Here is a 72089-nt window from a genome sequence, read left to right as displayed (position 1 = left end):
GTAAAAACTAAGATCAACTCAGATATGAATGCATTCAATTAAAATTTTTGCTGAAATCGACCCCATAAAGGATTTATATTATTGATTAGCATCTTTGCAATTTGGATTTATGATAAACTCAAAAAGTTTCCCATTCTTTTAAGGAACTTTTTTTACTTTCTTAAAAGAGATAAATAATTGATGTTTTTCACATGAATAAAAAACTGTTTATTTCATTGGATTAAACTGCGTATAAAACATGAAATATATTTTAATAAAAAACAATATATATATTTCTTATTTAATGATACCAGACTTCGAAAAAAGAAGAAAACTCCTCAGCCCCGTTTTCCTAGTTAATATAATCTCTTTATGGATAATAAATTATTTAAATAAAAAAATTTCAATAATATTTATTAATAAATACCAACTTTGCATTCCACAATGTACTCCAATTTGTTGTGATTGGAATTCATCAATGCTATTTAACGAAATAGCAGCTTTAACGAAATATGGTCCTACTTGGACCAAATTCGACACGGATATTTAGTGGTGTAATAAGTACAAGTCATTGTTGAATTTTGTAGAACAAAATATTGGTCTTTTTGGTAGCCATATCCAAATATAGATCGATCTGAACCATATACGATACAGATGTCGAATAGCCTAACATAAGTCACTGTGTCAAATTTCAGCGAAATCGTATTATAGATGTGCCTTTTATGGGGCCAAGACTTTAAATCGAGGGATCGGTCCAAATCTAAACAGATCTGGGCCAAATTGCAGAAAGTTTTCGAAGAGCCTAACGCAACTCACTGTTCCAAATTTAAGTGAAATCGGACATTAAATGAGCCTTTTATGGGCCCAAAACCTTATATCGAGAGATCGGTCTAAATGACAGCTATATCCAAATGTGGACCGATCTTAGCCAAAATGAAGAATAATGTTGAAGGACCTAACACAACTCACTGTCTCAAATTTTGGCGAAATCGGTCAATAAATGTGCCTTTTATGGGCCCAAAACCTTAAATCGAAAGATCGGCAGCTATATCCAAATCTGAACCGATCTGTGCCATATTGCAGAGGGGTGTCGAGGGGCCTAACACTGTCCCACATGTTGGCGAAATCAGTCAATAAATGCGCCTCTCATGGACCCAAAACCATAAATCGAAAGATCGGTCTATATGGCAGCAATATCCAAATCAGAACCGATCTGCAGAAGTATATTCAGTGGTTTAACATATCTCACCGTCCCAAATTTCGGCGAAATCGGTCAATAAATGCACCTTTTATGGGCCCAAAACATTAAATCGAGATATCGATCTATATGACAGCCAAATCCAAATCTGGACCGATCTGGGCCCAATTGAAGAAGGATGCCGTAAGGTCTTAATACAACTCTCCGTCCCAAATTTCGACAAAATTGGATAATAAATCTGGCTTTTATGGGCGTAAGACGCTTAATCGGCGGATCGGTCTATACTACAGCTATATCCAAATCTGGGCCAAATTGAAGAAGGATGTCCAAGGTCCTAACACAACTCACTGTCCCAAGTTTCAGCAAAATCGGATAATAAATGTGGCTTTTATGGGCCTAAGACCCTAAATCAGCGGATCGGTCTATATGGGGGCTATATCAAGATATAATCCGATGTAGCCCATCTTTGAAATTAACCTTCTTATAGACAAAAAACTTTCTGTGCAAAGTTTCAGCTCAATATCTCTATTTTAAAAGACTGTAGCGTGATTTCAACAAACAGACGGACGGACATGTCTAGATCGTCTTAGATTTTTACGCTTATCAAGAATATATATACTTTATAGGGTTGGAAATGGATATTGCGATGTGTTGCAAACGGAATGACAAAATGAATATACCCCAATCCTTCGGTGGTGGGTATAAAAATGGCATTTCGATGTCGAAAATTATTAAAGCAATCTGTTGATTGGAAAGTTTTTTGTAAGTCAATACCATATTTAATCGGTAAAATTTAGGTATATATTTTTTCTGTGCATGTACTTTAATCGTTACCAAAGTTTTTCACAAAAGAAGTTTACTTGTCGAAAATTTCCTTTATGTTGAAAGAATTAGTTTTTATGTGTAGTTTAATTTCTCAAAAAATCTTTTGGTTAACTAAAAGCAAAAGAATAAAATGTTTGAGACATTTATACGAGAAAAAAAATTTTATTACCAAGTTTTTATACCCTCCACCATAGGATGGGGGTATACTAATTTCGTCTGTTTGTAGCACCTCGAAATATGCGTCTAAGACCCCATAAAGTATATACATATTTTCTTGATCGTCATGTCATTCTAAATCGATCTAGCCATGTCTGTCAAAAGCACGCTAACTTTTGAAGGAGTAAAGCTTGGCGCTTGAAATTCTGCACAAATACCTTTTATTAATGTAGGTCGGTTGGGATTGTAAATAGGCCAAATCGGTCCATGTTTTGATATAGCTGCCATATAAACCGGTCTTGGGTCTTGACTTCTGGAGCCGCTAGAGGGCGCAATTCTCGTCCGATTTGATTGAAATTTTTCACTTGGTGTTCTGGTATCACTTCCAACAACTATGTTAAGTATGATTCTAATCGGTTAATAATCTGGTAGAGTTGTCATATAAACCGATCTTGGATCTTGACTTCTTGAGCCAATAGAGCGAGCAATTCTCATCCGATTTAGCTGAAATTTTGCATGAGGTGTTTGTAATGACTTCCAATAACTGTGCAAATTGTTTCATAACCTGATACAGCTGTCATATAAACCGATCTGCGATCTTGACTTCTTGAGCCTCTAGGGGGCGCAATTCTCATCCGATGTGGCAGAAATTTTGTACAACGGCTTCTTTCATGACCTTCAACATACGTGTTTAATATGGTCTGAATCGATCAATAGCTTGATACAGCTCCCATATAAATCTATCTCCCGAATTCGCTTATTGAGCCCCTACAAGGCGCAATTCTTATCCGAATGAACTGAAATATTACACAATGACATCTACAATGTTCAGCATTCATTTAAGGTCCGAATCGGACTATAACTTGATATAGTTTCAATAGCATAACAGTTCTTATTCCATATTCTATGTTTGCCTTAAAAGAGATACTGCGTATAGAACTCGACAAATGCGATCCATGGTGTAGGGTATATAAGATTCGGCCCGGCCGAACTTAGCACGCTCTTACTTGTTTTATATTAACTATGTATCGTTTCGCTTCAAATTAAACCGTACTCATAAACATAGCATTATTGAATGTCACTAACTTTGTTTATTGTAAACCCTTTAGCAACTTTTCCAACGGTAAAGGTACCTTTCTTTTGTTGTAAAACCAAAAACACTTTAATCACAGAAGTGTTTTGATAGCCGCAAACGATTATTCTTGTGTCTCTTCTACTACAGAGAGGGTGTTTAACCGTGTAGACCAGTGATGAATAAAAAGTTATGGGCGGATGGTAAACTTGGAAATTGTTAATTTCTTAAGTTTCGTCATAGGTGCGTTCGATGACAAAAATCATAAGAGCTACATGGAAGGCTTTTAATAAAATTGTGTACCATAACATCGAAATAAATCCAAACATACTCTGAACGCGTTTGAATTACCAACTTGGATCTTGTAAAAATAAAAAGAATGTATTGGGTTGCCCAAAAAGTAACTGCGGATTTTTTAAAAGAAAGTAAATGCATATTTAATAAAACTTAGAATGAACTTCAATCAAATATACATTTTTTACACTTTTTTTCTAAAGCAAGCTTAAAGTAACAGATGATAACTGACAGAAGGAAGAATGCAATTACAGAGTCACAAGCTGTGAAAAAATTTGTCAACGCCGACTATATGAAAAATCCGCAATTACTTTTTGGGCAAACCAATACATATACGTAAGCGTGCCGTTTAACTAATTTAGACACGCAAAAAACTTAATGATTTGGGAAATTTTCTCAAGAAATCAAATCAAATCATGAAGTTTCAATCCCATGGCAGCATCGGATGAACTTGATGAAATCCTTCATCGGCAAGAGCTACCGACTTAGTGTACGTGTTGGTCCTTTTTTCGTCATTTTATGAGTCGGAAGAACATATTGTTTGCGGCGAATCAAGAGACAAAGCTGACCACCACCCGCAGCTTGCGCAGTTGTCACGGATACAATGTGCTACGTAAGGATCGCTTAAGGAATGGAGGTTGGGATTTGGATTTGGTTTTCGTGATACACCAATCCGTGCAGTATAGGCCCATCTCGCGTGCGCCTGGCGCTAGTGACCCCAACTTGGAGTGCATGGGGATATAAGTCAAGTCCGGTACTGCCAAGATACGTTTGCACTTCAGCTCTAACTTCTAACTTCAGCTCGTTTACACTTCAGCTCTAACCATTCTAAATTTCAAAGAAATATCTGAATCCGTTCTTACACAGCATATTTTTTATTAATTTTTTCAATTTTCTTCCACTCTGCAACATACAAAATTGCATCCAAATCGGACAACAATTGCGCCCTAGAAGCTCAAGTAGTCTAATCGGGAGATCGGTTTATATGGCAGCTATATCAGGTTATGCCCCAATTTCAACCACACTTAGCACAATTGGTAAAATTCATAACAAAACGCGAGTTGGGTAATAATTGCACCCTCTAGAAAGTCAAGAAGATCGGCTATATCAGAACCTGAACCAATTTAGCTAATTTACCCAACCGACTTACACTAACAAGAAGTATCATGCGCCTAGCCTTACTCTTTCGAAAGTTAACGTGCTTTAGACAGCCAGGCGGACGGACGGACAGGGCTAGGTCGACTGATTGATGTCTTGATGATTAAGAATATACATACTTTATGGGGTCTAAGACGAATATTTCGAGGTATTACATACAGAATGACGAAATTAGAAAAAATTTGGCCAGCCGGTGATTCGAACCTGTGTTCCCGAATTCTTTAGTGGCATGTGAAAATTTGATAAGGACTAACCAATAAGGTAGTTAGTACATCTCCGGTAGTGTATTTAGCACAACTACCGTTAGGGTGTTTATCCAACTGTTCCATATCATATGGTTTATCCAGTCTTTAAGGACCCGGTTCACCCGGTACTGGTCTAATGATTGGATGAATGTGTCGGCCTGCACATTGTTAAACGCCCCCTCGATGTCAATGCAAACCGCTAATGTGTACGCCTTGGCATTTAAGGATTCTTCTATTTAATACACAACCTCGTGCAGTCTCATGGGCATGCTGTTTGTATTCAAGCAGTTTGCTGGATGTACTACTCTCTGTCGATGTATCCACAATGCAATCCATGGTTTTGAATAAAAAGGACGTAAAGCTTATAGGCCTGTAGGCATTTGGTGTAGCATAACTTGCCTTGCCACACTTGCCTCCTGCCAGGCTTTCGAAGTATGCAATATATGCTAATCCTAGGGACGCTGTGAAAACAGTCGCCAGATAGTCGGCCTGATTTTGTAGTAACGCCGGAAATATTCCTTCAGGTCGGGGTGACTTAAATAGTTTAAAGCTCCTCAATGCTTCCTTGACCATAAATTCCTTTGTGATTAACTTCATTATCCCAATATGTCGGTGTCTCCGTTAGCTCTAGCCCTTAAAAAATCACATAAATACAACATTTCTTAAAAAATACAATGTTACAAAGTTTTAAATAGAATCATACAGCAGCTGTCGGCAAACGGATTGTCAACTTAAAGTTTGGTACCGATGTGTACTTGCCATTGAAAGTTTTAGTTTGAAGTGGGTCTATATCGGGCTGCATGTTTATTTATATCGATATCCCAATATCTCATTTCTTGGATGGGTAGTTAGATTTTCAATTCGGACGACCTATCACGTATTTTTTTATACCCACCACCGAAGGATGGGGATTGAATCTAATACGATCTAGCCATGTCCATGTCCATGTTGATGCAGTGACTTATATTAGGCTTCTCGACATCCGTATCCCATATGATTCAGATCGGTGTATATTTGGATATAGCTGCTAAAAAGACCAATATTTATTCTACAAAATTGAACAGTGAATTGTATTTATTAGACCACTCAATGACCGTACCGAATTTGGTCCAAATCGGACCATATTTCGATAAAGCTGCAATGGGTGCATAAATTATGCATTTTTCACCGGATTATGACGAAAGGTGGTTTACATATATACCCGAGGTGGTGGGTATCCAAAGATCGCCCCGGCCTATCTTAATACCTTTTTACTTGTTTTATTGGATTTCGTTCAAATGAGGAGTGGTGAGTTGTATAGCCCTATCTGCAACTATTCGTAATAAACAACATATAGTAGCTGTTTAATTGAAATAAATATCAAAAGAAATTAAAGGCTGTTCTTACTCTCCTGCAAATTTTTACTGGAAAAGTACACGAACAGATCTATTGTTGGACATAAAACCACCAACACACTTTCGTAGAGTGCGAATTGAAGATCTTGGGTCTTAAATTCTTGAGCCTCTAGAGGGCGCAATTCTTGTCTGATTTGACTGAAATTATTCACGTGGTGTTTAGGAATCACTTTCAAAAACTGCACTAAGTATGGATCAAATCGGTCTATGTTTTTATATAGCTGTCATATAAACCGATCTTGTGTCTTGACTTCTTGAGCCTCTAGAGGGCGGAATTCTCGTCCGATTTGACTACAATTTTTCGTGAGGTGTTTTGTTATGATTTGCAATAACTGTGCTAAGTATGGCGCAAATCGGTATATAACTTGATATAGCTGCCATATAAACCGATCTGCGATCTTGACTTCTTGAGCCCCTAGAGGGCGCAATTCTCATCCGATTTGGATGAAATGTTGTACAACAGCTTCTCTCAATACCTTCAACATACGTGTTTAATATTTGACACGATTTTGTTTCTGGAGCCCCTACAAGGCGCAATTATTATCCGAATGAACTGAAATATTACACAATGACATCCACAATGTACAGCATTCAATTCATTTATGGTCCGAATCGGACTATAACTTGAAAGAGCTCCAATAGCATAATAGTTCTTATTCAATATTCTTTGTTTGCCTAAAAAGAGATACCGCATATAGAACTAGACAAATGCGATCCATGGCGGAGGGTATATAAGATTCGGCCCGGCCGAAAATAGCACGCTATAACTTGTTGTATCAAAAATTGTGTTCAGCGAGGAAGCAATTTTTTGGCTCAATGGGTACGTAAATAAGCAGAATTGTCGATTTTTTAGTGAAGATCAGCCAGAAGCATAGCAAGAGCTACCAATGCATCCAGAAAAAGTAAGTTTGGTGCGGTTAATGGGCTAGTAGCATCATTGGATCGTATTTCTACATAGAAAATCGTAACGTAACTGTGAATGGTGAGCACTACCGTGATATGATATTCAACTTTTTTTGCCCAAAATTCAAGAGCTTGATTGCATGATATGTGGTTTCAACAAGACAGTGCCACATGCGCACCTGCTTCAATTGATGAATTGGAAGACAACATTGGCGCATTTATTTTTGAGATACCGGTCGAAATGTCGGAAAGAGTATGCCAAAGTCGGACTAAGCGGATGGACCATTTGAGGCGCAGTCACAGTCAACATTTGCATGAAATAATGTTCAAACAGTAAATTTTATGCATCGTACTATCGATTCATATAAAGATTTCATGAATTTTTATACCCTCCACCATAAGATGGGGGGTATACTAATTTCGTCATTCTGTTTGTAACTACTCGAAATATTCGTCTGAGACCCCATAAAGTATATATATTCTTGATCGTCGTGAAATTTTATGTCGATCTAGCCATGTCCGTCCGTCTGTCCGTCCGTCCGTCCGTCCGTCCGTCCGTCCGTCCGTCTGTCTGTCGAAAGCACGCTAACTTCCGAAGGAGTAAAGCTAGCCGCTTGAAATTTTGCACAAATACTTCTTATTAGTGTAGGTCGGTTGGTATTGTAAATGGGCCATATCGGTCCATGTTTTGATATAGCTGCCATATAACCCGATCTTGGGTCTTGACTTCTTGAGCCTCTAGAGTGCTCAATTCTTATCCGATCAGAATGAAATTTTGCACGACGTGTTTTGTTATGATATCCAACAACTGCGCCAAGTATAGTTCAAATCGGTCCATAACCTGATATAGCTGCCATATAAACCGATCTTGGGTCTTGACTTCTTGAGCCTCTAGCGTGCGCAATTCTTACCCGATCAGAATGAAATTTTGCATGTCGTGTTTTATTATTATATCCAACAACTGTGCCAAGTATGGTTCAAATCGGTCCATAACCTGATATAGCTGCCATATAAACCGATCTTGGGTCTTGACTTCTTGAGCCTCTAGAGTGCGCAATTCTTATCCGATAGGAATGAAATTTTGCACGACGTGTTTTGTTATGATATCCAACAACTGTGCCAAGTATGGTTTAAATCGGTCCATAACCTGATATAGCTACCATATAAACCGATCTTGGGTCTTGACTTCTTGAGCCTCTAGCGTGCACAATTCTTATCCGATCAGAATGAAATTGTGCACGACATGTTTTGTTATGATATCCAACAACTGTGCCAAGTATGGTTCAAATCGGCTCATAACCTGATATAGCTGCCATATAAACCGATCTTGGGTCTTGACTTCTTGAGCCTCTAGAGTGCACAATTCTTATCCGATTGGAATGAATTTTTGCACGAAGTATTTCGTTATGATATCCAACAACTGTGCTAAGTATGGTTGAAATCGGTCCATAACCTGATATAGCTGTCATATAAACCGATCTGGGGATTTGACTTCTTGAGCTTTTAGAGGGCGCAATTCCTATCCGATTTGGCTGAAATTTTGCATGACGTATTTTATTTTTACTTTCAACAACTGTGTCAAATAAGGTTCAAATCGGTTCATAACCTGATATAGCTGCCATATAAACCGATCTGGGATCTTGACTACTTGATCCCTAGAGGTCGCAATTATTATCCGATATGCCTGAAATTTTGTACGACGAATCCTCTCATGACCATCAACAAACGTGTTTATAATGGTCTGAATCGTTCTATAGCCCGATACAGATCCCGTATAAATCGTTCTCTCTATTTTACTTCGTGAGCCCCAATGGACGCAATTCTTATACGAATTGGCTGAAATTTTACACAGGTCTCCAACATATAATTTAATTGTGGTCCAAACCGGACCATATCTTGATATCGTTTTAATAGCAGAGCAACTCTTTTCTTATATCCTTTTTTGCCTAAGAAGAGATGCCGGGAAAAGAACTCGACAAATGCGATCCATGGTGGAGGGTATATAAGATTCGGCCCGGCCGAACTTAGCACGCTTTTACTTGTTCTGAATTTTATGTGTTTTTGATTTTGAAAAACTTAGCTTTAGCTCTGAAAAAATTGCCGTTTATATTATTTTTAATTTTAAAATAGATTATGCATAACTAAAAGGGTACTAAATTCAATTTATTATTGTAACATAAAAACCATGTTGGTGAAATCGGTCTATTGTTGTAACCACCATTATATGATGGGGCTTATACTAATCTAGTTATTCCGTGTAACACCTCCAAATATTGATACTTTTTGATGATGTAGGACCCATGGGGTATCTCAGTTAGATTCGGATATAGCTTTCATATAAAATGGCTCTTCGACTTCACTCTTGAGCATCTTATAGCCGTATCCAATAGAGCTGAAATTTAGCACGTAGAAATCTGTTATGACATCCAGCATCTGTGGGAACACGCAAAAAAATTAAAGGTTTGAGACATTTTTACGAGAAACAAAATTATTTTATAACGAAGTTTTTCTTTTATTGTAACTATGTAATGTTTCGCTTCAACATATCAAACGTTAGCCTTAAACGAAGCATTATTGAATCCAACTAACTTTGTTTATTGTAAATCCTTTAACAACTTCGCCTACGGTAAAAGTATCTTTCTTTTGTTGTAAACCCAAAAAGTCTTTAACGCCAAAAGTGTTTCGATAGCCACAAACGATTTTTCGTTTACCGCAGCAATAATTATTCTCTTGTGTCTCTCCATCTAGAAAGAGATAAAGAGGGTGAGTATTTAATCCTATAGACCAATGATCGATGAAAAGTGAAGAGCGGATGGTATATGGTCAAATGACAAATATAATTAGAGCAATATATAAGGGTTTTAATATAATTGAATTTATTGCATTTATTTCATAACAACGAAATAAATTCAAATATACTCTGAAATAATTTGAATTACCAACTTAGATCAGCATATAATTAGTAAAAATTTGAGTTAGAATTATGTTACAACATTAAATTGAACTTGGCATCCTTTTCAATATGCAGAATCTAATTTAAAATTAAAAGGTAAAAGCGTGCTAAATTCTGCCTGGCCGAATCTTATATACCCCCCAAAATGGATCGTATTTGTCAAGTTCTTTGTCCGATATCAATTTATAGGCAAACAAAGTATAATGTACAAGAATTGCTATGTTATTTGAGCTATACCAAGTAAAGTGGAATTCATTGCGCCCTAAAGTGGCTCAAGAAATAAAATCGGGAGACCGGTTTATATGCGAGCTATTTCAGATTGTGAACCAATCAAGACAGTTGTTCGAAGTTAAAACAACCAACTTCATGCAAAATTTCAGCAATATCGGTTAATAATTGCGCCCTCTAGAAATCAAGATCCGAGATCTGTTTATATGGGAGCTATATCAGGCAACGAACCGATTTGGACGATTCTTGGCATAGTTGTTGATGGTCAAACCAAAACATTTCATGCAATATGTCGGTCAAATCGGATAATAATTGCGTTCTCTAGCGTCCCAAGAATTCAACATCCAAAATTGGTTTATATCAGAGCTGTATCAGGCTATAAACCTAATTGGACCATACTTGGAGCAGTTGTTGGAAAATAACTGGTGCAATATTTCAACCAAATCGAATAAGAATTGCGGCCTCTAGAGGCTGAAGAAGTCAAGATCCGAAATCAGTTTATATGGCAGGTATATCAAAACATGGACCGACGTGGCCCAGTTACATCCTAACCGACCTACACTATTTAGGATGTATTTGTGCTAAATTTCAATCTCCTAGCTTAACTCCTTCGAAAGTTAGCGTGCTTTCGACAGGCAGACGGGCGGACATGGCTAAATCGACTTAGAATGTCAAGGCGTCCCAGAATAAATATATCGAAGTATTATGAATGGAATGACGAAACTAGATTACGTTCCATCCTATGATGGAGGGTATAAAAAAATATACATAAGCATGACGTTAAATTAATTCATAAGTAAAGAAAAACTAATTGAAACCTCGAAAAACATGTTTTATTTTTAAAATGAAAGGTATTGTCAAACTTTATATTTGTCACAAATTGGTGCAAGATTTTTTCGCAAAAGAAACATATACTTTTATTGTAAACAAAATCCAACGTTTTTCAGAGAAGAAGGTTACTTGGCAAACATTTATGTAAAACAAATTATTTTTTTGTGTGTAGTAAAGTCCAAATCGATGATATACACAGAAAAAATGGAAAACCTCGCAATATGCATTAATAGTGGCATTAATTCAATTAAGTGGTATTCAACTCAATAAATAAATCAATTTATTGAAAATTTGTTTATTTCTTCAAAAACACGTTCAACTGACTTAATTGAAATAAATAATTGATATTTTTCGCATAAGTAGACCATTTTTTACTATAGTCGATTAATTGCGGATACAAAATGATATGTATTACATTTCGTGTTTACTAGTACCAGTTCCAATAGTCTTCTACAGCATTTTTATAACAAATAAAGCGTGCTAATTAAGACGGGCCGATTCTTATATACCCTCCATCATACTTGATTTTGATGTGGAAGCCATTGTGCAAAATTTCAGTCAAATCGGATAAGAATTGCTCCCTCTAGAGACTCAAGAAGTATAATCGGGAGCTATATCAGGATATAAACCGATTTAGACCAAATTTATAATAATTGTTTGTTGAAAGTCAAAACAAAACACTTCATGCAAAATTTCAGCCAAATCGTATAATAACTGCCGCCTCTAGAGGCTTAAGAAGTCAAGATCCAGGATCAGTTTATATGGCAGCTTTATCGAAACATGGACCGATATAGCCTATTTACAATCCACACCGACCTACACTTATACAAAGTATTTGCGCAAAGGTTCCAGCTAGTACTTTTATTCCTACGGAAGAAAGCGAACGGACATGGCTAAATAGACTTAGAATATCAAGACGATCAAGAATATATATACTTTTTATACCCTCCACCATAAGATGGGGGGTATACTAATTTCGTCATTCTGATTGTAACTACTCGAAATATTCGCCTGAGACCCCATAAAGTATAGATATTCTTGATCGTCGTGAAATTTTATGTCGATCTAGCCATGTCCGTCCGTCCGTCCGCCTGTCTGTCGAAAGCACGCTAACTTCCGAAGGAGTAAAGCTAGCCGCTTGAAATTTTGCACAAATACTTCTTATTAGTGTAGGTCGGTTGGCATTGTAAATGGGCCATATCGGTCCATGTTTTGATATAGCTGCCATATAAACCGATCTTGGGTCTTGACTTCTTGAGCCTCTAGAGTGCGCAATTCTTATCCGATTGAAATGAAATTTTGCACGACGTGTTTTGTTATGATATCCAACAACTGTGCCAAGTATGGTTCAAATCGGTCTATAACCTAATATAGCTGCCATATAAACCGATCTGGGGTCTTGACTTCTTGAGCCTCTAGAGTGCGCAATTCTTATCCGATTGCAATGAAATTTTGCACGACGTGTTTTGTTACGATATCCAACAACAGTGCCAAGTATGGTTCAAATCGGTCCATAACCTTATATAGCTGTCATATAAACCGATCTTGGGTCTTGACTTCTTGAGCCTCTAGAGTTCGCAATTCTTATCCAATTTGAATGAATTTTGGCACGTAGTATTTTGTTATTATATCTAACAACTGTGCCAAATATGGTTCAAATCAGTTCAAAACCTGATATAGCTGTCATATAAACAGATCTGGGGACTTGACTTCTTGAGCTTCTAGAGGGCGCAATTCCTATCCGATTTGGCTGAAATTTCGCAAGACGTTTTTATACCCTCCACCATAAGATGGGGGGTATACTAATTTCGTCATTCTGTTTGTAACTACTCGAAATATTCGTCTGAGACCCCATAAAGTATATATATTCTTGATCGTCGTGAAATTTTATGTCGATCTAGCCATGTCCGTCCGTCTGTCCGTCCGTCCGTCTGTCTGTCGAAAGCACGCTAACTTCCGAAGGAGTAAAGCTAGCCGCTTGAAATTTTGCACAAATACTTCTTATTAGTGTAGGTCGGTTGGTATTGTAAATGGGCCATATCGGTCCATGTTTTGATATAGCTGCCATATAACCCGATCTTGGGTCTTGACTTCTTGAGCCTCTAGAGTGCTCAATTCTTATCCGATTGGAATGAATTTTTGCACGACGTGTTTTGTTATGATATCCAACAACTGCGCCAAGTATAGTTCAAATCGGTCCATAACCTGATATAGCTGCCATATAAACCGATCTTGGGTCTTGACTTCTTGAGCCTCTAGCGAGCGCAATTCTTACCCGATCAGAATGAAATTTTGCATGTCGTGTTTTATTATTATATCCAACAACTGTGCCAAGTATGGTTCAAATCGGTCCATAACCTGATATAGCTGCCATATAAACCGATCTTGGGTCTTGACTTCTTGAGCCTCTAGAGTGCGCAATTCTTATCCGATAGGAATGAAATTTTGCACGACGTGTTTTGTTATGATATCCAACAACTGTGCCAAGTATGGTTTAAATCGGTCCATAACCTGATATAGCTACCATATAAACCGATCTTGGGTCTTGACTTCTTGAGCCTCTAGCGTGCACAATTCTTATCCGATCAGAATGAAATTGTGCACGACATGTTTTGTTATGATATCCAACAACTGTGCCAAGTATGGTTCAAATCGGCTCATAACCTGATATAGCTGCCATATAAACCGATCTTGGGTCTTGACTTCTTGAGCCTCTAGAGTGCACAATTCTTATCCGATTGGAATGAATTTTTGCACGAAGTATTTCGTTATGATATCCAACAACTGTGCTAAGTATGGTTGAAATCGGTCCATAACCTGATATAGCTGTCATATAAACCGATCTGGGGATTTGACTTCTTGAGCTTTTAGAGGGCGCAATTCCTATCCGATTTGGCTGAAATTTTGCATGACGTATTTTATTTTTACTTTCAACAACTGTGTCAAATAAGGTTCAAATCGGTTCATAACCTGATATAGCTGCCATATAAACCGATCTGGGATCTTGACTACTTGATCCCTAGAGGTCGCAATTATTATCCGATATGCCTGAAATTTTGTACGACGAATCCTCTCATGACCATCAACAAACGTGTTTATAATGGTCTGAATCGTTCTATAGCCCGATACAGATCCCGTATAAATCGTTCTCTCTATTTTACTTCGTGAGCCCCAATGGACGCAATTCTTATACGAATTGGCTGAAATTTTACACAGGTCTCCAACATATAATTTAATTGTGGTCCAAACCGGACCATATCTTGATATCGTTTTAATAGCAGAGCAACTCTTTTCTTATATCCTTTTTTGCCTAAGAAGAGATGCCGGGAAAAGAACTCGACAAATGCGATCCATGGTGGAGGGTATATAAGATTCGGCCCGGCCGAACTTAGCACGCTTTTACTTGTTTATTGTTACTTTCAACAACTATGTCATATAAAGTACAAGTCGGTTCATAACCTGATATAGCTGCCATATTAACCGATCTGGGATCTTAACTTCTTGAGCCTCTAGAGGTCGAAATTATTATCCGATTTGCCTGAAATTTTGTACGACGGATTCTCTCATGACAATTAACATACGTGTTTATTATGGTCTGAATCGGTCTATAGCCCGATACAGCTCCCATATCAATCGATCTCTCTATTTTACTTCTTGAACCCACAAAGGGCGCAATTCTTATTCGAATTGGCTGACATTTTACACAGGTTTCCAACATATAATTTAATTGTGGTCCAAACCGGACCATATCATGATATCGCTCTAATAGCAGAGCAAATCTTTTCTTATATCCTTTATTTTGCCTAAGAAGAGATACCGGGAAAAGAACTCGACAAATGCGATCCATGGTGAAGGGTATATAAGATTCGGGCCGGCCGAACTTAGCACGCTTTTACTTGTTTGGGTCTCAGATCAATATTTCGATGTGTTACAAACGGAATGACGAAATAAGTATACTCCTTGATCTATAGTGGAGGGTATAAAAAAGGCATTTTGTTTACTCTCATTACACATCATTGACTATTAAAAGGGGAGGTCTATTAGGCAATGGAATAGAATAATCTCTGTCGATTACGTAAAGTTTATATAATAGCTGGGTTTTATTTTAGTACTATATAGTGCAGTGCAATGAACGGAGGACAACGAAGTTCTGGATAAATTACCAGTTCAAGCTTATGTAGAACATCTCTTGTCATTCACAATAGAGGTATTTCGCAAGTGGCACCACTTGTTTTTGAAAAACATATCATACCATTTTTTTGCGTTTTATTTTTGATCTTCACGGCTTATCTATCCAATACTTAAGTAAAACACAGCGAATATCAGTATCGCAAAAGTAAATCATGTGTGAAATAAAGGCGGTAAAAATTAATCGAATATGTGTGGATATGTTTATATAATGTATGAAACATTGAGTGTATATGGTAAGCGGTAAATAAAGTCGGCATATACTCGTTGTTGGGTACTGTACGCTTATTAGTAATGTGTGTAAGAATGTCGACAATAATTTTTAGTTTTCAGAATAGTAAGAGGATTTGACACTTTAGCAATTTTCGTCACAGAACATACAACGATTTTAACATTATTTAATCCGCTAATAATGGCTCTTGCATCAATATAATTGACTCAAATAAACAATACACAACGGAGCATTAATGGAATTTTTAGATTCAAAATATCATATTTGGTAAATTGATTTTTAAAAATTTCAATTGATATGCACATGATAACGTACACTCAAAGAAATTTATTAGTAAAAACAGCAAAAATGTTAGATACAACAGTAGAAATTCTGGTGAAAGTGGGACAAGAGTATTTTTTTTTTCACTTTTTTGAAACAGCCAACATTTTCTGATGTTTTCAAAATGCTCTGAAATCTCATAAATATTTCAATTTTTTTTTTCATCTTATCTTCTAATTTAACAATCATATAACATAAACATTTTTCCAATTTTCTAATTTTTGAACGAATTTAAATAACAGCAGACAAAATATCTACTATTCTTATATTTATTCCTTTGAACAAAAAATTAACGCTTAAAAATTTTAATTTTTTTATTAAAACATAGCAAATGCTTCAATTATTATTAAGGAGTTTAAAAATTGTAAATAAATTCATCAAAAGTTTAATATTTTCAATAAAATAATAGCAGACAGTGTTTGCTGATATCAGCATAATAAATATTCTGGGTGTATTGTTGAATAACTTCCCAACTATTACTTTCCTATCATGAATATTTTATGCCCCATTGCAGCTATACCGAAATATAGCCCGATTTGTACCAAATTCGGCACGGACATTGAGTGGTCTAATAAGTACAAGTGATTGTTTAATTTTGTAGAACAAAATATTGGCGTTTTTGATAGCTATATACAAATATAGACCGATCTGAACCATATACGACACGAATGTCGAAAAGCCTTACATAAGTCACTGTGTCAAATTTCAGCGAAATCGTTTTATTAATGTGCCTTTTGTTGGCCCAAAACCTTTAATCGACAGATTGGTTTACATGACAGCTATATCCAAATCTAGACCGAGCAGGGCCAAATTGAAGAGGGATATCGAAGGGCCAAACACAACTCTTTGTCCCAAATTTCGGCGAAATCGGACAATTCATGCGCCTTTTACTGGCCCAAAATTTTAGGTCGGGAGATCGGTCTATATGGCAGCTACATACAAATCTGGACCAATCAGGGCCAAATTAAAGAAGGATATCGGGTGGACTTACACAACACACTGTCTCAAATTTCTGCAAAATCTGATAATATATGTGGTTTTTACGGGCCTAAGACACTAAATCGGCGGATCGGTCTATATGGGGGCTATATCAAGATATAGTCCGATAAAGCCCATCTTCGAACTTAACCTGCTTATCGACAGGGATAGTCGTCTTTGATTTTTACGACGATCAAGGATATATATACTTCATAGGGTCGGAAATGGATATTCCGATATATTGCAAACGGAATGACAAAATGAATATACCCTCATCCTTCGGTGGATGGTATAAAAAAAAAACACATATGGAAATGTGTGTCTCAGAGAATGTTTTTAATCACCCATCATAGGATAGGGGTATACTAATTTCATCATTCTGTTTGTAACACCTAGAAATGTGCGTCAGAAACCCCATGAAGTATATATATTCTTGATCGTCATGTAATTTTAAGTTCATCTAGCCATGTCCGTGCATCTGTCCGTCCATCCGTCCCTCCGTCTGTCTGCCGAAAGCACACTAACTTTCGAAGGAGTAAAGCTAGCCACTTGAAATTTTACACAAATACTTTTAATTAGTGTAGTATTTGGTATTTTAATGGGCCAAATCGGTCCATGTTTCGATGTAGCTGCCATATAAACCGATATTGGGTCTTGACTTCTTGAGCCTCTAGAGGGCGCAATTCTCATCCGATTTGGCATAAATTTTGTTCATCGGCTTCTCTCATGACCTTCAACATACGTGTCTAATATGGTCTGAATCGATCAATAGCTTGATACAGTTCCCATATAAACCTCTACCTCGATTTTGCTTCTTGAGCCCCTACAAGGCGCAATTATTATCCGAATGAACTAAAATATTACACGATGACTTCTACAATGTTCAGCATTCATTTATGGTCCGAATCGGACTAAAACTTGATATAGCACCAATAGCATAACAGTTCTTATTCAATATTCATTGTTTGCCTAAAAAATGATACTGCGCATAGAACTCGACAAATGCGATCTATGGTGGAGGGTATATAAGATTCGGATTTAAGATACGAAAAGTCATGCCAGTCATGTACACATTATTAAAGCGAGCTAGCTCATCCACCTTTCTAAATGTATACCAATGGATGGATCTGGTAGCTTCTTTACAGTAATATTCCGCAAAAAAAATAATCTCTTCCAACTTTGTTTCTAAAAAAATACTTAAAAATGCCTAAGGTAATCAAAACAAGTAACAATAAACCATGAAAAGTAGCATACAATTTTTGCCTGTAGACTTTAGTACTAAAAACAGCAGATTTTGTTAGTTGAAATAGCAATAAGAAGTGTTTGCTGATACAGCAGCCCCATGTTTGCTAAAACGGTAGTAACATCTGCATTCCCATTTTCAGTAAAAAAAAAACTGCTGTTTTAGCAAACAGTTTTGCTGTTTTAGCAAACAGTTTTGCTGTTTTGAATAACAAATTCGGTTGAGTGTCTGATAGTTATTGTAAGACATTTTTTTACCGTCCACCATTGCATGGGGGTATACTAACAACGCCATTCCGTTTATCGAAATATTGTTTTAAGACCCCATAAAGTCTATATATTCTTGATAGCCATGACATTTTAAGTCGATATAGGCATATTTGTCCGTGTCTAACCCGATCTTGGACTTAACTTTTTGAGCCTTTAGAGTGCGCAATTATTTGAGATTTGTTTAAAATTTTGCATAAAGTGTTTTGTTTCCACTTCCAACAACTTTGCCTAGTATGGTTGAAATCGGTTCATAACCTGATGTAGCTGCCATATAAACCGATCTCACCAATATACTTCTTGAGCCAATATAGGGCGCAATATTATCCGGTTTGGCTGGAGTTTTGTACAACGACTTTGCCCATGACCTTCAACATACGCGCCAAATATGGTTTGAATTGTTCTATAACCTGATGTAGCTCCCATATAAACCGATCTCCCGATATTACTTCTTGAGTCCCTATAGGGCACAATTCTTCTCCGATTTGACTGACATTTTGCACAATGACTATGGTCTCTAACATCTAAACCAAGTGTGGTCCGAGTGGATTCATAACCTGTTATGGCTCCAATAGCATGGAAATTTTTATCCATTTTGATTTGTTTGCCTATTAGGAGATACTGGACAAAGAACGTGACTAATGCGATCCATGGTGGAGGGTATATAAGATTCAGCCCGGCCGCACTTAGCACGCTTTTACTTGTTTAATGCAATATTAATCAATTTAACTTTTGGGTTATATATATGTACATTGAAACAATAATTTGGATTTCAAATAATGTTACAACCCGGCCATCCTAGGCTTCATTGACTGATTTTATATTCGCTGATTCATGATTCATATCCATCGTTTAAGAACTGGAAAGCTTAAGGCACCTAAAACATATTAAAATTATTAAGTTAAAAACTGTTAGCATCGTTTATATATTATGTATGCTAATAGACTCCTTCATTTAGAATTGGTTCAATTTAAATAGTAGTGAACATTTTTGTTTGTCTCTCTTTCGATACGAGCTCAATGATCCGATTTGGTTTAGAAGTTCTTATCAGCCGTATAAGGCTCTCTCTATAGTAGTGAAAATTTAAAAAATTAATACCACGTGCAGCCCTTTTTATAAGCGCAGTACCCCTATTTTGGGATTCTAAGCGACATCTGCGAGGAAGCTCAACGTACGACACGATGTATGCTACCGTAAGTGATCTAGGCATTAAACCGTTTAAAAAGGAAGTTATGCTTTCAGCAGGACATCCAAGGTACCAACGCTTGTACTTGTCTCCTTGGCAGAAGAGAATGTTTAATTTATAATTTATATATATGAAGGAAAATGAAGTTGGGATCCAACATTTTTGAAAGCGCCAAAAACCCGCCTGGAAGAGGGCTTTTGACTATCGTTGAGTTTTCAAACTGCGTATAAGCATATGCAAATTTGCTCATGAACATTCCATTAAAAAACAGGCGCAAACTTCCCACATTTTAATGAGTGCTGTCCGATTCAAGTTTAAGCTCAAGAATAAGGCACCTTCTTTCTATAGACGATTCTGAATGGCGTGCCTCTACCTCTTTAGAAGATTTTTCCAAAGCCCCTCGATTTTCTGCCTCATACTAAATTCTCCGACATCAAGTTTCGAGATGTCTTTCACCACTTGATCTTTCCATCGGACATTTGCTCGTCCCGATTTGTGTGTTCCACCGAGGTCGTTTCCAAAAGACTTCTTCGCTGGAACTCCGTCATTCATTCTAACAACATGACCTAAACAACGCAACTGTTGTATTTTGATACTTCGTCATACAGGTCAAACAGTTCGTGGTCATGTGACGCCGATATGCGTATGGGGGATTAACCAGGTCTAAAGCTGCATTAATAGGACCCAATTATGTCATTGACTTAAAGTTTAAATCTTTCAATCAATACGCACGTTTCTTGTAAACAATTATTCCTCTGACATGGACATAGTATGCTGAGGTTCCAGTCATCGGGTATGCGTTCTTCTAGCCAGACCGCGTAGACAAGCTTATGCATAAGCCTTATTAACGTGTTTCCTCCGGTCCTAAGTAGTTCAGCGGGCAATTCATCGGCTTCTGCTCTCTTGTTGTTCTTCAGTCTGGCCTATGCTACTTGGAACTGCTTTTGACTAGCAGATAAACATGCTGTACAATCATCAGAGATTGGTTTTGCGGTATTCACATCGCCGCCATGGTCGGATACTAAAGGGTGATTTTTTTGAGGTTAGGATTTTCATGCATTAGTATTTGACAGATCACGTGGGATTTCAGACATGGTGTCAAAGAGAAAGATGCTCAGTATGCTTTGACATTTCATCATGAATAGACTTACTACCGAGCAACGCTTGCAAATCATTGAATTTTATTACCAAAATCAGTGTTCGGTTCGAAATGTGTTCAAATTTTGACAAATTTTGTTCAGCGATGAGGCTCATTTCTGGTTGAATGGCTACGTAAATAAGCAAAATTGCCGCATTTGGAGTGAAGAGCAACCAGAAGCCGTTCAAGAACTGCCCATGCATCCCGAAAATTGCACTGTTTGGTGTGGTTTGTACGCTGGTGGAATCATTGGACCGTATTTTTTCAAAGATGCTGTTGGACGCAGCGTTACGATGAATGAACACATTTCGAACCGAACACTGATTTTGGTAATAAAATTCAATGATTTGCAAGCGTTGCTCGTTAGTAAGTCTATTCATGATGAAATGTCAAAGCATACTGAGCATCTTTCTCTTTGACACCATGTCTGAAATCCCACGTGATCTGTCAAATACTAATGCATGAAAATCCTAACCTCAAAAAAATTACCCTTTAGCACTAACTACCATTTCTTCACCTTATTATTTATTTATTAGAGAACTGTGCAATGGTAAAAGCATACCTTCCGAGTATGTAACGTTGGTACAACAATATTTGACAATTAGAACATTTTTCAGAAATATTGCACAATGTCTTTGAGGAAATATAAATCTTAAATAAATTTTCTATATCAATTACTTTTATTTTCTATTTAACAATATTATCATTTATCACTGCTGCATAAACCACAACTACTACTTATAATGTCATCTACAGGATTTGCATGTTTTCCAAACGGCGATTTTGACTTTACGCTAACGACATAGACACCCTTTACGCCAATCGTAGTATCAAATCCCATTGGTATTGACTCCGAAGTGCACATCCCATTGTCCACCTTTCGTAAGGACTTACAGCGTGTGGCCATGAAATCCATCTCATGACCAGGGTAGACGGATTCGCCATAAAAACGCCAAGCACGTTGATGGGAACAGCTGAAAAGTGAACAACCTGGCTTGACATTTGAATATCCTCCGGCATAGAAATCTACATCACCCAAATGACCACGTTTTCCTAAGCCTCCCGGGTTTGTGTGTATAACATCTATAAAATCGGCATCACCTCGTTGAAGACCCGATAAATACTCGCCCTCATTGAAGCAGGGGTTGGCGGGATCTAAGCCAGTTATGCGCGGCAAACGTTTTCCGGTAAATTCGTAAAAATAACGACCGGCCGAACCCACAATATGAGCTCCCAGACTAAAGCCAACCAAATGTAAATTCTCTATGGGAACTTTGGTAATCAATTTTAGTAAGCCAAGCGCTACAATACGGCCCATTTCTTCAGTGTTGAATGCGGACCATGTGTACAAGGTATCAATGTAGTCCGAAGCATTGAGAGCCTAAAAATTACCGCGAAAATAATTAAAAAGTTTTAATGTTAATTTCTTTTATGACTTACTAAAAAATTATAATCACCTCTGCAGTTATAAGCCTTAGACAAATGGGAAACCGAGCTTGAGTTGAGCGTAGTTGTCCAACCGCTCACAAAGAGCACAACCTTTTTATTAAGATCGAAATGGGGACTTTGTAAGATTTTCTCTGCTTCTTGCACCGGAAAACTTTCGTTGTGGCATGCTGTTCTTAGTTGAAATGACATGTCTTTGATGTCGGGAGTAACTGAGGGATTGATATTTTCCGATTCCAAGTAGATTGAGCCTGAAACAAGATTATTTCAATCTATTACATAAAAATGAAATTGTTGCGCTTTGTTTGTTAGTTTGTTGGTTTGTTAGTCTGTTAGTTTGTTTGTTTGTTCCGTATAGACTCAAAAATGGCTGAACCATTTTGGTAGAGTTTGGGCCCCCGGTGGAAACAGGGTACTATATTTTTATACCCACCACCGAAGGATGGGGGTATAATAATTTTGTCATTCCGTTTGCAACACATCGAAATATCCATTTCCGACCCTATAAAGTATATATATTCTTGATCAGCGTAAAAATCTAAGATGATCTAGCCATGTCCGTCCGTCTGTCCGTCTGTCTGTTGAAATCACGCTACAGTCTTTAAAAATAGAGATATTGAGCTGAAATTTTGCACAGATTCTTTTTTTGTCCATAATCGGGTTAAGTTCGAAGATGGGCTATATCGGACTATATCTTGATATAGCCCCCATATAGACCGATACGCCGATTTAGGGTCTTAGGCCCACAAAAGCCACATTTATTATCCGATTTTGTTGAAATTTGGGACAGTGAGTTGGGTTAGGCCCTTCGACATCCTTTGTCAATTTGGTTCAGATCGGTCTAGATTTGGATATAGCTGCCATATAGACCGATCCTCCGATTTAGGTTCTAAGGCCCATAAAAGCCACATTTATTATCCGATTTCGCTGAAATTTGGGACAGTGAATTGTCTTAGGCCCTTTGACATGTTTCTTTAATTTGGTCCAGATCGATTCAGATTTAGATATAGCTGCCATATAGACCGATCCTCCGGTTTAGGGTCTTAGGCCCACAAAAGCCACATTTATTATCCGATTTTGATGAAATTCGGGGCAGTGAATTGTGTAAGGCCCATCGACATCCTTCGTTAATTTGGCTCAGATCGGTCCAGATTTGGATATAGCTGCCATATAGACCGATTTCTTGATTTATGGTTTTGGGCTCATAAAATGCTCATTTATTCCCCGAAATTTGGAACAGTGAGTTAAGTTAAACCCCTTGACATACTTCTGCAATATCGCACAGATCGGTCCAGATTTGGATATAGCTGCCATATAGACCGATCCTCCGATTTAGGGTCTAAGGCCCATAAAAGCCACATTTATGGTCCGATTTCGCTGAAATTTGGGACGGTGAGTTGTCTTAGGCCCTTTGACATGTTTCTTTAATTTGGTCCAGATCGATTCAGATTTGGATATAGCTGCCATATAGATCGATCCTCCGATTTATGGTGTAAGGCCCATAATAGCCACATTCATTATCCGATTTTGCTGAAATTTGGGACAGTGAGATGTGTTAGGCCCTTTGACATATTTCTTCAATTTGGTCCAGATCGGTTCAAATTTGGATATACCTGCCATATCGACCGATTTCTTGATTTATGGTTTTGGGCCCATAAAATGCTCATTTATTCCCCGAAATTTGGAACAGTGAGTTAAGTTAAACCCCTTGACATACTTCTGCAATATCGCACAGATCGGTCCAGATTTGGATATAGCTGCCATATAGACCGATATCTAGTTTTAGGTTTTGGGGCCATAAAAGACGCATTTATTGTCCGATGTCGCTGAAATTTGAGACAGTGAGTTTGGTTAGGCTGTTCGTCGTCCTTCTTCAATTTTGCCCAGATCGGTCCAGATTTGAATATAGCTGCCATATAGACCGATCTCTGGATTTAAGGTTTAGGGCCCATAAAAGAGGCATTTATTGTCCGATTTCGCCGAAATTTGGGACAGTGCTTAGTGTTAGGCTCTTCGACATGTTTATGCAACTTGGCCCAAATCGGTCCAGATTTGGATATAGCTGCCATGTAGACCGATATCTCGATTTAAAGTCTTGGCCCCATAAAAGTTGCATTTATAATCCGATTTCACTAAAATTTGACACAGTGACTTATGTTCGGCTTTTTGACATCTGTGTCGTATATAATTCAGATCGGTATGAGGTATATGAGTATAAGGTATGAAATTTTCACCGAATTTTGATGAAAGGTGGTTTACATATATACCCGAGGTGGTGGGTATCCAAAGTTCGGCCCGGCCGAACTTAACGCCTTTTTACTTGTTTGATATCCAGACCCTCCCCCATACCTCAATTTTCAAAAACGCCAGATCTCGGAGATGCTTGCACCGATTTTTTGTATGCCACATTATGGTATACCAAAAACAGGAAATTGGTTAAAAATTTTGAGGTCAAATAATCTGGTAGGACGCCCCATCCTAAAACCCATCCGAACGGACATGTGCACCGATTAGAACAATATGGGTATCAAATGAAAAGTATTTAAGAGTAGAGTACGAATTTGGTATACAAAATTCACTCTTAAGTTTCGGGGGGTTCCCCCACCCTCAAAAAAGCCCCAAGAGAACACTTGTACCGCTTTGGGCAATATGTAGATCAAATGAAAGATATTTGAGAGTAGTGTACGAACTTGGCATTGAAATGTTACCCTAAGTGTCGGGGGGCCCCCACCCCCAAAAACATAACCCAACAAGACACTTTAACCGCTTTGAGTAATATGGGTATCAAATAAAAGGAATTTAAAAGTAGAATACAAATCTGAGAAAAAAAATTATTTTGTCTCCATTGCAGGACAAATTTACCGATTGGGAAAATATGGATATCAAATGAAAGCTACTTAAAGGTGGAGTACAATGCTGATATAAAAATGTATTCTTTGGTGTCTGATGCACCTCCCCACCCTCGAAAACACCTCAACAGGACATGTTTATCGATTGGGACAATTTGGGTATCAAACGAAAGATAATTGGAAGCTGAGTTCAAGGTTCAAGGTGTCTAGGGGGCCCCCAAAACATTAAATAAATATCCAACGTCACAAAATGGGTATCGAATGAAAGGTCTTTGGGACTTGACTACGAATCTGGCATGCACAAATAGGAGGGAGTGTGGGACCGGCCCACCCACTAAATGTCCTAAAATAGGACGTGCAGTTCGATCGGGATAATATGTCAATTTAAAGAAAGGGGTATGACAGTATATTTCGAATCTAATGTTGGTATAAGGATTCAAGCATATGGGTCACGTCCTATCGTTCCGCAGGACAGTAGATCACGACAATAAAAGACTCAAATTAATTGTCGTTTGTTTCTTAGCGTTGAGGGGACCGACCCTCTCCTTTTAATAAATGCAACGCCAAACAGTCATGTAGGATCACCGAGAATATATTGTACTCAAATGAGAGGACGTGTCAGAGGACAATCCCCCACCCCCTATCCTACCAAGAAAAGGAATTAAGAATAATGTATGAATAATATGAAATAATATATGAAGGCCGATCACGATCGAATAGGACAGGACTAAAAGGTCTTTGATAGTAGAGTACACTTTTTACCCTCAAATAGGGATGGAGACAGGAGGACCTACGGATCTTTAAGAATGTAGTATCCCAAGTGGTCGCTTTGAAATATAATTTTGAATGTAGATAACCAATACAAAAAATTAAATAGTGTGACTCTAAAAGAAACCCCCTGGCCCTGAATATCTTGACAGCCTCATTCAAAATGCTTGACATTATAGGGCTCAAACAAAATCGATGCTGAAATTACTTCAGGGTCCGCCTCTAAACTCCCTTCAAACCGGCCATGATTGCGTACTATGGCAATAAATAATAGGTATTTGATAATAGAAAACGAATTTGATATCCAAGTTTGAGGACAAATGTTTGGGGGTCGTGCTAACCCATAAACTCCCCCTAAATCAAAGGCAGTTGGGACTAAAATTAAAGAAATTTGAAAGTAGAGCACGATGCTGATATTTTTCCAGGGCTAATGCTGGCAACATTTGTGAGACACTATGCCATGTAAAACTTCTCTCAAAACAGGTGTCGCACTGCGGCACGCCGTTTGGACTCGGCTATAAAAAGGAGGCCCTTATCGTTGAGCATTAAACTTGAATCCGACTGCACTCATTGATATGTGAGAAATTTGCCCTTTTCCTTAGTGGAATGTTCATGGGCAAAATTTGTTGTATGTTTGTAAGTTCGTGGGTGGCCGCCCCACCCTGCATAAAAATGTATCCGAATTATTATTTGATTACTTTAAAGATATCAAATCGGCTAATCTTTGAGGCTTCTAGCAGCTCAAGAAGTCAATATCTTTACAAACTACCGGGGTGTTTGTAAAGTGCACCCAAATTAGCCCACATGTTAATGAGTGCTGTCCTTTTTATACCCACCACCATAGGTTGAGGTATACTAATCTAGCCATTTCGTTTGTAACACCTCGAAATATTGATATAGGACCCCATAATGTATATATATTCTTGATCGTCTCAAAATTCTGATTCGAACTAGCCATGTCCGTTTCGGTCTGTCGAAATCACTTAAATCAAGAGATTGGCTTATATGGGATCTATATCAGTTTATATATATCGATTTGGACCACAATTGCCGAAGTTTTCGAGAGTCGTAGCAGAAGTCATTGTACAAAATTTCAGCCAAATCGGATGATAATTGCACCGCGAGATCGGCTTATATGGTAGCTAAGTTGTGTTAGGTTAGGTTTAAGGGTCTACCATCAGACTCACACGTTTTCGTCCATTTGATACCCCAGGAACAGAAGAAGGAAGATGTCTTCTAGTTCCTACCGTTGAACCATTCAGAACGCTTCAAAAATCCCAATAACTTGTGAATGTTTACATCCAACAGACAGACAGATTCTTAAAAAAATGAGAACCTAAAGTGGAACTCCTTCTCATTGCTAGTGCTGGACATCACGCAGAAGGTGTTTTATAGTCTCTTCTTCTTCGATGTCCTAACAGCTTCTTCATATCGTAGCACACTTGAAGGCCATAGTAGCAATCACTGTGCAAAATTTAAGGCAAATCGGATAAGAATTAGCGGCTCAAGAAGTAAAATCGGGAGATCGCCTTATATATGGGAGCTATATAAGGTTATAGATCGATTTAGGCCATACTTAGCATAGTTGTTGGAAGCGAAACACATTATGCCAAATTTCAGTCAAATCGGATAAGAATTGCGCCTATTAAAGGCTCAAGAAGTATAACCGGGTAGTAGTTGTTGGAAGTCAAAACAAAACACTTCATGGAAAATTTCAGACACATTGGGTAAAAATTGCGCCCTCTAAAGGTCCAAGAAGTCAAGAACTAGGATTAGTTTATATGGCAGTATTACGATATTAGTATACCCCTATCCTAAGGTTGAGGGTATAAAAATCGGGTATTTAGCTCTGATCGCCCTGATGTTGCCAAATGGCAATGCAAAAGTACTATCAGGTCCATTATAGTCAAAATTGCGACAGTTTGCCATTATTTTGAGATGTTTGTTTAAGTGAGTGGTTCTCATATAAAATGGCTGCAAATTTGCAAATGCAAATTTTGCCCGTGAGTATTCCACTAAGGAGTGGCTTTAAAAAAATCATACAAAAATTTACAAATTGGCAAGTGTTGGGAACTGCTCATATTACTTTGGTTTGAGAAGAAAAATTATGTAACATTTATTGTAGGATATCTGGAAAATTTTAAAGCAGGTACTTCTCATTGATGCAGGTCGGTTACGACCTTTAATTGGACAAATCGGTCTACGTTTAGATATATTGTAGCTCCAATATAAACCGTTCTCCCGATTTGACTTTTTGAGCCCTTAGTCCGATCAAGCAGAAATTTTGCACAATGTCTATTTTGGCTCTTACAATAAATTTGGTCTATAATCTGATAATAAACCAATTTTAATCTCCCATATAAACCAATCTGTTGATTTGGCTCGTTGAGTCCTTAGAGGGGGTAGTTCTCAATCGACTTGATTGAAATTTGGCACGATGTCTTCTGCGATGACTTGCAATGTCTGTGGTTAGTAAAGTGCAAAACGGCCAATAAGCTGATATAGCTCTCATAATAACCCATCTCTCATATTGGCTTCTGAACCCCTAGACAGCTTAATTTGACAAAAGGTGAAAATTGCACAACCGATGAATTTGACAACCGGTGAAAATTGCACACCTTATGTCCCATAGCAGTTTTACCGAAATAAGATCCGAGTCGGATCAAATACTAATAAATACAAGCCATTGTTCAATTGTATATAACAAAATATTGGTCTTTTTAGTAGCTATATTTCAAAATAAACCGATCTGAACCATATACAATATGAATGACGAAAAGCCTAACATAAGTCACTGTGTAAAATTTCAGTTAAATCGGATTATAAATGCGCCTTTTTTGGGGCCAAGACTTTAAATCGAGATATGGGTCTATATGGCATCTATATGCAAATCTTGATCGATCTAGACCAAATTGCAGAAATATGTGAAGGGGCTTAACTTAACTCTCTGTCCCGAATTTCGGCAACATCGGACAATAAATGAAATCGAGAGATCGGTCTATATGGCAGCTTTATCTAAATCTGGACCGATCTGTGCCATAATGCAGAAATATGTCAAGGGGCTTAACTTAACTCACTGTCCAAAATATCGGTAACATCGGATAATAAATGCGCCTTTTATGCGCCTAAGACCCTAAATCGGAGGATCGGTCTATATGGCAGCTATATCCAAATCTGGACACATCTGAGCCAAATTGACGAAGGATGTCGAAGGCCCTAACACTACTCCCTGTCCCAAATTTCAGCAAAATCGAATAATAAATGTGGCTGGTGGGTATAAAAAATTGCAGATTCAATTAAAAAGTGATTGAAAAGTGTTGAAATTTCTAATTGATGCAATTAAAAATATGATTGAAAATTTTAAATTTTTACTTAAGTTTTTAAAGGAACAGCTAGTGTGAACGGTATCGAACTTGGTTAGCGTCGTACTAACATCGTAAACTCGTTTTTTTTCGGAATATACTTACATCGAATATTCCACGAAAACGAGTTTACGATATCTTCTTCGATCGTTAAAGCTATTTAACATATTACTTAATTGAAAAAGATAACATTTTCAGTCAAATTTGTTTATCCACCACCAGAGTATGTTCGTTTTGTCATTCCATTTGCAACACATCGAAATGGATATTTCAGTTTATATATTCTTGATTGTTGTAAAAATCTAAGACGATCTAACCATGTCCGTCCGCCCACCTGTCCGTGTGTCTGTCGAAATCATGCCACAGTCTTAATAATAGAAATATTGAGCTGAGACTTCGCACAAATTCTATTTTGGCCATAGGCAGGCTAAGTTCGACGAAGGGCTATATCTAGAGCTATCGCTGAAATTTGGCACAATGAGCTTTGTTAGTCTATCCGACATCCGTGCCATATATGGTTCAGATCAGTCTATATTTGAATGTAGCAGCCATATATACAGACCTCTCGGTTTAAGGTCTTGGTCTTACAAAAAGCCCAATTTCGCTGAATTTTTGGTACAATGAGTTGTACTCGACCACTACACATCCTGAATATAGCGTAGATCGGATATAGTTATCGTTTAGACTAATCACCCGTTTAATGAAATAGAATAGAGTGAATTATGTTAGAACGCTTAAAGTCCCTGGCGAGTATGGCCAAGATCGGACTATGTGTCGAAATAGCTACTTGGTTTAACAAATGGTGTATATTTCACTAGACTTGATGTAATGATGTTGAATTACATATCAAAGGCGGTGCATTGAAAAAAATTGTTGTCCTAAATGTAAAGATTCAAGCCAATGATAAGCAAACAGTATTGAAAGATGATCAATTTTCCAACTACTTAAGTAACATTTCCTTTGGTGAAAGACATTTTCCTTGATATTAATTTTTTAAATGGTAGGTTAATAAATCCCTAAATTTGCCTCTTGTGATTAAAGAAAAAAAACTAAAATGAAAGTCAAAATATCGTTGAAAGTTAGAAAATTGACTTTAGGGCAAGACAACCGTGTGGCTTGGTTGAAGATGCGAAATAGTCTTATATATAAGAGCATCTTTAAATGTTTAGTTTTTATGCCCTCCACCATAGGATGAGGATAAACTAATTTCGTCATACTGTTTATAACACCTCGAAATATTCGTCTAAGGCCCCATTAAGTTAATGTGTTCTTGATCGTCATGACATTTTCAATCGATCTAGGCATGACCGTCCGTCTGTCGGTCGATAGCACGCTAACTTACGAAGGAGTAAAGCAAGGCGCTTGAAATTTTGCACAATTTGTTCTTATTAGTATAGGTCGGTTGGAATTGTAAATGGCTCAAAACGGTCCATGTTTTGATATAGCTGCCAAATAAACCGATCTTGGGTTTTGAACCACTAGAGGGCGCAATTTTTATCCGATTTAGCTGAAATTTTGCAAGAAGCGTTTTTTATGACTTCCAACAACTGTGTTAAGAATGGTTTAAATCAGTCTACAACTTGATATAGCTGCCACATAAACCAATATCACGATTAGATTTCTTGACCCTCTAGAGGGCGCAATTCTCATCCTATTTGGCAGAAAGTTTGTACAACGGCTTCACCCATGCCGTTCAATATTCGCGTCCAATATGGTATGAATCGATCTCTAGCTTCATACAGCTCCCATATAAACCTATCTCCCGACTTTGCTTCTTGAGCCGCTACAAGGCGCAATTCTTATCTGAATGGACTTAAATATTACACAATGACTTCTACAATGTTCAGCATTCAATTCATTTATCGTCCAAATCGGACTATAACTTAATATAACTCCAAAAGCATAACAGTTCTTATTCATTATTCTTTGTTTGCCTAAAAAGTGATACCGCGCAAAAAACCCGACAAATGCCACCCATAGTGGAGGGTATATAAGATTCGGCCCGTTCGAACTTAGTACGCTTTTACTTGTTTCTGATGTTCTCACCTGGATTCGAACGCAAGCGTTCAGCGTCACAGGCGGACATGCTGACCTCTGCGCTGCGGTGTGCTCCTGGTCAAAATTTGTTTGAAATATTTAACAATAACAAATTCTTAAGGTTTTCAGTTTGCGTAAAGTTTTATGGAAATAAAAGTCATTAAAAACCAATTGACTGACACAAACAATAACCTGTTAGAACACAAAACTACAATAGTTTGAGAGAAAATTAAAATGGGCGCAAAAGAAAAAATTTCATCAAAATACTTAAACTGATTTGCCGAAACTATCACTGGGCAAGCACATTTTGAATAAAATCCTGCCTACGTCCCTTGTGGCAGGTGTATGTAAGTATGGGCCAATACACAATATTCGGATCGGATATTGGGGTTCTTTAGTTCTTCAACTAACTGTTTTAAATTTCAACAAAAAAGGACGAAAAATTCTATTCGAAGACACTAAATTGCCAGATCGGTTTATATGGCAGGTATATCCAAATTAGAGGTGCGGAGTCGACCGAAGTCGGGGTTTTGAGGCCGGAGTATAACTATTAACCAGGGGTGGGAGTGCGGTTCGGTGTTGATTATGCTGGCCTCAACTCCCAACCGCACTCCGACTCCGGCTCAAAGGTCAGACTTCGAACGAAGCTCGAAGTCGAGGCTCTGACTCGGTAGCCTTGCGCATAGAATAAATACGAGGTTGTGGAAAGTGTAAGCTCAATATCTCAATTTAAATTATTCATCTAGAAATAAACAAATAGGAAATTAAATTTAATTAACACACTAGTTCATTTACGAACAATAGTATATTGTACAATTATTTTCAGTAGGAAAATTTAATTTTTTTAAATAATTATACTACATATAGCAGACTATAAATCTAAAATTGGAATTTTAAAGATTATAAGACGGACAGACGGACGGACGGACAACATCTTGGAATTTTACGACAAGCCGGAGTATATTTATACATTGTAGGGTCAGAAATGGTTAATTCGATCTGTTGCAAACGGAATGACTAAATGAAGAAAGAATCAAATAATTTTTTTACTGATAATTGCCTATATTTCAATTACGATCGTAATTGAAAAAAATCTGAATTGGACCACAAATGAAGAATGAACCTACTAAGGCGCCCGGACAACTTAGGGCCCTGAAATTTTGCATACCTTCGCCAATCATTATTTCAAACGGTTATCTCTGCCCCTTTTCAAATGTCAATTTTTTTCGGTTAAATCCCAAATTACCTTTGATGTCATCAACCAAATTATGAAGAGCAAGTTACTAAGAGAGTCTTTCCAGACAGTCATTGGAGTTTGAGAAAAAAACCTTCACCTTCTTAGGGTTAAGGAAAGACTCCTTGTGAATAATATTCGGTTGTAGAGTAGGCCTTTGAGTAACCGCTAGTTGTTAGAGTTTTCGATAAAACATATAAGTTGGTACCTAATCAAGAACTATGTGCGCTATATAAGAAGCATTCCCTAAACTCTTAATGGCATATTAGCGGGAAGTGTGTTAACATTCTGCTGCATGTCTTTGAAGGGTGGTTATATGTACGGTTTTCGCCAAATTTTGTCGTGATTACTTTTGTTTTTTTATACCCACCACCGAAGGATGGGGGTATATCCATTTTGTCATTCCGTTTGCAACACATCGAAATATCCATTTCCGACCCTATAAAGTATATATATTCTTGATCAGCGTAAAAATCTTAGACGATCTGGATATGTCCGTCCGTCTGTCTGTTGAAATCACTCTACAGTCTTTAAAAATAGAGATATTGTGCCGAAATTTTGCACAGATTTTTTTTTTTTTTTTTTGTCCATAAGCAGGTTAAGTTCGAAGATGGGTTATATAGCCCCCATATAGACCGATCCTCCGATTTAGGGTCTTAGGCCAATAAAAGCCACATTTATTATCCGATTTTGCAGAAATTTGGGGTCTTCGGCCCATAAAAGCCACAATTATTATTCGATTTTGCTGAAATTTGGGACAGTGTGTTGTGTAAGGCCCTTCGATATCCTTCCTTAATTTGGTCCGGATCGGTCTAGGTTTGGTTATAGCTGTCACACAGACCGATCCTCCGATTGAGGCTCTTAGGCCCATGAAAGCCACATTTATTATCCGATTTTGCTGAAATTTAGGACAGTGAGTTGTCTTTGACCCTTCGAAATCTTTCTTTAATTTGGCCCTGATCGGATCAGATTTGGATATAGCTGCCATATAGACCGATCCCTCGAGTTAAGGTTTTGGGCCCATTAAAGGCGCATTTATTGTCCGATGTCACCGATATTTGGGACAGTGACTTAGGTTAAGCCTCTTGACATACTTCTGCAATATGGCACAGATCGGTTTACATTTGGATATAGCTGCCATATAGACCGATCTCTCGGTTTTAGGTTTTGGGGCCACAAGCGCATTTATTATCCGATGTCGCCGAATTTTGGGACAATTAGTTGTGTTAGGTCCTTCGATATCCTTCTTCAATTTCACTCAAATCTGTCCAGATTTGGATATAGCTGCCTTATAGACCGATCTCTCAACTTAATGTTTTGGGCCCATAAAATACGCATTTATTGTCCGATGCCGCCGCTATTTGGCCAGTGAGTTGTGTTAGCACATTTATTGTTTTAAAATCTTGGCCCCAAAAAAGGAGCATTTATAATCCGATTTAACCGAAATTTTACACAGTGACTTATGTTAGTCTTTTCGACATTCATATTGTATATGGTTCAGATCGGTTTATTTTTATACCCTCCACCATAAGATGGGGGGTATACTAATTTCGTCATTCTGTTTGTAACTACTCGAAATATTCGCCTGAGACCCCATAAAGTATATATATTCTTGATCGTCGCGACATTTTATGTCGATCTAGCCATGTCCGTCCGTCTGTCCGTCCGTCCGTCTGTCTGTCGAAAGCACGCTAACTTCCGAAGGAGTAAAGCTAGCCGCTTGAAATTTTGCACAAATACTTCTTATTAGTGTAGGTCGGTTGGTATTGTAAATTGGCCATATCGGTCCATGTTTTGATATAGCCATATCGGTCCATGTTTTGATATAGCCATATAGCCATATAAGCCATATAAACCGATCTTGGGTCTTGACTTCTTGATCCTCTAGAGTGCGCAATTCTTACCCGATTGGAATGAAATTTTGCACGACGACTTTTGTTATGATATCCAACAACTGTGCCAAGTATGGTTTAAATCGGTCCATAACCTGATATAGCTGCCATATAAACCGATCTTGGGTCTTGACTTCTTGAGCCTCTAGAGTGCGCAATTCTTATCCGATTGGAATGAAATTCTGCACGACGTGTTTTGTTACGATATACAATAACTGTGCCTAGTATGGTTCAAATCGGTCCATAACCTGATATAGCTGTCATTTAAACCGATCTTGGGTCTTGACTGCTTGAGCTTCTAGAGTGCGCAATTCTTATCCGATTGGAATGAAATTTTGCACGACGTGTTTTGTTATGATATCCAACAACTATGCCAAGTATAGTTCAAATCGGTCCATAACCTGATAAAGCTGCCATATAAACCGATCTTGGGTCTTGACTTCTTGAGCCTCTAGAGTGCGCAATTCTTATCCGATTGGAATGAAATTTTGCAGGACGTGTTTTGTTATGATATCCAACAACAGAGCTAAGTATTGTTCAAATAGGTCCGTAACCTGATATAGCTGCCATATAAACCGATCTTGGGTCTTGACTTCTTGAGCCTCTAGAGTGCGCAATTCTTATCCGATTGGAATGAAATTTTGCACGACGTGTTTTGTTATGATATCCAATAACTGTGCGAAGTATGGTTCAAATCGGTTCATAACCTGATATAGCTGTCATATAAACCAATCTTGGGTCTTGACTTCTTGAGCTTCTAGAGGGCGCAATTCCTATCCGATTTGGTTGACAATTTTCATGAAGTATTTTATACTTACTTTCAACAACTGTGTCAAATAAAGTTTAAATATGTTCATAACCTGATATAGCTGCCATATAAACCGATCTTAGGTCTTGACTTCTTGAGCCTCTAGAGTGTGCAATTATTATCCGATTTGGCTGAAATTTTGTACGACGGATTTCTCATTACCATCAACATACGTGTTTATTATGGTTTGAATCGGTTTATAGCCCGATACAGCTCCCATATAAATCGATCTCTCTATTGTACTTCTTGAGCCCCCAAAGGGCGCAATTCTTTTTCGAATTGGCTGAAATTTTATACAGGACCATATCTTGATATCGCCTAATAGCAGAGCAAATCTTTTCTTATATCCTTTTTTGCCTAAGAAGAGATGCCGGGAGATGAACTCGACAAATGCGATCCATGGTGGAGGATATGTAAGATTCGGCCCGGCCGAACTTAGCACGCTTTTACTTGTTAGATATAGCTACTAAAAAGACATATATTTTGTTATACACAATTGAATAATGACTTGTACTTATAAGTATTTGGTCCAAATCGGAACATATTTCGATATAACTGCTATGGGACATAAGGTATGCAATTTTCACCGGATTTTGATGAAAGGTGGTTTACATATATACCGGCCGAACTTAAAGCCTTTTTACATGTTTGAGGTTTTGGTTTTGTAGCAGAAAAACTGATTTGATTCAGTAGGACATTCCCCCAGAACTTATGAGACAATATTAATAAAAGTATTATGTTATCATGGAGATTTTTGTAATATTTCAATGATCCCTTATCGAAACGGAAACAAAATTTAACAGAAACGGGCAGGTAAAGATTTGGGAGTTGTAATATTTGTATTATATTGTATTTTCTACATCTGTAAGATTCCTATCCGACTTCCCAATTTTTGGTCATTCTTGCCATCTCCGAAGAGTTTACATTTTAGCTGATTTCCATTAAATTTGGAATGGTAAGTTGCATTAGCCCCTGCCACATCTGTTGCAAACACAGGATACAAAGGTTCATTTTTCGATTTAGCTTTCATAGACCTAGAGATTATTTGTCATCCAATTTGAATCGTATTTTCAACGATAACTTTTATTAGTCCTAATACGGTTTTTATCAACATGCATTATTTGCAATATGTATGCTGAATACGGTTAAAATGGATTCAGTTCTTCGTATCGCAGTCATAAAAATTGCGTTAATGCAGTTCTAACTTTTTACAAATTATATTTTTATACCCTCCACCATAGGATTGGGCTATGCGAATTTCGTCCTTCCACTTGGAAAGCCTCGAAATATTCGTCTAAGACCCCATAAAGTGTATGTGCATATTCCTGACTGTCAAGACATATTAATTGATCTAGCCATGTCCGGCAGTCTGTCGGTCCGTCTATCTGTTTGTCTGTCGAAAGCACGCACGGTCGGTTTAGATTGTAAATGAGCCAAAACTGTCCATGTTTTGATATAGCTATATAAGCCGATTTCCCTAATTGACTTCTTTAGCTCCTAGAAGGCGCAATGCTTACCCGATTTTGTTGAAAATTTGCGTTTTGTTATTACTTCCAATATCTGTGCCAAGTATGGTCCAAATCGATCTATAACCTGATAAAGGTTATTAGGGTTAGGTTTAAGTGGCAGTCTGCCATCAGACTCACTTAGACGTTTTCGTCCATTGTGATACCACGGGAACAGAAGCCTTCTATTTCCTACCGTTGAACCATCCTGATCGCAATGATAACCAAAAGTGGAACTCCTTTCGGCTGCCAGTGCGGGACACACACAGAAGGTGCTGTATTGTATAAACTCTTCTTCTTCGATGTCCTCACGGCCTCTGCAAAAGTCGTTACTGGCAACCTTCAGTCTGTCAGCACGTTTTCCAATTAGACAGTGGCCCGTCATGACGGACACGATGACTGAGACGACTGTTCTAGCCAGTGACAGCAAAGCGGTAATCCTCTTCAAGTCTAGATTAGGCCATATATTTTTGGAAAGCTCACATCCCCTCTTCGAGACCATCTATCAATGTGGAATGTGTAAGGTAGTTGCTTTGTGACAACCTGTTATAGCTGCCACATAAACCAATCTCGGGTCTTGACTTCTTGAACCACTAGAAGGCGTAAGGGAGTAAGGGGAAATGAAAGGGCAGATGATTTGGCGTTGAAGGCCAGAGGACTGCCGTCAATAAACTTGGTTAACCCGAAGCCCTTTGGGTCGACGCAGTCCGAGTCAAGGGAGTTGAAACAGCGAAACGGTCGGTAGGACGGCGAAAATCCTATGGGGGATCCAAATCGTGAGAAGACGAGGCTATTACTGAAATGAAGTAAGAAGGAGGTCAGTATACAATAGCTATTGGTATCATAACGGGACACATAGTACTACGACCTCACTTATGTAAAATCGGTGCGGCAAGTGATAGTATGTGTAGGGCATGCGGGGAAGATGATGAGACGTTGAAGCATTTCCTTTGTCATTGCACGGCTTTCGCAGTCAACAGATACCGGTACTTAGGTGGAGACACAATATCAGACATGAACCAACTTAGGGGAGTGGCATTGAAAACAATTAAGGATTTTGTAAGTAGTATGGAATTCCTAACTTAAAATTTTCTTTTTAGAGGTTACTTTATAGATTTTAGAGCGCACAACAAGCCGATTACTGGCTATGGTGTATGTCTATAGTGGCATGGGGCGGATTAATATCTGCACCCTCTTCTCAACCTAACCTAAATTTAGTTCAAATCGGTTCATAGCCTACTATAGCTGCCATATAAACCGATCTCCCGATTCTATTATCTGATTTGGTTAAAATTTTGCACATTGCGTTTTGTTTTGACATTCAATAACAGCCATGGCAAATACGGCCGTATCGGTCGATAACTTGATATAGATCTACGATATTTGAAAAAGTCAGTCATTCGAAGAACTTGTCACATGCGATCCATGGTGGAGGGTATATAAAATTCGGCCCGGCCGAACTAAACGCGCTTTTACTTGCTTCTTATGACTTTGTTGTCGCGAAAAAAAAAACACAAAATAACAAAAGTAATTTCACTTAACAGATCTCAGGTAATTAACCAAAACAAACGTGACTCACATATCTGATGAAATGCTCCAAAAACTGCGCGTTCCGGTAGGCCTATTAACACTTGTTTTGACGCATGCAACAATTGTTTCGGTGAAGGGATCCGTTTTGCCAATTGTCTGCCAACTCCAGACACCAAGCTTTTCGCAGATTCGAAAACCTGATCACTGTTGACAACTAAGCGTCCTTCTACTCCATTAAATCCACACAAAAGCAAAAGAAACCCAATAACGATCTGCAATTTCAATAGCATTGTGATCAGTGGTAGGTAGGTGAGAACATCCAAAATATTCAATAACGGTCTTTTAGCTTGCTAGCGTGTTTCCGATCTTAGCAACGAATTCCAACTGAAATATTTAAAATATTCTCACACTTAATCCACAAATGATGCTCCACTACATTATTGTCTCTCTTATTACGAAATGTATTCAGCGCTTTTATCGGCGGCAAACAAAAACAATCATAGTCTAAGTATAAATGCAAATAATAGTCAGTGGCGTCCAATAACCACGAGCGGGTTTTTAAAGCGTGCCCCAGTAGTTTTAACCACACCTATTAATTGCGATTAATTAAGTTCCAGTAATTAGTTTGATAAGAGGTTATATTGGTCTAATGCTGGTCTATTTCATCTTTTTTACGCAGACTACTTAAGGTGGATTTTTCTCTTTCGTTTAGTTGTACCTTCCTGCAGTCGTTAAGATTAGTGACAGCTCATTAAACACTTTATTTAGTTTTATTGTGGGATATTGTGGCAAATCATTCACTTCTCTTTAATTAAGAAAAAAAAAATCCCATATCGAGCCAATTGTCACATTGATACTAAGTTTTTAAATAGCTAACTGCAAGTCTGTTCTGTTGGGTTCACAATCTATAGATTTTTGAATATAAATATCAGCATCGTAGCCACTTTGCCTGAAGGCCAGATGGATGGTGTGGATATGCTGACGGGCATATTATGGTATTAGTCATAGTTATTTTATAGGTGCTTTGATAAAAATAACAATAAACGGACTAAGTTCGGCTGGGCCGAATTTTATATACCCTACATAATGGATCACCTTTCACAAGTTATTTGAATGAATTTTTCAAAGAAGAATATTGGTTTATAAATTGGCAACATCAATTAAAAAAGCAAAATATATTTATCATGGCTGTTAAAAATCATAACAAATTATTACGTACAAAATTTCCTAATTCTGATTTCAAGAGTGCCCTACATGGGCTGTGGAAATTAAATCGAGAAATCGGTTTATGCTATATCAAAAGATTTGGGCCATTTACAATCCCAACCGACCTACACTAATAAGGCTGCTATATAAGTTTCTGCACCCAGAGAAAAGTTGATACCAAATGTGCTAATTTTAGTACCATAGAGTATTGATAATAAAGCAACACCGTATGGTACAGAAACAATACCGGATGATATGGATGAAACATAAAATGATTAGTATCGTTTGGTACTACCCCTTTTACCGAAATGACATTGGTTTTAATACAAATCTGTTATTGGTTTCAGTACCAAATTCCACCCTGATTGATTATTCCACCCCTGTAATGAACCAAGAAAAACAATAAAAATTATATTAATCTAATTTTTTTTGGAATATTTATGATAATAATTACAAAAAGAAATGTTGCACTGTGACCAACTTCAATTCTTTGTATTCAGCAATTGATTCCATATCCATTGATTTTCAGAAGTGGTTTGATATGAATACACCAACACAGCATCGTTTTTGATGCAGAATGTCTTTGGATTTTATACTATTTCCATTTTCACCGCTTCCGAGTATTTGAACAGTTTTTTTACGCATTCAAATTGTATTTAAACATTATTTATTTGTTTAACAAATATTTTATAATGGCGTCAATATTTTAAGTACAAAGCTTAACATCACTTTTGGCGTGGTGACATAAATACAAATGTGACACCGTCTATTCTTAATAGCCTCCTTTGTCTGATATTGAATTGATACCAAATGGTATTTAAATCTTTGCCAATAACGCGGACAAAGTATTACCAGACGGTATTGAAAAAGTACCGTAATTTTTCTATCCGTGTCCAATCTGACACTTTTATTGAAAAGTTTGACATTCTTAGCATAATCGTACTCAGAACGTTTTGACGTACGACCACCATTTTTGTGAAAAACTGTTTTAATGAATTCAGTCGTGGTCGTCAAGTGGCCGTTGAACCAGAGGACATGATGCCGTGCCTGAACTTATAAAGCTCGGTCGTCATATATACACAAGCATGCATTCGAAAATGCATGAATGCCTTGCCGTATAAAGGTTTGTTCTCTATGGGTTCCGAATAATTTTGACAATCGCCTCCAAAAGAGATCATATCGATGAATGCGAAGAAATTTAAAAAAAAACGATGGCGGTGCTTGAAAATTTATTTATAAGATCGTCAAAGGTGGCGATTCATGCATCTATGCGCATGAACCCGAATAGAATACGAGACAAATTCTACGAAAGCTGCTCGTGGAAGAAGCACATCAAAGCAAATGCTTGTATGTTTCCCCGGAAAACTGGTCCGTTTGAGTAACGTATGATGGTCAATTCCGAGTGGAACAACACAATTTGATTGCCTGAAGTCTTGGGAAGAATTCGAAATTTGCAAGAAAATGCTGTTGAAACGTTCAATAATCATATTTCAGAAGTGTCACAATCGGAGTGGAAAAAGTGTTTCGACAATTGGTTTGAGCGCATGCAATAGTGTATAAAACATGCTGGAGGTTACTTTGAAAAACAATAAAACCGTTTTTGATGATAAAAATTTGCATTTTCATGATAAGACCTGAAATTTATATAAAAGCCATCGTAATTAGAAGTATTTGTGCAACATTCAAAACGTTAGCGTGTTTTCGACAGACGAACGGAAAGATATGGCTAAATCGATTTAGAAGGGCAAGACAATCAGATCAATATTTCTAAGTGTTACAAACGAAATGACAATGTGGAATATCTCCCATCGTAAGGTAGTGAAATCAAGAAGTCAAATCGGGAGATCGATTTATATGGAAGCTATATCAGGTTATAGACCGGTTTGAGCCGTACTTGACACAGCCGTTGAAAGTCGTAACAGAACACTACACGGAAAACTTCAGCCAAATCGGACAAAAATTGCGGCTTGTAGGGCTCAAGAAGTCAAATGGGGTGAAGGGTTTATATGGGAGCTTTATCTAAATCTGAACCGATATAATCCATTTGTAATATCCAATGACCCACATCAATGTTAAGTATTCGTGCAAAATTTCAATTGGCTAGCTGAACGCATTCAACCGCTATCGTGAATTCGACAGACGGACGGACATGGCTAGATCGACTCAGAACGTCGAGGATACGAAAGGATAATGGATACGAATTGCTATGCTACTGAAGCTATACCAAGTTATGAACCGATTGTGGCCAAACTTTTTTGACCGTTGGAGAGCGCAATGGAAGTCATCGTACACAATTACAACCAAATTGGATAATAATTGCGCCCTATAGTGACTCACGAAATAAAATTGGGAGGTCTATTTATGTGGGAGCTATTCAGGTTCTGGACCGATTCAGAACATATTTAACATGTATGTTTAAGCTCATAAAAAAGTCGTTCTACAAAATTTCAGCTAAAACACATAAGAACTGCGCCCTCTGGAGGTTCAAGAAGTATAATCGGTAGATTGGATTATATGGGAAGTATGTCAGGTTATGAACCGGTTATGACCATACTTGGCACATACTTACTTGTTGGAAGACAAAACAAACCACGTCATGCAAAATTTCAGCCAAATCAGGTAATAGCTGCGCCCTTTAATCGTTCAAGAAATCAAGATCCGAGATCGACTTGTATGGGAACCGATTAATATGATAACCGATTTGAATCATACTTAGCACAGTTATTTGAAGTCAAAGCAAGAAACTTCATGCAAAATTTCAGCCCAATCAGATAAGTATGGCGCTAACTATATATGTTGGGAAATACTTTTACTTTTAACTTTTAAAAAAGTTAAAACAGTTCGATTTGGAATCACTATTCTCTACTTGGATCTGCTGGAGCGCCTCTTCTGATCGATAAATTATTTTGCGATTCATATTCAACAGGGAGTGTGTACAACTCTATCAATAAACAAATAAAAAAAGTTAATTAGCAATAAAATAATACATAAACTATTCGACAAACAGAATTCTGTCCTATTTGTCGAATGCAAATATGAACTATTAAAAGGTGGCCAACCCACAACTGTTGTGCAATTCAACAAATAACAAAATACAAACAAAATGTAACTACAATAAATATTGTATGTTTTACTACGAAATTGTGTTCTACATAAAAAATAATCGAACAATAGTAGTACACTCATAGAAAAAAGTTTGCTGAAAATAGCAAACACCGTCTGCTGAATATTTGTAGTTAATTTTGCTGCTATTGTAGCAGTAGTTCTGCTATTGCAGCAACAGTTCTGCAATTTCAGGGCATCAGCCTTACTGCTGAAAAGTCTATTGTTTGCTGAAAATGACCTCTGTTTAATTGTTGGAAGAAATAAGTTCGGCCGGGCCGAACTTTGGAGATATACATGTGTAGGTGTAAGTATATAAGTCATTGTTTAATTTTGTAGAACAAAATATTGGTCTTTGTGGTACCCATATCCAAATATAGACTGATCTGAACCATATACAATACGCATGGCGAAGCGCCTAACACAACACACTGTCCCAAATTTCGGCGCAATCGGAAAATAAATGCGCCTTTTATGGGCCCAAAACATTAAATCGAGAGATCAGTCTATATGAAAGTTATATCCAAATCTGGACCGATCTGTGCAATAATGCAGAAGTATGTCAAGGGGCTTAACCTAACTCACTGTCCCAAATTTCGGCGACATGGGACAATAAATGCGTCTTTTATGGGCCTAGGACCCAAAATCGGAGGATCGGTCTATATGGCAGCTATATCCAAATCTGGACCGATCTGAACTAAATTGAGGAAGGATGTTAGAGGGCCTAATACAACTCACTGACCCAAATTTCAGCAAAATCGGATAATAAATGAGGCTTTTATTGGCCTAAGACCCAAAATCGGCGGATCGGTATATATGGGGGGTATATCAATATGTAGTCCGATATAGCCTATCTTCGAACGTAATCTGCTAATGGACAAAAAAAAGAATCTGTGCAAAGTTTCAGCTCAATATCTCAATTTTTAAAGACTGTAGCGTGATTTCAACAGACAGACGGACGGACATGTTTAGATCGTCTTAGATTTATAAGGTCGGAAATGGATATTTCGATGTGTTGCAAACGGAATGACAAAATGAATATACCCCCATCCTTCGGTGGTGAGTGTAAAAATACACCGATCTGAACCATATACAATATGGATGTCGACAAGCCTAACATAAGTCACTATGACAAATTGCAGTTAAATCGGATTATAAATGCGCCTTTTTTGGGGCCAAGACTTTAAATCTAGATATTGGTCTATATGGCAGCTATATGCAAATCTTGATCGATCTAAACCAAAATGCAGAAACATGTGGAGGGGCTTAACTTAACTCTCTGTCCCAAATTTTGGCAACATCGGACAATAAATGCGCTTTTTATGGGCCCAAAACCTTAAATAAAGAGATCGGTCTATATGGCAGCTATATCCAAATCTGGACCGATCCTTTCAAAATTGGCGTAGAATGTCGAAGGGCCTAACACAACTTACTGTCCCAAATTTTGGCGAAATAAGAAAATAAATGCGCCTTTTATGGGCCCAAGACCTTAAATCGAGAGATCGGTATGACAGCTTTATCCAAATCTGATCCGATGTGGGACAAATTAAAGAATAATGTCGACTGGCCTAACACAACCCACTGTCCCAAATTTCAGCAAAATAATAAATGTGGCTTTTATTGGCCTAAGACCCTACATCGGCGTATCGGTCTATATGGGGGATATATCAAGATATAGTCCGATTTAGCCCATACCCCATCCTTCGGTGGTGAGTATAAAAAAACTTGCGATAACATTAGAGGGGACAGAAGCACAGTCATTCCAAATTGTCGTGGATTTTTACGACAATGAGGGGTATTTATGCCTTAAAGGACCCGAGATGAATATTTCAATATGTATTATGAAAGGATTGACAAAGATAGGCATAGCCTATAGCCGGATAATGCCGACTTTTTGATACCCTTCACGTCCGGAATATATTGAATTGTATAAAAATCTGAAATAATATTCAGAATATGTTTCGAATATAGTGCGTGGCACTACAAACTTATATTCCTTCATGTTTGTACGGCCAGCCTGAGCGATTAATGGCAAAGGGTCACTCTACAAAGAGGGAGTCGGCAGCTGGTCGAGTGACTCTGCCAAATCTATCAAGAAAATCACCAAAGATCACTTCCCGGGGTTGCACAACTGAAATGCGAACCACATCAAGTCAGACTGGGAACAACATCCAGATCGGCAATTATGTTTATCTAGATAAGGTCTCCTGAGCTAGAAACCGCTTTTCATCTTACAAATCTTTAGGCCTGAGTGGCATACTACCACGGATGCATCATCAACACATGGATAGTGCTCATTTATAAAATGTGCCTATCCCTCAACTATATAGCTTTAAGATGGAAACAACTAAGGGTGGTCTCCACCATCGAGGCAGAAAAATGTAAGCATGAATGTCTCTTCTAAGAAAAATGCAAGAAATATTTATCGACGTAAGTATTCGAAAAAAGACGGATAGCTCCGACAACACATCCTTTTGCCAACATGGCTGCCTAAACGGACGCAGCCCTGCATTGTGTAAGAACCATCGTTAGATCCACAGTACATAAGCATTACACTTCTAGCCGCCTTTGAATATACAATAGAATGTGCTTTCTACACAGTCGTGAAACATTGGCGTGGAACTATTCCTCTGGCTTCGGATAACTACTATGTTGAAGATTAGCATAATAAACGCTTAAATGGGTATGGGAAGTTAACGTAGCTCAGAGGTAAGCTTACCCGCCTTTGACGCTGAACGCCTGGATTCAAATACTGGCAATAACTTCAGAAAAAATCATTCTGTGGTTGTTTTCCCCTCCTAATGCTGACGACATTTGTGTGGTAGTATGCGATGCATAGAAGCCGTGTAAAAAACTTCTCCTCAAAGAGGAGTTGCACTGCACCACGCCATTTGGACTTGGCTATTAAAAGGAGGTCCCTTATCATTGATCTTGAACTTGAATCGGACAGCACTCATTGATATGTGAGAAGTTTGCCTCTGTTTCTTAATGGAATGTTCGTGTGCTAATTGCAATTTTATAAAAGGCTCAGCATGATGCCAAAGCACGATGATCCCCACAGAGTGGGGTGATCCCACCATTGCTATGGCCACTTGTTCAAAGTGATCAAAGTGGTTTCATATGCGGATGATTTGGTGATATTCGTCTCTGATTTGTTTCCGTTCGTGCTGAGTGATATCACGAATACCTGGGACTTAGATCACTGGATATCTGGGCCACCAGTAGTGGTCTAGGAGTGAATTCGAGATAAACTGAGATTGTGTTGTTCACCACAAAAACCAAATATCCATGCTTTATTCTGTCACGGCTACGAGATGAAGAGATATGTTTATCAGATCAAGTACTTGGTCAGTAACCCTAAACTCCACACCATCATGAAGACGTTACATGGAACATCGCGAAAATAAAGCGACCGTTGCATATTACAGAGAGCGATACTCACATGTGGAGCACTTGTGTGGTGGGCTGCAATGGAAAAAGTGGACTACTCAAAAGAAAGTTTATATCATACAGAGATCCACATGCACAGGGTTGCGCACATGTTCTGCTGCAGCCCTTAACATGATCCTGCAGCTTATATATATAGATCTTCAAATCAATGCAAGCTCGGCTTGCACTGCCGCATGACAAGCGACAGCGCTTCCGACAGCGGAGACAGAGCCGTATCTTTCAAAGGTTTTCCCTAAAAAATTTGATTAAAAAAATCTCTAATCTCGAAGCATTTGATTCTTGTTTGAGACGTTGAGTGGAGCAGACGTGTTACAATTTCGCTCCGGAAGAATATTCTGTAACCCGTTAGAGATAGATAGGTGGATCAGCTACGCCAGGCTCCACTAGACGACAGATGACTGAACCGAACGTATTTTACCATCGCATGCGTATATTGGTTAAGCCATCGGTCTTCTGGCAAACCACTACGTTATTTAAGAGTTTGGAATAATAAAAGGCGCATCTCTCTCAGGTTTATCAATAAGGATAGAGACTCCCTCTATTGGGCTCGGAGATTCTACACCTCAAGACTCTGAAATGGCACCGCAGTCAGCCAAAAAGCTGCGGTCACCTAGAGGGCATCCCATGCATAAAAGAACTAAGGCGAAAAATAGTAATATGGGTCCAAGGACCTTTTTATATCCTCCACCATAGGATGGGGGTGTACTAATTTCGTCATTCTGTTTGTAACTACTCGAAATATTCGTCTGAGACCCCATAAAGTATATATATTCTTGATCGTCGTGACATTTTATGTCGATCTAGCCATGTCCGATTGTCGGTCGAAAGCACGCTAACTTTCGAAGGAGTAAAGCTTGCCGCTTGAAATTTTGCACAAATACTTCTTATTAGTGTAGGTCGGTTGGGATTGTAAATGGGCCATATCGGTCCATGTTTTGATATAGCTGCCATATAAACCGATCTTGGGTCTAGACTTCTTGAGCCTCTAGAGAGCGCAATTCTTATCCGATTGAGATGAAATTTTGCACGACGTGTTTTGTTATGACATCCAACAACTGTGCCAAGTATGGTTCAAATCGGTCAATAACCTGATATAGCTGCCATATAAACCGTTCTTGAATCTTTACTTCTTCACCCACTTGAGGCCGCAATTCTTATCCGATTTGAATGAAATTTTGCACGAAGTATTTTGTGATGATATCTAATAACGGTGCAGAGTATGAATTAAATCCTTCCATAACCTGATTTAGATGTCATCAAATCTATCCTATCCGATTTGGATGAAATTATGCATGACGTATTTTATTTTTACTTTCAACAACTGTGCCAAATAAGGTTCAAATCGGTTCATAACCTGATATAGGTGCCATATAAACCGATCTAGGATTTTGACTTCTTGAGCCTCTAGAAGTTGCAATTATTATCCGATTTGCCTGAAATTTTGTACGACGGATCCTCTCATGACCATCATCATCATCATGACCATCATATCCTGATACAGCTCCCATATAAGTCGATCTCTCAAGTTTACTTCTTGAGCCCCCAAAGGGAGCAATTCTTATTCGAATTGGCTTATATTTTACACAGGTCTCTAACATATAATTTAATTGTGGTCCGAACCGGACCATATTTTGATATCGCACTAATAGCAAATCTTTTCTTTTATCCTTCTAAGTGGTGCCGGGCAAATAACTCGACAAATGCGATCCGTGGTGGAGGGTATATAAGATTCGGCCCCGCCGAACTTAGCACGCTTTAACTTGTTCTAAGCACAGCTTGGTGATGGTAGTTGTCGACAAGAGACAAGTACAGGGCCAAGAAGCAATTGAATTGGGTTATTCAATGGGCTGTCATCTATATACGGCGATGTTCTTGCGGAATAGCCTGGGCCTCCACTAGTTTGTGACGATGCACGGTGATATCGGGGCCGATATAAATTAATTCCTTTCGGGGATCAACGCTCAATTTAGAGTAATCGTTGCGCCCTTAAAAAGATTGGATCTAGATAGGCGCAGCACTGAACTTAGTCAAGAAGGAAGATATTCCTTCTCGACCAATGGCACACGATTGGGTACCAAAGATTCCCTCAGATCCTGAATCCATACTTGGGAGACTAAGGTACTGTTATCCCAATCTTTCAACCACCGACTGGAAGATCGGTAGGTTGGATGAGGCTAACGGTGATCAAAATATGAGGGGAATGCCTCGAAACGGTAAACCACAAGCTCTGCGTGGGTATCGGTGGGAAGGATGGAACTCACAACGATAGCTGCAGCTAATGAAGCATATAAGGAAGAATCGTTCACACCGCTAGTGCCCTAAAACCTACCAAATATATTTTTAGACCAATCACGACAATATGGGACTCAAATGAAAGGTATTTAGAATAAGAAAACGTACCTGATATCCAATTGTCGGACCAAGTGCTAGGGGCACCACCCCAACCCCCAAAACACCCCTAAATCGGACTTATTAATCGACCATGGCAATATGGGACTCAAATGAAAGGTGTTTGCGAGTAGAATACGAATATGATATCCAAATGTGGGACCACGTTTCTGGGGTTCCACCCCTTCCCCAAAACACCCCCCAAACTGGACTTATTTACTGACCATGGGAATATGGGGCTTAAATAAAAGGTATTTGAATGTAGAATACGAATCTGATATCCAAATATGGGACCAAGTGTTTGGGGGGACGCCTCTCACCAAAAACATCCCCCAAAGGCCAAAGTGGACAAATTTACGACCATAGCAATATGGGGCTCAATTAAAAGGTCTTCGGGAGTAAAGCACGAATTTGATACCAATATTCGGGAAAAGTGTCTATGGGGCCACCCCACGCCCACAACACCACCCAAATAGGAAGTATTTTCTGTCTATTGCAATATGAGGCTCAAATAAGAGGGTATTTAATGTGGAACACAAATCCGATATATTTTTTCAAGGCCAACTCACTGAGTGGCCGCCCATCCCACAAAACACCCCCCAAGCCGGTCATGTTTGCCGACTATGGTAATATGGGGCTCAAATTAATGGTATGTGAGAGTAGACCACGTATCTGATACAATATTAGGGGCCAACTGTCTAGCGGACGTCCCACCACCATAACAACCCCCAAATAGGACATATTTGCTCACCAAAACAATTTGGGTAGTAATGAGAGTGGAACTCAATATTTATAGTTTTTAAGGCCAATACCCCAAATGAGATTAGAAAACGAATTTGATATCCAATTTTGAGGGCAATAGCATTATGGGGTTCAAATAAATGATGTATAGATATATGAGAATGGATCAAGGTGCTAATATATTTTCCGGACTTAGTGTTTGGGGGACCACCCCAATCCCCAAAACACCCCTAAATCGGGCATATTTACCGACCATGTCAATGTGGAGCTTAAATGAAAGGAATTGGGGGGTAGAGCAAGAATTGATACCCATTTTCGGGACCAATTTCCGGGGGTCTACCCCTTTTCCAAAATACCCCACAAACAGCAATTTTTTAGTGACCATCGCAATATGGGGCTCAAATAAAGGTATTTGGGATTAGAATAGGAATTTGATATCCAAATGTAGGACCATGAATTTAGGGTACCACCATTTCCCCAAAACATCCCCCAAAGGGTAAACATTTTTCGACCATGCCAATATGTGGCTCAAATGAAAGGTATTTGAGATTAGAAAACGAATTTGATAACGTATTTTGGGGGCATGTGCTTAGTGGATGCCTCATCCTGTAAACTCCCCTTGAACCAATGGCAATATGGGGTTTAAATAAATGGTATTTGAGAGAAGTGCATGATGCTGATATTTTTTCAGGGCCAAGTATCTGGGGGACCCCCTCTCCCCCGAAAACTCCCCTAAATCAGACATCATGAGGATGTCGGGCTGAAATAAAGTATTTTATGAATGTAGTACACCTTACATCCAAACTAAAATTCGCAGACCAATAAAGATCATATGGGATTCAGATAAAGGCACTTATATTGTTAGACTGTTAGTCAAGTTTGCATGGTATTTCACTAAAAGATCTTTAATTGTCGAAAATAAATATTCCAAGGAAACTTTTGATCCATATAAATGATTAAAGTTCATTCTAAGTTTTATTAAAAATGCATTAACTTTCTTTTAAAAAATCCGCAATTACTTTTTGGGCAACCCAATATATTCTTGATCGTCAGCGGCATACTCCACTCGACTGACCCAACAGCTTGATGAAAGCACTCCTTGTTCCGATGATATAAAGGCGCAGTGGCAAACTATTTTCCACTCCACATTTTTATACCCACCATCATAGGATGGGGGGTATACTAATCTAGTCATTCCGTTTGTAACTTCTCGAAATATTATTATGGGATCCCATAAAGTTTATGTACTCTTGATCCTGTTGATATTCAAAGTCGATCCAGCGATGTCCGACTGCCCGTACGTCCTCGTATCCGACCAATCGCCTTAAGCTAGCCGCTTGAAATATTGCACAGCTACTCTTTAGTTATGTAGGTCGATGTGGATTTAAAGTGGTCATTCGACTTGGCTTCTTGTGCCACTATAAGCCGAAAGTGTTACCCGATTAAGCTGAAACTTTGCTGGTAGGATTCTGTTACGACTTCTAACAACCGTGCCCAGTACGATCCATATAAACCAATCCTATATGAACCAATCCCATATAAACCAATCTTACGATTTGACATCTTGAGCCCCTAGAAGCCGCAATTGTTATCCGATTGGTCTCACAGTTTGCACGTAGTGTTTTTTTTTTTGTGACTTTCAATAATCGTAACAATTATGGCCCGAATCGGTGTATAATCTGATATTGCCGTCAAATAAACCTATCTCCCGATTAGCCTTCTACGGCCCCAAGAAGCTTTAATTTTTGACTGGTTTTGCAAAAATTTGGTACGTTCATTACAACTATGCTCTTCAACCAAGTGATTTTGTGTAAACTTTTACCAGAATCCATGGTGGTGGGTTTCCAATATTCGGCCCGGCCGAACTAAGCGCGCTTTTACTTGTTAACTATAACTGCTGTTCTGACTTCTAAAATCCATGTCAATTATTGAATCAAATGAAAGGTATATACGATTCGACTCAAATGTAACGCTGAAACCATTTACAAGGTTGGGAAATTACCGATTTCCCAGAAAAATGTGGAAGGCCAAGAAAAACAAAGCAATTTGAAATAATGAACAGATTTAAAACTTCGTTAAATATATTCAAAAAGAAATATTTGTATGGCAACTACGCAAGAACTAGCAGATAACTTTGTAACTCCTAAAAGTATGTTAAAAAAATAAATGTAGAACGCTAATGCGCATTTATCAATATTTTCAATTAACATTATACGCTAACAGTTAACATATGGCGTACTGTTATTTTTCCAAACACTTCTGTTGAACATGACTGAGTGATGCTTTACCTTTGGTTTGGATTGACATTCAACCAAATTGTGCCTTAGGAGTAACATAAGTTGTTAAAAAACCAAATTTAAAAAATGTGTATCGTGATTAGAAAATACCCTTTGCTAAAATATTGCCCCATATTTGACGGCCGTCCATCCGTCTGCCGAAATCACGATAGCGGGCGATCGCATAAAGATAAAAGAGGTATCCTATTGATGTCAATCGTTGGGAATTGCAAACGGCCCAACCGATTCTGAGTTTGATAGCTCACATATAAATTGGTCCTTCTATTTGATTTCTTAAGACCCTCGACGCCACAATTTTTAACCGTTTTGGCTGCATGTAGGGTTCTGTTACGACTTCCAATAACAGTGCCTAATATGGCTCAAATCGGTCTAAAACCACATCAAACAAAAAAATAATTCATTGGCCACAAACGAAATTTTCGACAAGTAATCTTCTTTTGTGAGATTCGTTGGGCATTGGTTGCGATAAAATAAACGAAATACCTTTACAACAAGAAAACAGTAACCAAAATACTTTTACATTAAAAGAGTTTTGTAGATGATGTTTGTGTTTCTTGCCATTGGCATCGTTGGATAAGTTGGATTTGAATAAGGTAAGTAATATTTGATTAGTTTTCTATTGCGCTTATGAATCAAGTCGTCTTAAAGAGCCCTGTTCAAATTCAGGTATGTGCTTTACAACCTACTCTAGTTGGGATGACCACCATGATCCGTTTGACAACTCCCGATGATGATATTTCTTGGTCGAAATTAAATTTACCTGACCAATAATTATTCTCTTGAGTCCCTTCCACTGGAGATAAAGGGTCAGTATTTAAGCGTACAGACCAGTGATGGACAAAAATAATCACACAATTGCAAAATTTTCCCCTAATCTCCCAAGCAAATCCATGGGCTTGCAATTGGGTGCTCGTCAGTGTTACAGACACAGTCTCCCACACTTTTTCCTTTTTATACCCTCCACCATAAGATGGGGGGTATACTAATTTCGTCATTCTGATTGTAACTACTCGAAATACTCGTCTGAGACCCCATAAAGTATATATATTCTTGATCGTCGTGAAATTTTATGTCGATCTAGCCATGTCCGTCCGTCTGTCCGTCCGTCCGTCCGTCTGTCTGTCGAAAACACGCTAACTGCCGAAGGAGTAAAGCTAGCCGCTTGAAATTTTGCACAAATACTTCTTATTAATGTAGGTCGGTTGGCATTGTAAACGGGCCATATCGGTCCATGTTTTGATATAGCTGCCATATAAACCGATCTTGGGTCTTGACTACTTGAGCCTCTAAAGTGCGCAATTCTTATCCGATTGGAATGAAATTTTGCACGACGTGTTTTGTTATGATGTCCAACAACTGTGCCAAGCATGGTTCAAATCGGTTCATAACCTGATATAGCTGGCATATAAACCGATCTGGGGTCTTGACTTCTTGAGCCTCTAGAGTGCGCAATTCGTATCCGATTGAAATGAAATTTTGCACGACGTGTTTTGTTATTATATCAAACAACTGTGCCAAGTATGGTTCAAATCGGTTCATAACCTGATATAGCTGCCATATAAACCGATCTTGGGTCTTGACTTCTTGAGCCTCTCGCGTGCGCAATTCTTATCCGATTGGGATGAAATTTTGCACGACGTGTTTTGTTATGATATCCAACAACTGTGTCAAGTATGGTTCAAATCGGTTTATAACCTGATATAGCTGCCATATAAACCGATCTTGGGTCTTGACTCCTTGAGCCTCTAGAGTGCGCAATTCTTATCCGATTGGAATGAAATTTTGCACGACGTGTTTTGTTATGATACCCAACAACTGTGCCAAGTATGGTTCAAATCGGTTCATAACCTTATATAGCTGTCATATAAACCGATCTTGGGTCTTGACTTCTTGAGCCTCTGCAGGGCGCAATTCTTATCCAATTTGAATAAATTTTGGCACGTAGTATTTTGTTATGATATCCAACAACTGCGCCAAATATGGTTCAAATCGGTTCATAACCTGATATAGCTGTCATATAAACAGATCTGGGGACTTGACTTCTTGAGCTTCTAGAGGGCTCAATTTCTATCCGATTTGTCTGAAATTTCGCAAGACGTTTTTTATTGTTACTTTCAACAACTATGTCAAATAAAGTACAAGTCGGTTCATAACCTGATATAGCTGCCATATAAACCGATCTGGGATCTTGATTTCTTGAGCCTCTAGAGGTCGCAATTATAATCCGATTTGCCTGAAATTTTGTACGACGGATTCTCTCATGACCATTAACATATGTGTTTATTATGGTCTGAATTGGTCTATAGGCCGATACAGCTCCCATATAAATCGATCTCTCTATTTTACTTCTTGAGCCCACAAAGGGCGCAATTCTTATTCGAATTGGCTGACATTAAACACAGGTTTTCAACATATAATTTAATTGTGGTCCAAACCGGACCATATCTTGATATCGCTCTAATAGTAGAGCAAATCTTTTCTTATATCCTGTTTTGCCTAAGAAGAGATGCCGGGAAAAGAACTCGACAAATGCGATCCATGGTGGAGGGTATATAAGATTCGGCCCGGCCGAACTTAGCACGCTTTTACTTGTTTTTCCTTTTTTACGGAGCAAAAGAACAGTAATGAACAGCTCGGTCGAGTGCGGATGATAAACCCGGAAAGTGAAAATTTTTAAAGTTTATGGTCTATGGGCTTTTTGAAAATTTTGGTCGCTATTGGGAGCGGGATCTGACCCATCGGCGATGACATTCAGAGCTGAATTTTACAATGATTGCCAACGCACTATTTATATAGGCCGATCCTTTTTTTCAAAGCCTTCAAAGTGTGCGAATATCTTAGTTTTATAGTCAACTAGCCAAACCGGGCCCGCTCCGCTGCGCCTTCCTTAACTCTCTAATGTCTTTTAAGGGCGGGGACACTTCGCCCTGAATACGGATATCAAATTCGTGCCATTGTAGTCTATGAAGCTGAACGCGTTCGAATCCTGGCGAGAACATCGGACAAAGCGGTGTTTATTCCCTCTTAATGTTGGCGACATTTGCGAGGTACAATGTTATGCATGGTCATTTAAAAATTTTTCTCCAAAGAGATGTCGCACTGCGGGACGCCGTTCGGACCAGGCTATAAATAAAGGTCGCTTATCATTGAGTTTAAGCTTGAATCGGAAAGCACTCATTGATGTGTGGTACGGTTCTTCTTTAGGGTAATTTTATCATTAGGGGAGGGATGGCACCTTAGACATTTCGACTCAAATATGGATATCAAATTCATGCTGCACTTCCAAATCCCTTTAATTTGAGCCCCATGTTGCCATGGCCGGTAAATATAAACCGTTTGGAGGGTGTTTTGGGTTTGGGGCGGCCAACTTTGCACTGGAATTAGATATCAAATTCGTTCTTTATTCCAAACGGAAATGAAGTTCAGTTAAGGGGGTGCTTTACGGAACTGAACTTAATAAATTTATACTTGTTTATACTATTCTCTATAAAGCATATAATAAAAAAAAAAATAAACATTCAAAATAACATTTATTTTAGATATTATTAAGTAGTTCAAACCAATAATTCACTAAACATATTTATTTATTTTTTTGTGAACATACTCCGCATTCTTCCAATCCCGCAGAACTGCCACTGCTTGCATTTGTTCCATATGGGGACTTATCACGAACTTCTGTTGAATAAATTCCTCTTATATTTGGATCGGCTGCAAAGCCCATGAAAGCATTGGGACCCATGCATTTCTTCTTTTGCAGTTCGTCCATGTTATTGCATTGTTTTGTCAAAAAGTTGTTCTCATTTTGGGGATAAACGCTTTCAGCAAAATAGAAAATGGCTCGCTCGTGTGAGCATAGGAGTGTAAGACGACTACAACCAGGTTTGATTACATCCAAACCACCAGCATAAAAATCTGTATCACCAATGGCCTCCTCAATGCCCAGATCGGTGGGATTCGTGTGGATAATGTCAATGAATTCAGCATCGCCTTTGCCAATGCGAGGAAATACAATGGGAGTAAGGAAACACGGTCTGGCTGGATCCAAGCCCGTTATGCGAAGTAATTTTTCATTGGTTAAATTATGGAAATAACGGCCAGCACTACCCGCTATTTGAGCACCCAAACTATGGCCAACTAGGTAAATATCTTGTGTTGGTATTCCTAAATTCTGGAGGCCCATGGCTACAAATTCTCCCAGCTTACCAGTATGATAAGCTGAGTTTATATACAAGTTCGTAATAACACCTCCAGTATTGACAAGCTGCGAAAAATTTCCGAGACATTATCTATACGAATGGTGGTGTTTTGTGTTTGCCCAACCTACCACAAAATTGTAGTCTTCTCTGCAATGGAATGCTCTGGCAACAACCTGGATATAATCCATGTCTGGCTCAACCAACCAGCCAGTGATGAAGACCACAGTCGTCTTATTCCTGTCGAATTCTGGCGATTCACTCAATTGATTAGCTGAGCCAACAGGAAATTCTTTTCGCCCACATGGTGTTATTAATTGGAAGGATACATCCTCTATGGTAGGATCTTTTATAGGGTGGTCCTTAACGGTTTCAGCAAACAAGCGACCTACATATGCCAAATGTTATAAAGCATTTTAGTTATACCAATCAAAGACTTACATCCAGCATCGGCCACATCCGAGGTTAATTCCTTAACTGTTCCCGAGACGGTGTTCAGGGTGTTACCAAGTAGGTTAGACAATATACTAGCGGCACTAGTACTTATTATCACTCCAATAAGAAGAAAGTTATGAAACAGTTTCATTCTCAGCATTTTCCAATAAAGTCTGATTCAAGTCATGGATTTATTAACCGCTTTATATAAAAAACAGATGCTTTCGTTCAAAAGAATATTTTTAAAAAGTCTATATTGATATGAAGTTTGTACAATTTTTCAAAGAACACATTTGTGAAATATTTGACACATAACAACAATACCTATGTAGTATTGTATAGCCATTGTTTGCAAAAATTAATATTGCCGAAACAAATGTTCCATGCCCTCCAAAGTGGATCGCGCATCAAATATATATATTTAGATTTTTGATACCATATACATTGCCATAGATTATTATTTAAAAAATGTTACAAGCAAAAAAAAGGTATTAAGTTCGGCCGGGCCGAACTTCGGATACCCACCACCTCGAGTATACATGTAAACCACCTTTCTTCACAATCCAGTGAAAATTGGATAACTCAAGCACCCAAATTAGGCACGGACATTAAGTGGTCTAATAAATATAAGTCACTGTTCAATTTTGTAGAAAAAAAATTAGTCTTTTTAGCAGCTATATCCAAATATAAATCGATCTGAACCATATTAAGGTCGGATATCGGGACGCTCAACACAACTCACTGTATCAAATTTCAGCGATGGGCTTTAGACAGATTGGTCATATAACAGCTATATCTAAATATAGTCCGATCAAAACCATATTTGGGTCCTATGTTGGGAGGCCTAAAACTACTTACTGTTCCAAATTTCAGCGAAATCGGTTAAAAAATAAAGTCTTTAAGGGCTTTAGTCCCTTTATCGGCAGATCGGTCTATATATATGACCGATTTGAACCATATTTAAGTCATATGTCGGGAGGCCTAATATTGCTCACTGTTTCAAATTTGAAATCGGATAAAAAGTAAAGCTTTAATGGGCTTCGACTCTTTATCGGGAGATCGGTCTATATGGCAACTATATCTAAATATAATCCGATCTAATCCATATATAGGTCAGATGTCGGAAATAACCTACTAAAGCTTTAATGGGCTTCAGACCCTTTATCGGCAGATCGGTCTATATGACAGATATATCCAAATATAGTCCGATCTGAACAATATTTGGGTCCTTTGTAGGAAAGCCTAAAGCTAATCACTGTTTCAACTTTCAGCGAAATCGGGCGATAAAGGCAGCTTTTATGGGCTTCAGACCCTTTATCGGCAGATCGGTCTATGTGACAGCTATATATAAATATAGTCCGATATTTACCATATTTGGGTCAGATGTCGAGAAGCTTTAAGCTACTCACTATTTCAAATTTCAGCGAATTTAGGTAAAAAACAAGTAAAAGCGTGCTAAGTTCGGCCGGGCCGAATCTTATATACCCTCCACCATGGATCGCATTTGTCGAGTTCTTTTCCCGGCATCTCTTCTTAGGCAAAAAAGGATATAAGAAAAGATTTGCTCTGCTTTTAGAGCGATATCAAGATATGGTCCGGTTTGGACCACAGTAAATTATATGTTGGAGACCTGTGTAAAATGTAAGCCAATTCGAATAAGAATTGCGCCCTTTGTGGGCTTAAGAAGTAAAATAGAGAGATCGATTTATATGGGAGCTGTATCGGGCTATATACCGATTCAGACCATAATAAACACGTGTGTTAATGGTCATGAGAGAATCCGTCGTTCAAAATTTCAGGCAAATCGGATAATAATTGCGACCTCTAGAGGCTCAAGAAGTCAAGATCCCAGATCGGTTTATATGACAGCTATATAAGGTTATGAACCGATTTGAACCATACTTGGCACAGTTGTTGGAAATAATAACAAAACACGTCGTGCAAAATTTCATTCCAATCGGATAAGAATTGCGCACTCTAGAGGCTTAAGAAGTCAAGACCCAACATCTGTTTATATGGCAGCTATATCAAAACATGGACCGATATGGCCCATTTACAATACCAACCGACCTACACTAATGAGAAGTATTTGTGCAAAATTTCATGCGGCTAGCTTTACTCCTTCGGAAGTTAGCGTGCTTTCGACAGACAGACGGACGGACATGGCTAGATCGACATAAAATTTCACGACGATCAAGAATATATATACTTTATGGGGTCTCAGACGAATATTTCGAGTAGTTACAATCAGAATGACGAAATTAGTATACCCCCCATCTTATAGTGGAGGGTATAATAACGCATTTATGGGCAGTAGCCCCTTTTTCGGCAGATCAGTTTATATATTTGGCCCGTTCCAGAACCTAGCCAGCGTGCATTAAAGATACGTATCTGTGCCAAATTTCAGCTCAATATCTCAATTTTTGAAGGCTGTATAGTGATTACAACTGACGGACGGACAGACACACGGACATCGTTAAATCGTCTTAGAATTTTACGACGATGCGAAATAGTTGCATCCCAATTTATTGGGATGCAATTTAAGGTCTTAATGAAGAATTCGTCGAACGGTGGTGTCAGAAACTCTCATATCAGCTGCGTGCTTGCGGGAAAACGCACAACTGACTGCATCGCAAAATTGAAAATTTCGCCCATGAAACTTATCACATACGAGTATCACTGATAGTTGTCCAATTCTAGTTTAAGCACAATGATAAGGGAGCTCCTTTTTATAGCCGAGTCCGAACGGCGTGCTGCAGAGTGACATCTCTTTGGGGAGAGGTGTTTACATAGCACAGTACCTCACAAATGTCGCCAGCTTTAGGAAACTGACAAATTGTTTCTGATTTTCTTGCTAGGATTCGAACCCAGGCATTCAGCGTTATAGGCGGGCATATTTACCTCTGAGCTTTGGTGGCCTTGCTCTTTCGATATTTTTCAGAGTTCTGATGGTCCATTAAAGTTCATTTCTCGGTTTAGCGACACTTGAAGCTGCAATTATTAACCTATTGGGCTAAAATTTTGTACGTAGTGTTCTGTTACAACTTCCAAAAATCGTGTCACATACGGTCCAAGTCCTTAGTGTAAATTTTTAACAAAATCCATGGTCCATATCAAGCCACATTTGAATATAGCTGCCATATAAGGCGATCTGCCGACTTGGTCCACATTAGACCCCATTTTGATATAGCTGACGTCTATTCCGATCTGTCGATTTTAGGTCTTAAAGCCTCATTTATTAATCCTTTTCTCTGAAATTTAAATCTATAACTTGTATATGGATTCTCGATACCTAGACCCAATACGTCCAGATTGACAATACGGATCTACTAGAGTAATCAAAAAGGATGATAAATATATCGACGGCGGTGTGTATCCAAAGCTCGGCAATGCCAATTTTAATTCGCTTTTACTTGTTTAAATGTTTTATTAGAAAATGGTTTTAAATTTCTTAAAATAAAACAAGTAAAAGCGTGCTAAGTTCGGCCGGGCCGAATCTTATATACCCTCCACCATGGATCGCATTTGTCGAGTTCTTTTCCTGGCATCTCTTCTTAGGCAAAAAAGGATATAAGAAAAGAGTTGCTCTGCTATTAAAACGATATCAAGATATGGTCCGGTTCGGACCACAATTAAATTATATGTTGGAGACCTGTGTAAAATTTTAGCTAATTCGTATAAGAATTGCGCCCATTGGGGCTTACGAAGTAAAATAGAGAGAACGATTTATATGGAATCTGTATCGGGCTATAGACCGATTCAGACCATAATAAAAACGTTTGTTGATGGTCATGAGAGTATCCATCGTACAAAATTTCAGGCATATCGGATAATAATTGCGACCTCTAGGGGTCAAGAAGTCAAGATCCCAGATCGGTTTATATGTCAGCTATATCAGGTTATGAACCGATTTGAACCTTATTTGACACAGTTGTTGAAAGTAAAAATAAAATACGTCATGCAAAATTTCAGCCAAATCGGATAGGAATTGCGCCCTCTAGAAGCTCAAGAAGTCAAATCCCCAGATCTGTTTATATGACAGCTATATCAGGTTATGAACCGATTTGAACCATACTTGGCACAGTTGTTGGATATCATAACGAAATACTTCGTGCAAAAATTCATTCAAATCGGATAAGAATTGTGCCCTCTAGAGGGTCAAGAAGTCAAGACCCAAGATCGGTTTATATGGTAGTTATATCAGGTTATGGACCGATTTGAACCATACTTGGCACAGTTGTTGGGTATCATAACAAAACACGTCGTGCGAAATTCCATTCCAATCGGATAAGAATTGCGCCCTCTAGAGGGTCAAGAAGTCAAGACCCAAGATCGGTTTATATGCTAGCTATATCATGTTATGGACCGATTTGAACCATACTTGGCGCTGTTGTTGGATATCATAGCAAAACACGTCATGCAAAATTTCATTCCAATCGGATAAGAATTGCGCCCTCTACAGGCTCAAGAAGTCAAGACCCAAGATCGGGTTATATGGCAGCTATATCAGGTTATGGACCGATTTGAACCATACTTGGCACACTTGTTGGATATCATAACAAAACCCGTCGTGCAAAATTTCATTCTGATCGGATAAGAATTGCGCACGCTAGAGGCTCAAGAAGTCAAGACCCAAGATCGGTTTATATGGCAGCTATATCAGGTTATGAACCGATTTGAACCATACTTGGCACAGTTGTTGGATATCATAGCAAAACATGTCATGCAAAATTTCATTCCAATCGGATAAGAATTGCGCACTCTACAGGCTCAAGAAGTCAAGACCCAAGATCGGTTTATATGGCAGCTATATCAAAACATGGACCGATATGGCCCATTTACAATACCAACCGACCTACACTAATAAGAAGTATTTGTGCAAAATTTCAAGCGGCTAGCTTTACTCCTTCGGAAGTTAGCGTGCTTTCGACAGACAGACGGACGGACGGACGGACGGACGGACGGACAGACGGACGGACATTGCTAGATCGACATAAAATGTCGCGACGATCAAGAATATATATACTTTATGGGGTCTCAGACGAATATTTCGAGTAGTTACAAACAGAATGACGAAATTAGTATACCCCCCGAAAAGCGAAATAGAATTCCCAGCTCGAGAATTCCCAAGCCAAACCACAAACAGTTCTTTTCAAGAGAATTTTCGGGAGCTAAGGTGACTGTCCAGATAATAAGTTCTACTTGGAATCCTTTTCGTACCCAAATACTTTCGAATCGCCTATTGTCATTATTAGTGTGTTAAGCAATTTGCGGGATTTCTGAAGAATTTAGTCGCCACAAACATTTGCACTCAGATTTGAATGTTTTATTAGTACTCTTCTCCTAAAATGGTGATGTTTTTATACCCTCCGCCATAAGATGGGGGGTATACTAATTTCGTCATTCTGTTTGTAACTACTCGAAATATTCGTCTGAGACCCCATAAAGTATATATATTCTTGATCGTCGCGACATTTTATGTCGATCTAGCAATGTCCGTCCGTCTGTCCGTCCGTCCGTCCGTCCGTCCGTCCGTCCGTCCGTCCGTCCGTCCGTCTGTCTGTCGAAAGCACGCTAACTTCCGAAGGAGTAAAGCTAGCCGCTTGAAATTTTGCACAAATACTTCTTATTAGTGTAGGTCGGTTGGTATTGTAAATGGGCCATATCGGTCCATGTTTTGATATAGCTGCCATATAAACCGATCTTGGGATCGAATGAAAATTCATTCAAATCATCCGATTTGAATGAATTTTGGCACGACGTGTTTTGTTATGACATGCAATAACTGCGCCCAGTATGATTCAAATCGGTCCATAACCTGATATAGCTGCCATATAAACCGATCTTGGGTCTTGACTTCTTGAGCCTCTAGAGTGCGCAATTCCTATCCGATTGAAATAAAATTTTGCAAGACGTGTTTTGTTATTATACCCAACAACTATACCAAGTATGGTTTAAATCGGTTCATAACCTGATATAGCTGCCATATAAACCGATCTGGGGTCTTGACTTCTTGAGCCTCTAGAGGTCGCAATTATTATCCGATTTGCCTGAAATTTTGTACGACGGATTCTCTCATGACCATTAACATACGTGTTTATTATGGTCTGAATCGGTATATAGCCCGATACAGCTCCCATATAAATCAATCTCTCTATTTTACTTCTTGAGCCCACAAAGGGCGCAATTCTTATTCGAATTGGCTGACATTTTACACAGGTCTCCAACATATAATTTACTGTGGTCCGAACCGGACCATATTTTGATATCGTTTTAATAGCAGAGCAATTCTTTTCTTATATCCTTTTTTGGCTAAGAAAAGATGCCGGGAAAAGAACTCGACAAATGCGATCCATGGTGGAGGGTATATAAGATTCGGCCCGGCCGAACTTAGCACGCTTTTACTTGTTATATTCTACTCCCAAACACCTTTCACTTGACAACCCCATATCTTCATGACAGTCTATATGCCCGTTTTTAAGGCGGCCTCGACTCTTGGCTACAAAAGTGCAGTTCTTTTGTATTCTACTCCCAAGTACCTTTCATTGGAGGCCCAATTTTTCATGGCTGGTAAAAATTTCTTGTTCGTGGGCTTTTCAGCACTTGGCCTTGAAAAATGATATCAGACTTAATTCAATCCCAATTACCTTTTATTTTAACCCCATATTATCATGTTTGAGGACGAGATGGCAATTTATAACCAAATCATGCTCTTCTCCCTAATGCCTTTGATTTTCCATAATTTTCCCAGGGTGCTCTATTCCGCCACTTGACCATTCTGCACCTTTTTTATGAAAATTTCGGGAACATCAGTTAAACCGTTTTTGAGTCTATATGGAACATATAAACGAACAAACCAACACAAAATGATTTTTATAAATAAGAGAAATTTGAGGCTCCTTGATTTTTGAATATATGCATAATGCTTTCGCCTTCGAACAGCTTTATCCAATCGGGGGTTGAAAGATCCTTCTTACTCTACAGGAATGTGACCATTTATACGTTAATAATCTTTACCAACAAGATGCGCTTACCAACAACAGGAAAGCTCCTTGGATCTTGTCTTCTCAGGATGACCCACAGACGTTTGAATGACTGCTATACCGCTGTTGGATTTGTAGTATACGAAATCTGAGTACTCATCTACTCAATCCTATCCTTGAACTCTGAAGTATTCGTTGCAAGTTTCTGCGGATTAATACGTTTCAGTAGCACACAACATGTCATAGACTTACACCGATACTGCAACTGTTAGGTCTTCGGAGTTGATTTTAAGCAACAAATGTTTCAGGAGTATTTCACGCAAAATGTTCTTTTTAGATTATGTGAGCAACTGTTATTGCAGAACAATAAAAAGCAACAGTGTAACATATAATTAGTTATAATATCTCAAAGAAATAGGTCTTTGAGGGTATACATAGATAACGCCACCCGTTTGTGGGTATTCTTATCACGCCTTTTCGTTTGTAACACCTGGAAACTTCGGCCTCCTATAAAGAATAAATGTATTTTATAATTATATTCCCATAGTCAGTCGATCTAGCCCTGTCCGCCCATCTGTCGGCGAAGATCACGATAGCAGTTAAACGAAATAATATATCCGCTTGAAATATTGCACATAGACTTCTTGTTGTCGTAGGTCAGTGGGCGTTGAAAATTGGCCAAATCGATTTATATTTGAATACGGCTCCCATATAAAAAATCCTTCGATTTGACTTCTTGGGCCCAAAAGCCATAATTGTTACCCGATTTGGCTGCAATTTTGCATTTACTGTTTTTAACAACTTGCAACAATATTTGCGTATATGTTTCAAGTCTATTACCTAAAGCCTCTGGAAGCCAGAATTGTTATCTGAATTATATATAATCGTATGCGTATAACCCGCATTAACTGATTCCCTGATATGGCTTTTTGGGCTCCTAGGCGCCTTTATTTGCACCCCATTGGATTGAATTTTGGAACGTTATGCCTTTTATCAATCGCACCAAATTCTGCGCAAATAGGTCCTCAGAAACATATTGTGTGTAAGCCTTTAGTAATACCAACCACCATAGTGGTGGTGTCAAAAATTAAGCCCGGCGTCACATAATTCTTATGTCCACCACCATAGGATGGGGGTTTACTAATCTAGTCATGTTTATGTTTGTAACATCTTGAAATATTGACCTAAGATCCTATAAAGTATATATATTCTTCATCGTCACGACGTTCTGAGTCGATCTAGCCATATCTGTCCCTCTGTCCGTCTGTCGAAATCATGATAGCGGTCGAACGCGTAAAGCTTAGACGATTGAAATTTTGCGCAGATACTTACTCGTTGGGAATGGGGCTATATAGGTTCAGAATTGTATATAGATTGCATATAAACCGATCTCCCGTTTTGACTACTTGAGCCCCTAGAAAGCGCATTTTTTGTCCGATTTGGCTTAAATTTGGCACATAGTGTTCCGTTACGACTTCCAACAACTGTGACAAGTACGGTACAAATCGGTCTATAACCTGATATAGATTCCATATAAATCGATCTCACGATTTGACTTCTTGAGATAATGGAATCCGCAATTTTTGTCCCATTCGGCTAAAAATTTGGTCTATAACCTGATATAGTTTCCATATAAACCGATCTCCCGATTTGACATCTTTAGCCCCTGAAAGCAGCAATTTTCATCCGATTTTGTTAAAATTTTGCACATAGTGTTCTGTTATGACTGCTATAACCTGGTATAGCTCCCGCATAAACCGGTCTCTCAATTATCCTTGTTCTGTTCCTAAAAGCTTTAAATTTTGTTGGTTTGACAGAAGTTTGGTATGTAGATTAAAATTATGTCTTTCAACTTAATTTATTTTGTATCAATATTTAGCAGAATCCATTGTGGTGGGTTCCTAAAATTCGACCCGGCCAAACTTAGCACGCTTTATAACGCACGTTTTATAACAGTGATAGGCATATTAACACAGTTGAAAATAATAAATTGTGTTTTATGAGGGGCAGTAAATCACGAGCAAACAACCAAGTGCACAATAACAACAACAAATTGAACAAGTAAAAGCGTGCTAAGTTCGGCCGGGCCGAATCTTATATACCCTCCACCATGGATCGCATTTGTCGAGTTCTTTTCCTGGCATCTCTTCTTAGGCAAAAAAGGATATAAGAAAAGAGTTGCTCTGCTATTAAAACGATATCAAGATATGGTCCGGTTCGGACCACAATTAAATTATATGTTGGAGACCTGTGTAAAATTTTAGCTAATTCGTATAAGAATTGCGCCCATTGGGGCTTACGAAGTAAAATAGAGAGAACGATTTATATGGAATCTGTATCGGGCTATAGACCGATTCAGACCATAATAAAAACGTTTGTTGATGGTCATGAGAGTATCCATCGTAAAAAAATTTCAGGCATATCGGATAATAATTGCGACCTCTAGGGGTCAAGAAGTCAAGATCCCAGATCGGTTTATATGGCAGCTATATCAGGTTATGAACCGATTTGAACCTTATTTGACACAGTTGTTGAAAGTAAAAATAAAATACGTCATGCAAAATTTCAGCCAAATCGGATAGGAATTGCGCCCTCTAGAAGCTCAAGAAGTCAAATCCCCAGATCTGTTTATATGACAGCTATATCAGGTTATGAACCGATTTCAACCATACTTGGCACAGTTGTTGGATATCATAACGAAATACTTCGTGCAAAAATTCATTCAAATCGGATAAGAATTGTGCCCTCTAGAGGCTCAAGAAGTCAAAACCCAAGATCGGTTTATATGGCAGCTATATCAGGTTATGGACCGATTTAAACCATACTTGGCACAGTTATTGGGTATCATAACAAAACACGTCATGCGAAATTCCATTCCAATCGGATAAGAATTGTGCCCTCTAGAGGCTTAAGAAGTCAAGACCCAAGATCGGTTTATATGGCAGCTATATCAGGTTATGGACCGATTTAAACCATACTTGGTACAGTTGTTGGATATCATAACGAAATACTTCGTGCAAAAATTCATTCAAATCGGATAAGAATTGTGCCCTCTAGAGGGTCAAGAAGTCAAGACCCAAGATTGGTTTATATGGTAGCTATATCAGGTTATGGACCGATTTGAACCATACTTGGCACAGTTGTTGGGTATCATAACAAAACACGTCGTGCGAAATTCCATTCCAATCGGATAAGAATTGCGCCCTCTAGAGGGTCAAGAAGTCAAGACCCAAGATCGGTTTATATGCTAGCTATATCATGTTATGGACCGATTCGAACCATACTTGGCGCTGTTGTTGGATATCATAGCAAAACACGTCATGCAAAATTTCATTCCAATCGGATAAGAATTGCGCACTCTACAGGCTCAAGAAGTCAAGACCCAAGATCGGGTTATATGGCAGCTATATCAGGTTATGGACCGATTTGAACCATACTTGGCACACTTGTTGGATATCATAACAAAACACGTCGTGCAAAATTTCATTCTGATCGGATAAGAATTGCGCACGCTAGAGGCTCAAGAAGTCAAGACCCAAGATCGGTTTATATGGCAGCTATATCAGGTTATGAACCGATTTGAACCATACTTGGCATAGTTGTTGGATATCATAGCAAAACACGTCATGCAAAATTTCATTCCAATCGGATAAGAATTGCGCACTCTAGAGGCTCAAGAAGTCAAGACCCAAGATCGGTTTATATGGCAGCTATATCAAAACATGGACCGATATGGCCCATTTACAATACCAACCGACCTACACTAATAAGAAGTGTTTGTGCAAAATTTCAAGCGGCTAGCTTTACTCCTTCGGAAGTTAGCGTGCTTTCGACAGACAGACGGACGGACGGACGGACGGACGGACAGACGGACGGACATGGCTAGATCGACATAAAATGTCGCGACGATCAAGAATATATATACTTTATGGGGTCTCAGACGAATATTTCGAGTAGTTACAAACAGAATGACGAAATTAGTATACCCCCCATCTTATGGTGGAGGGTATAAAAATGACAACTATATACGAAGGTCGTACGAAGGCACACAGGTTGCTTACAATATCCGTGTGCTGCTGTTCGTTTTATGTGCGGTTGTGTGTTTCTGCCCATTAACAGATGCGGGTAAATACATACACACTATTACACAATATTGTGTGAACAAGAGTATAAGCCCATGGGCTTTGAAATAGTTTGCAAATGTGTGAGTGTGCCCTTCACTGTTTTATCACCTTCACTATGGGGTATACATATTTTATTATTTCGTTTGCCATTGTTTTATTATTATTTTAATTTGATCCGTAGACAGACACTTGACGCCGCACAATAGGGAAACAGCGAAAAAAATTGGAAATAAGTTTACAATTTTTACCTGTTGATCTAGACATTTATAGAGGAGGACATACACAGAAAAAATTAAAAACTAGGTTCAATTAAGAAATTTGTACATTCAATTAAAAAATTAGCTGAAATTGGTCCTATCAAAGAATTTGTGTTATTAATTAACAATTTTGCACGAACAGTCTTGCAGTCTAAGAAGGGATTAAGCAGGGATTGGTTCTGCGGTATACTCTTCGCCGCCAACGTCGGACTATAGCAGTTGGGTAAAATGTTCTTTCCATATCCTCAGCATGTTATCTGTGTCAGTTACCAGATTTCCTTCTTTGTCTCTGCAGGAGGATGTGCCTTCACCAAAGCCATCGGTTTGATGTTTAATTCTTTGGTAGAATTTCCGGACTTCATTCTGACTCCTGTACATCTGAATTCGCTCACACTCACGTCTTTCCATTTCCTTTTTCTTTCTGAGCAATAGACGTTTCTCCTCTCTTCTTTTCTCGCTATACCTCTCCTTCATCTGGCGCGTTGCTACTGATTGCAGGGTTGCTCTATATGCCGCATTCTTGGATTCAGTAGCATCTCGATACTCTTGGTCGTACCATGGGTTTCTCGGGGGAGGCTTCCGGTACCCAAGTACGGATTTCGCGGCATTTTCCATGCAGTTAGTTAGCCACTGCGCCATTATATCATCGGAACAAGGAGTGCTTTCATCAAGCAGTTGGATATTACAAAAAGTTATACAAGAAATTATTTATTTAAAACAAACAATTTAATAATTCCTTGACTATGAATACAGCATACAACGTGTACAATAGTAGGGAACATAAGCATCATCATTCTTTGCATTTCGGCCATAAGGAGGCGTCTTTGCTACTTCGGAAAAGAAAACACCTCTGACATTCGATCTGGTTTTATAGCCCATGAATGCTCTTGAACCTGTGCATTGTTTGTATTCCAATTCGACTTTGTTTCGACATTGCACACTAAGGAAATTCCTTTCTCTATAGGGATATACACTTTCTGTGTAATAGCGTATGGAACGTTCATGTGAACACAGCAATGGAGTTTTTCCGCAACCAGGTTTGATGATATTCAAACCACCCGCATAAAAGTCAGCATCACCTAAAGCTTCTTCCAAGCCGAATTCACCTGGATTCGAATGAATAATATCCACAAAGTCAGCGTCACCCCGACCTAAACGAGGAAATACCACTGGAGTTAGAAAGCATGTTCTGGCAGGATCCAAGCCAGTTATACGAGGAAGTCTTCTCCCTGTTATTCTTTGATAATAACGTCCAGCACTACCCGCTATGTGAGCACCCAAACTATGACCTATTAAATGCAGACTTTTCGGGGTGATTCCCAAATTTCTCAGACCTATGGCAATAAATTGCCCAAGCCTAGTGGAAATGTAGGCCGAATTAATATAAAGATTTGTGATGTAACCTCCAGTGTTAGCAAACTGCAGAAAAAATAATATTCATTCATATTATTATGGAGAAATATAACCTTTGTTTTTATGGCCAACTCACCACAAAGTTGTGATCACCTCGACAGTGATAAGCCTGTGCTAGGTCTTCGATATATTCTTTATCTGGTTCAACTATCCAGCCGGATATAAAAACTACGGTTTTCTTGTTGACATCAAATTGCGGCGATTGTCGTAGCTTGCCGACATCTTTAATGGGAAATTCCAACTGTTCACATGGAGTTCGCAGTTGAAATGACACTCTGTCTATGTTGGGAACTTTCAAAGGAAATTGTCGGACTGTATTTGCAAAAATTTTACCTGTAAACAAATAAACTTTAATATATAGAGACTTATGTGGTACAATTTTGATAACTTACAAGCATCTTGGGTTGCATTTGATGCAAATTCTATAACTGTCTCAGTTAGGTAACTCGATGTAGGGTCAAAATTTGTTAGGAAGGATCCATAGCAAGCGGTACACCCTAAAAGAATTACAGCACTTGCGACTATGAAAATTTTCATGTTTTACTTTTTGCCAGTGATAGCGCTTAGCATTCGATGTAAATTAACTACGATATTCACATATGAAACACACATAAGGTAATGTCTTATTTGATAATGTTTCCTCAAAATACCTGTTTTTCACAACAGTAGTAATTCAAGTTCGTGTGTTTGTAGTAATTAAATTTATCGATTACATTGAGACTTGAATTCTATATGTAGTCATTCGGTGCAGTTAGTTTTTTAATTGCGGCAATTATATGTAAACTGGCAAGAAACCTATACTTTTATATACTGCTGCAACCATGCGAAGTGGATGCAGGCTCTACGACTTTACCCTTTGGAAGTCACTTGGCACCAAAGGTTGCTCGCTTACCAACTCTTTTCCATATGAGTAAATATATCAAATTAATCATTGAAATTAGCTCAACATTTGAGAATTTGAAAAAAAATTAAGGCATGGTGATAGTTCTTAATAGAATGTTAATCTATGCTACTCTATGACCACCACAAATAACAAAAATCATCCTCTGTTGTTAAGTAATAAAGTCAATATTCTTTAATCAAAAGCTCAACTTGAAACCAATAACAAGTTATAGTCCGATTCGGACCATAAGTAATTTGAATATTGAAGATCATAGTAGAAGTCATTGGGTAATATTTCAGTCCATTCTGATAAGTACTGCGCCTTGTAGAGGCTCAAGAAGCATATTCGGGAGATCGGTTTATGTAGGAGCTATATTAGGCTATAGATCGATTAAGACCATATTGGACACGTATATTGTACAAAATTTCAGCAAAATCGGCTGAAATTTTGACTTTAGAAGTCAAGATCCCAAATCGGTTTAAATGGCAGCTGTATCAGGTTATGTATCGATTTGAACCATATTTATCACAGTTGTTGGAAGTCATAACCAAATATTTCATGCTAAATTTCCGCCAAATCGGATAAGAATTGCGCTCTCTAGTGGTTCAAGAAATCAAGGTCCAAGATCGGTTTATATGGCAGCAATAATAGGCTGTAGACCGATTTAAACTATATTTTTCATAGTTGTTGGAAGTCATAACAAACAACTTCATGCAACATTTCAGCCAAGTTGGACGAGAATTGCACCTTCTATTGGCTCAAGAAGTCAAGATCGGTATATTTGGCAGCTATATGAAGTTATGGACTAATTTCAACCATACTTAGCACAGTTGTTGGAAGTCATAACAAAACACTTCATGCTTAATTTCAGCCAAATCGGATGAGAATTGTGCCATCTAGAGGCTCAAGAAGTCAAGACCCCAGATCGGTTTATATGGCAGCTATATTAGGTTATGGACCGATTTCAACCATACTCAGCACAGTTGTTGGAAGTGATACCAAAACACCACGTGCGAAATCTCTGCCAAACCGGATAAGAATTGCGCCTTCTATTGGGTTGCCCAAAAAGTAATTGCGGATTTTTCATATAGTCGGCGTTGACAAATTTTTTCACAGCTTGTGACTCTGTAATTGCATTCTTTCTTCTGTCAGTTATCAGCTGTTACTTTTAGCTTGCTTTAGAAAAAAAGTGTAAAAAAAGTATATTTGATTAAAGTTCATTCTAAGTTTTATTAAAAATGCATTTACTTTCTTTTAAAAAATCCGCAATTACTTTTTGGGCAAACCTATAGATGCTCAAGAAGTCAAGATCCAAGATCAGTTTATATGACAGCTATATCAAAACGTGGGCCAATTTGGCTTATTTACAATTCCAACCGACTTACTTTAATAAAAAGTATTTGTACAAAATTTCAATTTTACTCCTTCTAAAATTAGGGTGCTTTCGACAGACGGAGGGACATGGCTAGATTACTTTATGGGGTCTTAGATGCATATTTGGAGGTGTTACCAACGGAATGACGAAATTATTATATCCTACATCCTATGGTGGAGGGTATAAAAATGTACTAAATTCGGCCGGGACGAATCTTGAGTACGCACAACCATAGATTATTCTAAAAATTTATAATAATTAACTCTTGTTATACCCTCCAGCATAGAATGGGGGTATGCTAACATCATCATTCCGTTTGTAACTCATCGAAGTAATCATCTGAGTACCAACAAAGTATATATATATTCTTGATCGTCTTGACATTATAAATCTTTTTAGACGTGTCTGTTACTACTTCTTATTAGTGCAGGTCAGTTGGGATTTTAAATGGGCCAAATCGTTCCATGCTTTGAGATAGCTGCCGTAATTTTAATCCGATTTGGCTGCAATTTTGCACGTTACGTTTTGCTATGACTGCGAACTGAAGACTTACGTAGAGTGTGAACTGAAGAAAATAACGCTGGTGTATCGGCCAATATTAATGATGACCATCAATTATCGTAGCAATTGGGCCTCTGTTACTCAAAAACGTGGAAAATTTTGCTGAAGGATTTAGGTGTGAAGCCTTTCAAAATACTGGTGATGCAAGAATTGAAGCCGAACGACTTACCGCAAAGCAGAATTTATGGTGTATGGGCTCTTGGAAAATTGGCAGAAGATCCTCTTTTTTTATCCACTAAGGAACAGGGGCAAACTTCTCACATATCAATGAGTGCAAGTTTAAGCTCAATGATAAGAGGCCTCCTTTTTATAGCCGAGTCTAAACGGCGAGCCGCAGTGCGACACCTCTTTGCAGAGAAGTTTTACATGGCATAGTACCTCACAAATGTCGCCAGCATTAGGAGTGGAAAACCACGCTGAAAATTTTTTCTATTGGTCTCGCCAGGATTCGAACCCAGGCAT

General features: G+C 38.4%; 2 protein-coding genes and 1 long non-coding RNA gene across 3 annotated transcripts; 1 reads left to right on the top strand and 2 right to left on the bottom strand.

Annotated features, from left to right (window-relative positions):
- Window positions 1-21445: 21445 nt before the first annotated feature.
- On the bottom strand, window positions 21446-38604 carry LOC106091847 (vitellogenin-1). Its single transcript, XM_013258529.2, has 3 exons — window positions 38269-38604; window positions 22229-22485; window positions 21446-22169 (listed from the first exon to the last, which is right to left on the bottom strand). The coding sequence occupies exons 1-3, from the start codon at window positions 38507-38509 to the stop codon at window positions 21492-21494; spliced, it is 1176 nt and encodes a 391-aa protein (XP_013113983.2). The 5' UTR covers window positions 38510-38604; the 3' UTR covers window positions 21446-21491.
- Window positions 38605-41701: 3097 nt separating this feature from the next.
- LOC131997228 (uncharacterized) lies at window positions 41702-42566 on the top strand. Its single transcript, XR_009398130.1, has 2 exons — window positions 41702-41778; window positions 41877-42566. It is a non-coding gene; the product is annotated as an uncharacterized LOC131997228 (long non-coding RNA).
- Window positions 42567-54914: 12348 nt separating this feature from the next.
- Window positions 54915-69403, bottom strand: LOC106091849 (uncharacterized). The gene is made up of 6 exons (XM_013258531.2): window positions 69201-69403; window positions 68885-69141; window positions 68138-68814; window positions 56038-56207; window positions 55728-55984; window positions 54915-55664 (listed from the first exon to the last, which is right to left on the bottom strand). Exons 1-6 carry the CDS (start codon window positions 69343-69345, stop codon window positions 54984-54986), a joined length of 2187 nt encoding a protein of 728 aa, XP_013113985.2. The 5' UTR covers window positions 69346-69403; the 3' UTR covers window positions 54915-54983.
- Window positions 69404-72089: the final 2686 nt, after the last annotated feature.

This window comes from Stomoxys calcitrans, chromosome 4 (assembly GCF_963082655.1).
Source record: "Stomoxys calcitrans chromosome 4, idStoCalc2.1, whole genome shotgun sequence".
NCBI classification, from domain to species: domain Eukaryota; kingdom Metazoa; phylum Arthropoda; class Insecta; order Diptera; family Muscidae; genus Stomoxys; species Stomoxys calcitrans.
The sequence above is the reverse complement of the archived record's forward strand: the minus strand, read 5'-3'. Positions and strand labels throughout refer to the sequence as shown.

Bases quoted from the DNA above. Each gene is read 5' to 3' on its own strand.
- LOC106091847 (XM_013258529.2), bottom strand. From the start codon at position 38,509: ATGCTATTGAAATTGCAGATCGTTATTGGGTTTCTTTTGCTTTTGTGT. The intron at 22,486-38,268 runs GTGAGTCACGTT...ATCTTGTTTCAG, and splicing joins TGGAGCATTTCATCAGATAT to GCTCAATCTACTTGGAATCG. The intron at 22,170-22,228 runs GTAAGTCATAAA...GGTAATTTTTAG, and splicing joins GAGGTGATTATAATTTTTTA to GCTCTCAATGCTTCGGACTA.
- LOC106091849 (XM_013258531.2), bottom strand. From the start codon at position 69,345: ATGAAAATTTTCATAGTCGCAAGTGCTGTAATTCTTTTAGGGTGTACC. The intron at 69,142-69,200 runs GTAAGTTATCAA...ATTTGTTTACAG, and splicing joins AAATGCAACCCAAGATGCTT to GTAAAATTTTTGCAAATACA. The intron at 55,985-56,037 runs GTAAGTCTTTGA...TGGCATATGTAG, and splicing joins GGATGTGGCCGATGCTGGAT to GTCGCTTGTTTGCTGAAACC.